Genomic DNA, 52574 nt, shown 5'->3' with positions numbered 1-52574 from the left:
AAAAACAAACTCTTTAAAACTTAATAAAAGTACAGTAGTATGATCATGATATTCTATGTTCATTGGAGTACCGTGTCATGCTAAATAACATTTTACAGTTTTCCTCCATTGGTTTGGCTCATTTCTTGAAACAGAAATTACATTCTCCAAATCTCCAAACCACTTGGCAATTGTTCACAACAGAATAGCATTTCTCATTAATTTCATCAAATTGCAAATGTCTAAGTACATGTCTCAATGTCTCAGTACATCTTTGCAAATGATTAAGTACAGGTACCCTACATTTAGTACAATTTCCAAGTGAATAGATCTTGTTGATCTAAACTGATTGTTTGATTCTCAGTCTAATGGTCGTTCGCTCCAAAACGTATCAGCGTCATTTCATTGTATAAGTCATCACATGCACAATAGTCTGTTCAATTGTCAAAATTATTCAAGAACATAATACCATGAATACCATATATGAATCCCTTGGAACATTTGATACATTTATTACAGCAATTGACAGTCAGGTGAAACTAGAACTTGACTAATGAAGGAGGACTTTCACATATCTCAGATGACCAATCAAACAGTATGTTTAGTTACCTGACAGGTGCTGTCCATGACTCTGAATGCTGCCGAACATATATGTAAAGAGCTTGACCATGCAGGACCAGTACAATTTCTGAACATGGAGGCACCTGGCCAAGTAAATGAACAAGGGCAACTGCCTGCTCGAGGAAGAGGAAGAGTGAGGATGAGAGGGGGAGCCCGTGGAGGAAAAGGGATAGAGAGGGGAAGAGAGGGGAAGGGGGTAGAGAGGGGTAGAGAGGGGAAGAGAGGGGAAGAGAGGGGAAGAGAGGGGTAGAGAAGGGAAGAGAGGTTAAGGGGGTAGAGAGGGGAAGAGAGGGGAAGGGGGTAGAGAGGGGAAGAGAGGGGTAGAGAGGGGTAGAGAGGGGAAGAGAGGGGAAGAGAGGGGAAGGGGGTAGAGAGGGGAAGAGAGGGGAAGGGGGTAGAGAGGGGTAGAGAGGGGAAGAGAGGGGAAGGGGGTAGAGAGGGGAAGAGAGGGGAAGAGAGGGGAAGAGAGGGGAAGAGAGGGGTAGAGAGGGGTAGAGAGGGGAAGAGAGGGGAAGAGAGGGGAAGGGGGTAGAGAGGGGAAGAGAGGGGAAGGGGGTAGAGAGGGGTAGAGAGGGGAAGAGAGGGGAAGGGGGTAGAGAGGGGAAGAGAGGGGAAGAGAGGGGTAGAGAAGGGAAGAGAGGTTAAGGGGTTAGAGAGGGGAAGAGAGGGGAAGAGAGGGGAAGAGAGGGGAAGAGAGGGGAAGGGGGTAGAGAGGGGAAGAGAGGGGAAGGGGGTAGAGAGGGGAAGAGAGGGGAAGGGGGTAGAGAGGGGTAGAGAGGGGAAGAGAGGGGAAGGGGGTAGAGAGGGGTAGAGAGGGGAAGAGAGGGGAAGGGGGTAGAGAGGGGTAGAGAGGGGAAGAGGGTAGAGAGGGGTAGAGAGGGGAAGAGGGGGGTAGGAATAGGTAGACCTGGAGTAGGATGTGGCCAAAGAAGACGGGGACCAAATTTATCAGATGCGAGTACCCATGGGTTGACATTGAGAGAGGCTGGACTTCAGAGACTTCAGCCCAAAGTCAGCAGATATAAAAAACAAACCTTTGAAAATGCCTTCAATATATTCATATACTTTACTCTAACAACATCTCTGAAAAAAATCAAACCCAGATTATATCATTAGAAAAGTAGACATTTTACAAGTGTTTACAGTAAGATTGAGAACAGCAGCGTGTGGATGGCCAGGAGGGTTAGGACGCTAATTTTCATTGTTTATATTACACTATATAATGCTGTATACATTTTCTTTTTGCTCTGATGTATGGAAGTTACTTTATGTGTGTGAATGATAATGGTTACAATTTCCTTGGCAGTATGAGTGCAATGTGTGATGTCAAACCATGGAGGCTACCCTTACCCTAAAATCCTATTTCTTTTTTTTTTCAGTTTTATACACAATTTCATTCTGTTAGCTAGACAAAAAACATTGTCAATGAAGGACTGGGATAAGACTGAAAGGTGGATATGAGGGATATTTCAATAATCCTCTGCCATAGTGACAAAACATCTAAACATTTTGACTTGCAGTGCTTACACAATGCCAAAGGGACGAAGCATTTTGGTGGCAATGACTGTTTAAATGAGAAGGAAATTTAGTTTTGACACATGAGTGAACTGTTTTGGGAGAGGTTTGAGCTTTTGCAGGTGAACTATGGTGTTCTGCCGAACCATCCACTTTATTTTGGCAAAAGCACCAAGAGTGTTGAGAACATCCGGTCTGTTTCAAGAAATGAGCCAAAGCAATTGAGAAGGATCTTTGCCATTTTGGTGGCACTGACTATTTATATGGGAAAGGAATTTAGTTCTGAAGCATGAGTGAACAGTTTTGGGAGAGATATTAGCTTTTGCAAGTGAGCTATAGTGTTGTGCTGAACTGTAAGACTGTTTTGCCAAATGATCTTACAATTTTGAGAATGTAATTTCTGTTTCAAGAAATGAGCCAAACCAATGGAGAAAAACTGTAATTTCTAGGAAAATATGAATAGACTTGATTTGAATAAATGAGGTCAGTGATGGAAAAGGCAGGCTCTAATTTGACTAACTGTGGAACACTGACAAACAAACAAACAAACATCTAAATATAAATGAAAGAAAACATTTTACAAAATCAAGATGAACAAATAAAGGACATTAAATGAGTCTGCTAGGGTGTAGAAAAACAGACGGATAGACAGACAGACAGACAGACAGACAGACAGATAGATAGATAGATAGATAGATAGATAGATAGATAGATAGATAGATAGATAGATAGATAGATAGATAGATAGATAGATAGATAGATAGATAGATAGATAGATAGATAGATAGAATGAGATTTCTTGTTACGGTGAATAGCTGTCTTGTGTGAGAATAAAGTAAGGATAGAATATGAGGGAGTTTGTGCTGGAGTTTAAAAGGGCTGCAAAGGGACTTGGATACAGAGATGAGACTCTTAAGGAGCTCTTCAATTATGCCCTCGACGAACCGTTCGATTGGATCGTAATGAGAGCGCTGGAGGGGACAACATTTGAGTCGGCGGTGGATTATTTCACTGGCCAGAGGAAGAGGGCCCTTTCCCTGAGTCCGGTGGCTCCACTTCCGGTGGTCCCAAGGCCAGTGGACCCAGTTCCGGTGGTCCCTGTTCTGGTGGTCCCAGTTCCGGTCGTCCGTATTCCGGTGGTCTCTAAGCGGAGGAGGAGAAGGAAGGCGCCAAATGTGACTGCTCCGGTGGTCCCAGTTCCGGTGGTCCCTGCTCCGGTGGTCCCTGCTCCGGAGGTCCCTGCCCCTGCTCTGCCAGCACCACTCTGGCCGCCTGAACTCTGTGGGCCGCCCTGGCCACACAAACTCTGCGTACCGCCCTGGCCGCCTGAACTCTCCGGGCCGCCCTGTCCACACAAACTCTGCGGGCCGCCCTGGCCGCCTGAACTCTGTGGGCCGCCCTGGCCGCCTGAACTCTGCGGGCCGCCCTGGCCGCCTGAACTCTGTGTGCCGCCCTGGCCGCTTGAACTCTGCGGGCCGCCCTGGCCGCCTGAACTCTGCGGGCCGCCCTGGCCGCCTGAACTCTGCGGGCCGCCCTGGCCGCCTGAACTCTGCGGGCCGCCCTGGCCGCCTGAACTCTGCGTGCCGCCCTAACTCTGTGTGCCGCCCTGGCCGCCTGAACTCTGCGTGCCGCCCTGGCCGCCTGAACTCTTTGGGCCGCCCTGGCCGCCTGAACTCCGCGTGCCGCCCTGGCCGCCCTAACTCTTTGTGCCGCCCTGGCCGCCTGAACTCTTTGGGCCGCCCTGGCCGCCTGAACTCCGCGTGCCGCCCTGGCCGCCTGAACTCTTTGGGCCTCCCTGGCCGCCTGAACTCCGCGTGCCGCCCTGGCCGCCTGAACTCTTTGGGCCGCCCTGGCCGCCTGAACTCTGCGTGCTGCCCTGGCCGCCTGAACTCTGCGTGCCGTCCTGGCCGCCTGAACTCTGCGTGCCGCCCTGGCCGCCTGAACTCTTTGGGCCGCCCTGGCCGCTTGAACTTTGCGGGCCACCCTGGCCGCCTGAACTCTGCGGGCCGCCCTGGCCGCCTGAACTCTGCGTGCCGCCCTAACTCTGTGTGCCGCCCTGGCCGCCTGAACTCTGTGTGCCGCCCTGGCCGCCTGAACTCTGTGGGCCGCCCTGGCCGCCTGAACACTGTGTGCCGCTCTGGCCGCCTGAACTCTGCGTGCCGTCCTGGCCGCCTGAACTCTGCGTGCCGTCCTGGCCGCCTGAACTCTGCGTGCCGCCCTGGCCGCCTGAACTCTTTGGGCCGCCCTGGCCGCTTGAACTTTGCGGGCCACCCTGGCCGCCTGAACTCTGCGGGCCGCCCTGGCCGCCTGAACTCTGCGTGCCGCCCTAACTCTGTGTGCCGCCCTGGCCGCCTGAACTCTGTGTGCCGCCCTGGCCGCCTGAACTCTGTGGGCCGCCCTGGCCGCCTGAACACTGTGTGCCGCTCTGGCCGCCTGAACTCTGTGGGCCGCCCTGGCCGCCTGAACTCTGTGTGCCGCTCTGGCCGCCTGAACTCTGTGGGCTGCCCTGGCCACCTGAACTCTGTGTGCCGCTCTGGCCGCCTGAACTCTGTGTGCCGCTCTGGCCGCCTGAACTCTGTGTGCCGCTCTGGCCACCTGAACTCTGTGTGCCGCTCTGGCCGCCTGAACTCTGTGGGCTGCCCTGGCCACCTGAACTCTGTGTGCCGCTCTGGCTGCCTGAACTCTGTGTGCCGCTCTGGCCGCCTGAACTCTGTGTGCCGCTCTGGCCACCTGAACTCTGTGTGCCGCTCTGGCCGCCTGAACTCTGTGTGCCGCTCTGGCCACCTGAACTCTGTGTGCCGCTCTGGCCGCCTGAACTCTGTGTGCCGCTCTGGCCACCTGAACTCTGTGTGCCGCTCTGGCCGCCTGAACTCTGTGTGCCGCTCTGGCCGCCTGAACTCTGTGTGCCGCTCTGGCCACCTGAACTCTGTGTGCCGCTCTGGCCACCTGAACTCTGTGTGCCGCTCTGGCCGCCTGAACTCTGTGTGCCGCTCTGGCCGCCTGAACTCTGTGGGCTGCCCTGGCCACCTGAACTCTGTGTGCCGCTCTGGCCGCCTGAACTCTGTGTGCCGCTGTGGCCGCCTGAACTCTGTGTGCCGCTCTGGCCGCCTGAACTCTGTGTGCCGCTCTGGCCACCTGAACTCTGTGTGCCGCTCTGGCCGCCTGAACTCTGTGTGCCGCTCTGGCCGCCTGAACTCTGTGTGCCGCTCTGGCCGCCTGAACTCTGTGTGCCGCTCTGGCCGCCTGAACTCTGCGTGCCGCCCTGGCCGCCTGAACTCTGCGTGCCGCCCTGGCCGCCTGAACTCTGCGTGCCGCCCTGGCCGCCTGAACTCTGCGTGCCGCTCTGGCCGCCTGAACTCTGCGTGCCGCCCTGGCCGCCTGAACTCTGCGTGCAGCCCTGGCCGCCTGAACTCTGTGTGATGCTCTGGCCGCCTGAACTCTGCGTGCCGCCCTGGCCGCCTGAACTCTGCGTGCAGCCCTGGCCGACTGAACTCTGTGTGACGCTCTGGCCGCCTGAACTCTGCGTGCCGTCCTGGCCGCCTGAACTCTGCGTGCCGCCCTGGCCGCCTGAACTCTGCGTGCCGCCCTGGCCGCCTGAACTCTGCGTGCCGCCCTGGCCGCCTGAACTCTGCGTGCCGCCCTGGCCGCCTGAACTCTGCGTGCCGCCCTGGCCGCCTGAACTCTGCGTGCCGCCCTGGCCGCCTGAACTCTGTGTGACGCTCTGGCCGCCTGAACTCTGCGTGCCGTCCTGGCTGCTGAACTCTGTGTGACGCCCTGGCCGCCTGAACTCTGTGTGCCGCTCTGACTGCCTGAACTCTGTGTGCCGCTCTGGCCGCCTGAACTCTGTGTGCCGCTCTGGCCGCCTGAACTCTGTGTGCCGCTCTGGCCGCCTGAACTCTGTGTGCCGTCCTGGCCGCCTGAACTTTGCGTGCCGCCCTAACTCTGTGTGCCGCCCTGGCCGCCTGAACTCTGTGGGCCGCTCTGGCCACCTGAACTCTGTGTGCCGCCCTGGCCGCCTGAACTCTGTGGGCCGCTCTGGCCGCCTGAACTCTGTGTGCCGCTCTGACTGCCTGAACTCTGTGTGCCGCTCTGACTGCCTGAACTCTGTGTGCCGCTCTGGCCGCCTGAACTCTGTGTGCCGCTCTGGCCGCCTGAACTCTGTGTGCCGCTCTGGCCGCCTGAACTCTGTGTGCCGTCCTGGCCGCCTGAACTTTGCGTGCCGCCCTAACTCTGTGTGCCGCCCTGGCCGCCTGAACTCTGTGGGCCGCTCTGGCCACCTGAACTCTGTGTGCCGCCCTGGCCGCCTGAACTCTGTGGGCCGCTCTGGCCGCCTGAACTCTGTGTGCCGCTCTGGCCGCCTGAACTCTGTGTGCCGCCCTGGCTGCCTGAACTCTGTGTGCCGCCCTGGCCGCCCTAACTCTGTGTGCCGCTCTGGCCGCCTGAACTCTGTGTGCCGCCCTGGCTGCCTGAACTCTGTGTGCCGCTCTGGCCGCCTGAACTCTGTGTGCCGCTCTGGCCGCCTGAACTCTGTCGGCCGCCCTGGCCGCCTGAACTCTGTGTGCCGTCCTGGCCGCCTGAACTCTGTGTGCCGCCCTAACTCTGTGTGCCGCCCTAACTCTGTGTGCCGCCCTAACTCTGTGTGCCGCTCTGGCCGCCTGAACTCTGTGGGCCCCCTGGCCGCCTGAACTCTGCGTGCCGCCTTAACTCTGTGTGCGCCCTGGCCGCCTGAACTCTGTGTGCCGCTCTGGCCGCCTGAATTCTGCGTGCCGCCTTAACTCTGTGTGCCGCCCTGGCCGCCTGAACTCTGCGTGCCGCCCTGGCCGCCTGAACTCTGCGTGCCGCCCTGGCCGCCGTGACTCTGCGTGCCGCCCTGGCCGCCTGAACTCTGCGTGCCGCCGTGGCCGCCGTGACTCTGCGTGCCGCCCTGGCCGCCTGAACTCTGCGTGCCGCCCTGGCCGCCTGAACTCTGCGTGCCGCCCTGGCCGCCTGAACTCTGCGTGCCGCCCTGGCCGTCTGAACTCTGCGTGCCGCCCTGGCCGCCTGAACTCTGCGTGCCGCCCTGGCCGCCTGAACTCTGCGTGCCGCCCTAACTCTGTGTGCCGCTCTGGCCGCCTGAACTCTGTGTGCCGCTCTGGCCGCCTGAACTCTGCGTGCCGCCCTGGCCGCCTGAACTCTGCGTGCAGCCCTAACTCTGTGTGCCGCTCTGGCCGCCTGAACTCTGTGTGCCGCTCTGGCCGCCTGAACTCTGAGGGCCGCCCTGGCCGCCTGAACTCTGCGTGCCGTCCTGGCCTCATAAACTTTATGGGCCGCCCTGGCCTCTTGAACTTTTTGTTTCCGCTGTCCCTCCCTGGTCTGTCCCTCCCGTTCCTTCCTGGTTTGTTCCTCCTGTCCCGCCCTGGTCTGTCCCTCCCATCCCTAGTGGAGCGTCTGGTAGCCACTGCTTAAGGAGGGGTTAATGTCACATGCCTGTGCTCCTGTCTCTGTCTAGATCCCATCCCCCTTGTTATCTCGTTATTGGTTTCATTTGCCCCACCTGTGTTCCCTCATTCCCTGCTTGATTTGTCCCCTTTATAAGCTCATTGTGTTTGTTAGTCTTTGTCGGATCGTTGTCGTGTCTACGTCTCCCGTTTTCCTGTGATTCCCATGGTATGTTTTTGTATGTTGGATTATGTGTCTCCACCCTCCCCCCCGTGGGGTTTTGTTTTGTGTTTGTTTATTTTTGTAAGTAAATTCACTTCTCCTTCTAATGAGTCCTCATCTCAGTTTTCATTTATTGTACGTGACATGTTTATGCCAACTTTCTAGTGTGCAAAATGTGATTTTAATTTACATTTAAAAAAACTCTGATGTTACAGATGTTAAACAGTTGTTAAATATTAGATGTTTAGTTTAGCCTCTGACATTTTAACTCTAACTAACAAACAAATGATGAGTTTTAAATTCTATGATGGACGGATTAAAAAAAAAACTTATGCTAAATAAAGTAGCATTTGTAGCATTTGTTGGGGTAATATATTACAAAAAATAGGAAATAAAAGGACATCTCTCATGGCTGTTTGCATGTTGGTGATATATAATGGGGCTGTTTATTTTCCTGATATTCAAATATTCTGAACTAAAGCCTTTATATTGACATACTGGCTAACGCACGCACAGTATAATGCTTTAAACTGTTCATCATCAATCAACATCAATCTACACTCCATTATCCATAATAATTTATGGTACGTAGATTGAAACAAAAAATAATTGAAAGAATTTTAGCATATGGCTGCAACATAACAAAATGTGGGATCTGAATACACTGTTTTAGTTAATTTGATGCATTCTGCAGATACTTCTAAACAACAAGGCAAATTGCATTGCATTAAGGGTAGCCTATACACTACGTTGCCAAAGGTATTGGGACGTACGCCCCTCCAAATCATTGAACTCAAGTGTTCCAATCACTTCATGGCCACAGGTGTATAAAATCAAGCACTAAGCATGCAGACACTCCTACAAACATTTGTGAAAGAATGGGTCACTCTTAGGAGCTCAGTGAACTCAAGCGTGGTACTGTGATCGGTTGCCACCTGTGCAATAAGTCCATTCGTTATAATTTCCTCACTACTAAATATTCCACGCTCAACTGTTAGTGGTGTTATAACACAGTGGAAGCAATTGGGAACAACAGCAACTCAGCCACAAAGGGGTAGGCCATGTAAAATCACAAAGCGGGGTCAGCGTATGCTGAGGGTCACCGAAGTCGCCAACTTTCTGCAGAGTCAATAGCTACAGACCTCCAAACTTTGTGGCCTTCAGATTAGCTCAAGAACAGTGTGTAGAGCTTCATGGAATGGGTTTCCATGGCCGAGCAGCTCATCCAAGCCTTACATCACCAAGTGCAATGCAAAGCGTGGGATGCAGTGGGGTAAAGCACACCACCACTGGACTCTATAGTGACCAATCACGCTTCTCTGTCTGACAGTCCCATGGACGCAGGGCCGGCCCAAGCCTTTATGGGGCCCTAAGCAGAATTTTATTTGGGGGCCCCTTGGTGCCACCAATACGACTGACTATTGTCAGTTCTTGATAATTCGCACACCCATTATCAATGTTATTAGATGTAGCTGTGTTGCTTACATCATGTCTGCCTGTCATGTTTTTACCGTTATACGGTTTTTAATTGTAACAGTAGCAAACCCACAAGAGTGGTCAGATGTTAAATCGCACTTTAATATCCAAAGTCTTACAGTACTACAATTCAGACTGGGATATGTACACTTTTTAAAAAAATATATAAATATATAAAAAAAAAAAAAGAAGCCTCTTATGCTGAATATGCTCACAATTTTTGCCCCAGTATTATTTGATGAATAAGGGCAAAAGAACAGCATTTATCTGAAATAGAAAGCTTTCAAAGAATCCTAAAAACAAAAAATGACACAACTGTTTTCAAAACTGATAATATTCAGAAATGTTTCTTGATCATCCTCATATCAGAATGGTTTGTGAAGGATCATGTGACACTGAAGACTGGAGTAATGATAAATTCAGCTTTGATCACAGGAATAAATTACACTTTACTATATATTCACATAGAAAACAGCTATTTTAAAATGCAATAATATTTCACAATATTACTCTCCGTTTTTACTGAATTTTTGGTCAAATAAATGCAGCCTTGGTGAGCAGAAGAGACTTCTTTTAAAAACAAGAAATGTTGATGGATTTGTTTAAAACGTTAAACAGCTTTTATTTTGGCAGAAACACGCAGGAAGACCTTTTATTCATTTATAAATGATTCTCATTACGAATTTGGGAAGATGTTTGCTGCATGTTGCGTTCCCAAATTATCATTTTGAGCGACTCAAACATATAGTAGCCTACTTGCAGAGAAGCATTTACTGTGAACAGAAACTGAAAGCTGTACTCCATCCAAAACATGCAGCACGTCAGATAAGATATTCGCACTAAACCATATCACATTCTCAAAATTCTCATTCATAAAAAGTTTACCGGGCAGGCGGGCAACTGAAGTAGCACCGTTTCAGCGCTGATTTTTCTCGCACTTTGTACTTTGAACCCTGGCTAACAAGCCAATAGTGTCCAGCCAATGGTGCTGCGAGCTTGTGCAGCGCTGTCAGAGTCAATCCGTGCATATATTAGAAAACTTTTTTCAAAAAAAGTGCAGTTTATCTAGTAATTGTTTAAGGCCATTTCGCAATTTCAATAAAGCAACATGCAGCAAGTAATTTCATATACTCTTGGGGGCCCCCTGGTGGCGAAGGGGGCCCTAAGCAACCGCTTAGTTCGCTTATGCCTTGGGCCGGCTCTGCATGGACGAGTCTGGGTTTGGTGGTTGCCAGGATATCGGTACTTGCCTGACTGCATTGTGCCAAGTGTAAAGTTTGGTGGAGGGGGGGATTATGGTGTGGGGTTGTTTTTCAGGAGTTGGGCATGGCCCCCTAGTTCCAGTTAAAGGAACTCTTAATAATACAGCATACTAAGACATTTTGGACAATTTCTTGCTCCCAACTTTGTGGGAACCGTTTGGGGACGGCCCCTTCCTGTCCCAACATGACTGAGCACCAGTGCACAAAGCGTTGCTCTATAAAGACATGGATGAGCGAGTTTGGGGTGGAGGAACTTGACTGGCCTGCACAGAGTCCTGATCTCAACCCGATTGAACACCTTTGGGATGAATCAGTGCCTGACCTCACAAATGCACTTCTAGAAGAATGGTCAAATATTCCCATAAACACACTCCTAAACCTTGTGGAAAGCCTTCCCAGAAGAGTTGAAGCTGTTATAGCTGCAAAGGGTGGGTCAACTCCACATTAAACCCTACTGTACTAAATTGTGTAACAGTGAGCTTACAAAACCACGTGTCTATTGTGTTGCGTGTATATTTGCAGCGTGCATTTGTGGGAAGCTTTGATGCCTTTAATGAAAGCGAAATAAAATTTTCTGAATCAGAAGCCGTTGATGTGCTGTCAGTCTCCCCTCGTCCCCCTCCGCTCCGCCGCTAAACCACGCCCACTAATATAGCATTTTTCAAAACTGTGGTGAGAACTGACGGCTGCTGAAACAGGGGGTTTCATGACCCTTTAAATCAAACATTCAGATACAAAAAATAAATCACCTTCATTTACTATGATCAGTACAAAGGAAACACTTGCAACCCACATCCATAAAATAAATAAAGTTCAAGATTAATTTCTTCAATAAGGTCAAAAAGTAATTTTGGTTACACTTTATTTAAAGGTGTCCATGTTACAGTGTAATTGTACATTTCAGCAGTAATAATAATGAACTACATGTACTTACTATAGGGCTAGAGTTAAGATTAGGTTTGGTTTAGTTGTATGTAATTATGCATAATTTATAGTTATTACTAAAGCGTAACCGTAATTTCTTGTTTGCTGTTTTAAAAGGGACAGTTTCCCACCCCTGATTTTTTTCTTCTGAAATGAAATCACATCCTTTACTATCATTCACTATACATACATTAATAATATTAATAATAACAATAAAATAATAAACATCATACATGAAAGTGTTTCACAAGCATAAAAACAAATATTGACTGTACATTTTTACACAGAATCAATATGAAAACAACTATCTTCTGACGAGACACAGGAATTCATTCACAGGTATACTGACTGCAAATTTCTTTTTAGTTCTTCACTCAGAGGTAAAAATACGTTTGAAATGGCTGAGCATATGCGATCAAATATTCTCTTTATTTCAGGAATTTAATTTATAATCAACTATAGAAAGCATAATGCATTCATGCAACCTATTGTTGTCTTTGCCTAGATGGACAGAATGAGTGAATGAATAAGATGGCGGAGCCTCAGAGCCACACCCACTTATTACTCAATCGCCATGGACCAATGGCAGTTCAGAGGTGTTTACTAGATGGAGAAGGCGGAGCCTCAGAGCCACACCCACTTATTAGGCAATCGCCATGGATCAATGGCAGTTCAGAGGTGTTTACTAGATGGAGAAGGTGGAGCCTCAGAGCCACACCCAATTATTATACAATTGCCATGGACCAATGGCAGTTCAGAGGTGTTTACTAGATGGAGAAGGCGGCGCCTCAGAGCCACACCCACTTATTACTCAATCGCCATGGACCAATGGCAGTTCAGAAGTGTTTATTATGGTGCAACATTTTTTGGGGGGAAGTTCGCTTTGGTGAGCTGTTTTAAACCACGGAAACAAACACCAAACGGCCAGATTTGTTTCGAAATGACGTCACACCATTTTGTTCTATAATTTCACATGAGTAGCTATATTGGGGCCTTTACAGCACATTGGCCCTCATTTATCAATCTTGCGTAGAAACGGGCGTATATGTTGGCGTAAGATTATGCTTACACTCCTCTCACCGCCTGATTTATGAAGCTGTGCGCACCTCTGAAATCCAGGTGTACGCAAAACCTGCCCTTGATAAATGCTGCAGCTGAAAACGATCGTCATTAGAATAACACGCCCCTATATATTCAAGTCTGCCTCCCCCACGCCCTCATTTTACGCCATGGACACTCGGAAGACGGCAAAGAAGCGAAACTTCTCTGACGTGGAGATCGAGACCATCACCAGGGAAGTGGAAAAAAAACTAAATTGTTTTATTTGGGAGTTTAAAGAGTGGGATTAAAGCTACACTATGTAACTTTTCCGTCCACTAGAGGTCGCCTGTTCAAAACAAAGGCGTAGTTTGATGACGCCACGTTTGAGCGCAGAATCTCGGGACATGTGGTCTTCACCTCACAGCCGGTTGGAAACAGTCAGGATAGGACTCGGGCAGAAATCATGTTCATGGATGCGATTATTAACATTACTGTAGTGAAGCAGAGCAGGACCGAGTGTTGTGGAGCTGAGCAAGGCCGCAGGAGCGATTGAAGAGCGGGACTGTTATTATGGCATAGTCGCTGGCGGGACTTTTATTATGACACGGTTGCCGGCGGCACTTCCTCTTCTCCAGTGCTGAGTATATGAGGTAACGCAGCTCTGTTTATCGTATTAGATATATCTGAGTGTGTTGAAAAGGAAGTTATGACGTTCGCTCGGCGGCTGCTATGACACTTGTTCACAATGCAGTGAGAGTAAAGTGTTTCACTGAATAAAACCGGAGACCGAGGGTGACGCAGATATGACGCAATCGACAGGCGACTCCCTCACACGCATAGCTCACACGTCCCGGTTCCTCAGTTAAAATAGCAATTTTCTCACGATTTACAAATAGTTGAAAACATTTGGGATATTCTAAGTACTCAACTGAACAAAATATATAACACTGGCCTAGTGGTTTCTGGATATTTTGCTGCAAAAATCCTACATAGTTCACCTTTAAAGGCGCCCACAAAAAGGTGTACGGTGGAAATCCAGTTTAAATAGCTGTTTGGATGAGAAATTTACCTATCACAATTCATTATTTTACAGCACGTGTTTTGAAATAATATGCATTTAATTTCGTATCACATCACATGTATTGGGGTGTACAATAGTGATGATGATGTGATGTGGAGTACCATTCATTCACATTAATATAATTGCATGACAATTTGTTAGATTCTTATTATTATTATGATTTGTATTATTAATGACGCTTATTGTTATTTAGAAGAAGAATGTCGTTATTATTATTATTTATTTTATTATTATTTAAAAGAAGAAGAATGTCATTTTTATTATTTTGTCAGTCTGAATTATGTTCAGTCCCAGTCCGTGCGCAGCTGCCGGGGCTAACCAACGTCAGGTAAAGCGCACAGGCTCGCAACTGGAGGAATAGGCCTACATATCAAATGCTTTGGTAAAGTCACACAAATTAAACATTGAAGTCCATGTTGCACAAAAATAAACACTGAAGTTTATAATTACTTCCCTATTCGCACGGGATTAGTAGCCTATTATGTGGGGAGCTCTGGTGATTTGTAATAATCGCAGAGAATGTCTGTGATCTTAATCCCGTGCAAATCGGCCATGTCTGTAATATGTAAAGTAAAATTCCCCCGCAAATGACCTACCATATTTCGCCAAACACCGAGGTCCTGTGATAATATTAGTCCCGTGCGAATCGGCATCTATTTGGCAGGGATTAGGCGGATCGTATATAATTTTGCAAAGTTTTTGTGTCCTGTGCGCATTTCTATCTTTATCTTTCACGAAGAATGGAGCTATAGGCTGCATATAATGCACACCGTTATGACTTCCCGTGCGGCCGCGCGGATTATAGGCTACTACTTTCACTTTAGAATGAGCACAATTTGGGAGTAATTGCTTGAATGGTGTGTTTAATATTATTCTTAATGAAAAACACAAAAACAGAACAGTACAATGACAACTCGCTTAAATGGGCACTTTTACATTAGCTTTGAAACTGAATCTTCCGTCGTATATTGTTAATATATTGCTCAGTTACGTTTTTAATTGCGTCTGTTCTCTAACTGAACGAAATTATTTGTATTACTATAAAACAATCAAAATTATATTGATACGACTGTTTATAATTTCATACAGCTATATAACGAAAAAACATTTTCAAGTAACATCATATCCGGGAGATAAATCAGTAAATTCGAGTAAAATCACAGCTTATCTCGTGCGAATGCGCCACGCAAAATTCAGTGGGGGAGTAATTTCTAAATCACACGAGGTCCCCAGATAATAGCCTACTTATCCCGTGCGAATAGGGCTTTATTTGTTGTTGTTGTTGTTGTTGTTGTTGTTGTTGTTGTTTTTACAGTGGGTCATAATATAGCATATCTTTGTCAGTGCGTTTTGTGGTGTTAGGAATTGTTTTTCTGCACATTTTCGCACTAACTCAAAACGTGCGTACACCACCTCCTGAGCTGGCGTAGGATTTGAGCGTGCCGTACGCCAACGTCCATATTGATAAATCTCAAAGTCACCGTGGTTTTGGGTGTACGCCAGGTGTACGCTGGAAATTTGGTGTACGCACTTTTGATAAATGAGGGCCATTATGTGTATATCTAGCCGTTGAGTGTATACCAGTGGTGCACTTGTTATTGTGGTGCATTATGGGATTGAATGAGCGTGCTATATAATGCCCACTATGGTTTCAGACACCACTAGAAATGGTTGTTCCATTGAAACGTTCACGTTCACCGTATAAAGGCCTGTTCACACCGGGACGATTTTCGCGCGCGTTTATCGCCAACGTTTAACGCCTCGTGACTAAACAATGGGCGCCAATGTGAGTGTTCACACTGACGCGTAAAACGCCAGGCGTAAAAGCGTCATTTAAAAAAAAACGCCTCGGGTTCGTTTTTTTATTTTGACGCGGCGCGTTAAAAACTGGCCGACCAATGAGATCAGCGCTTTTGTTCACGTGCCTGGAGCTGCTGAAGTGACAGTAAAACACGACTTGGTGGCGCTCAAGCACAAAATCGGTCTTGCCGAGCACACATTGATACGACAAAGAAGTAGTAAGTAGACAAAGAAGAAGATGGGCTGCTAATGCTGCTTGCCAGTTAGCAAAAAGTGTGTGAATGCTTTTGCCATAGACATAATATATCTGTGGTTTTGGCAAGCACGTAAATACTGTCTCTCCTCTTCTTCTGTGTGACAAGCGAGTGTCAGAAGCGAGTGTCAGAAGCTCTTCTGCGTGCCGCCCTGGCCGTCTGAACTCTGCGTGCCGCCCTGGCCGCCTGAACTCTGCGTGCCGCCCTGGCCGCCTGAACTCTGCGTGCCGCCCTAACTCTGTGTGCCGCTCTGGCCGCCTGAACTCTGTGTGCCGCTCTGGCCGCCTGAACTCTGCGTGCCGCCCTGGCCGCCTGAACTCTGCGTGCAGCCCTAACTCTGTGTGCCGCTCTGGCCGCCTGAACTCTGTGTGCCGCTCTGGCCGCCTGAACTCTGAGGGCCGCCCTGGCCGCCTGAACTCTGCGTGCCGTCCTGGCCTCATAAACTTTATGGGCCGCCCTGGCCTCTTGAACTTTTTGTTTCCGCTGTCCCTCCCTGGTCTGTCCCTCCCGTTCCTTCCTGGTTTGTTCCTCCTGTCCCGCCCTGGTCTGTCCCTCCCATCCCTAGTGGAGCGTCTGGTAGCCACTGCTTAAGGAGGGGTTAATGTCACATGCCTGTGCTCCTGTCTCTGTCTAGATCCCATCCCCCTTGTTATCTCGTTATTGGTTTCATTTGCCCCACCTGTGTTCCCTCATTCCCTGCTTGATTTGTCCCCTTTATAAGCTCATTGTGTTTGTTAGTCTTTGTCGGATCGTTGTCGTGTCTACGTCTCCCGTTTTCCTGTGATTCCCATGGTATGTTTTTGTATGTTGGATTATGTGTCTCCACCCTCCCCCCCGTGGGGTTTTGTTTTGTGTTTGTTTATTTTTGTAAGTAAATTCACTTCTCCTTCTAATGAGTCCTCATCTCAGTTTTCATTTATTGTACGTGACATGTTTATGCCAACTTTCTAGTGTGCAAAATGTGATTTTAATTTACATTTAAAAAAACTCTGATGTTACAGATGTTAAACAGTTGTTAAATATTAGATGTTTAGTTTAGCCTCTGACATTTTAACTCTAACTAACAAACAAATGATGAGTTTTAAATTCTATGATGGACGGATTAAAAAAAAAACTTATGCTAAATAAAGTAGCATTTGTAGCATTTGTTGGGGTAATATATTACAAAAAATAGGAAATAAAAGGACATCTCTCATGGCTGTTTGCATGTTGGTGATATATAATGGGGCTGTTTATTTTCCTGATATTCAAATATTCTGAACTAAAGCCTTTATATTGACATACTGGCTAACGCACGCACAGTATAATGCTTTAAACTGTTCATCATCAATCAACATCAATCTACACTCCATTATCCATAATAATTTATGGTACGTAGATTGAAACAAAAAATAATTGAAAGAATTTTAGCATATGGCTGCAACATAACAAAATGTGGGATCTGAATACACTGTTTTAGTTAATTTGATGCATTCTGCAGATACTTCTAAACAACAAGGCAAATTGCATTGCATTAAGGGTAGCCTATACACTACGTTGCCAAAGGTATTGGGACGTACGCCCCTCCAAATCATTGAACTCAAGTGTTCCAATCACTTCATGGCCACAGGTGTATAAAATCAAGCACTAAGCATGCAGACACTCCTACAAACATTTGTGAAAGAATGGGTCACTCTTAGGAGCTCAGTGAACTCAAGCGTGGTACTGTGATCGGTTGCCACCTGTGCAATAAGTCCATTCGTTATAATTTCCTCACTACTAAATATTCCACGCTCAACTGTTAGTGGTGTTATAACACAGTGGAAGCAATTGGGAACAACAGCAACTCAGCCACAAAGGGGTAGGCCATGTAAAATCACAAAGCGGGGTCAGCGTATGCTGAGGGTCACCGAAGTCGCCAACTTTCTGCAGAGTCAATAGCTACAGACCTCCAAACTTTGTGGCCTTCAGATTAGCTCAAGAACAGTGTGTAGAGCTTCATGGAATGGGTTTCCATGGCCGAGCAGCTCATCCAAGCCTTACATCACCAAGTGCAATGCAAAGCGTGGGATGCAGTGGGGTAAAGCACACCACCACTGGACTCTATAGTGACCAATCACGCTTCTCTGTCTGACAGTCCCATGGACGCAGGGCCGGCCCAAGCCTTTATGGGGCCCTAAGCAGAATTTTATTTGGGGGCCCCTTGGTGCCACCAATACGACTGACTATTGTCAGTTCTTGATAATTCGCACACCCATTATCAATGTTATTAGATGTAGCTGTGTTGCTTACATCATGTCTGCCTGTCATGTTTTTACCGTTATACGGTTTTTAATTGTAACAGTAGCAAACCCACAAGAGTGGTCAGATGTTAAATCGCACTTTAATATCCAAAGTCTTACAGTACTACAATTCAGACTGGGATATGTACACTTTTTAAAAAAATATATAAATATATATAAAAAAAAAAAGAAGCCTCTTATGCTGAATATGCTCACAATTTTTGCCCCAGTATTATTTGATGAATAAGGGCAAAAGAACAGCATTTATCTGAAATAGAAAGCTTTCAAAGAATCCTAAAAACAAAAAATGACACAACTGTTTTCAAAACTGATAATATTCAGAAATGTTTCTTGATCATCCTCATATCAGAATGGTTTGTGAAGGATCATGTGACACTGAAGACTGGAGTAATGATAAATTCAGCTTTGATCACAGGAATAAATTACACTTTACTATATATTCACATAGAAAACAGCTATTTTAAAATGCAATAATATTTCACAATATTACTCTCCGTTTTTACTGAATTTTTGGTCAAATAAATGCAGCCTTGGTGAGCAGAAGAGACTTCTTTTAAAAACAAGAAATGTTGATGGATTTGTTTAAAACGTTAAACAGCTTTTATTTTGGCAGAAACACGCAGGAAGACCTTTTATTCATTTATAAATGATTCTCATTACGAATTTGGGAAGATGTTTGCTGCATGTTGCGTTCCCAAATTATCATTTTGAGCGACTCAAACATATAGTAGCCTACTTGCAGAGAAGCATTTACTGTGAACAGAAACTGAAAGCTGTACTCCATCCAAAACATGCAGCACGTCAGATAAGATATTCGCACTAAACCATATCACATTCTCAAAATTCTCATTCATAAAAAGTTTACCGGGCAGGCGGGCAACTGAAGTAGCACCGTTTCAGCGCTGATTTTTCTCGCACTTTGTACTTTGAACCCTGGCTAACAAGCCAATAGTGTCCAGCCAATGGTGCTGCGAGCTTGTGCAGCGCTGTCAGAGTCAATCCGTGCATATATTAGAAAACTTTTTTCAAAAAAAGTGCAGTTTATCTAGTAATTGTTTAAGGCCATTTCGCAATTTCAATAAAGCAACATGCAGCAAGTAATTTCATATACTCTTGGGGGCCCCCTGGTGGCGAAGGGGGCCCTAAGCAACCGCTTAGTTCGCTTATGCCTTGGGCCGGCTCTGCATGGACGAGTCTGGGTTTGGTGGTTGCCAGGATATCGGTACTTGCCTGACTGCATTGTGCCAAGTGTAAAGTTTGGTGGAGGGGGGGATTATGGTGTGGGGTTGTTTTTCAGGAGTTGGGCATGGCCCCCTAGTTCCAGTTAAAGGAACTCTTAATAATACAGCATACTAAGACATTTTGGACAATTTCTTGCTCCCAACTTTGTGGGAACCGTTTGGGGACGGCCCCTTCCTGTCCCAACATGACTGAGCACCAGTGCACAAAGCGTTGCTCTATAAAGACATGGATGAGCGAGTTTGGGGTGGAGGAACTTGACTGGCCTGCACAGAGTCCTGATCTCAACCCGATTGAACACCTTTGGGATGAATCAGTGCCTGACCTCACAAATGCACTTCTAGAAGAATGGTCAAATATTCCCATAAACACACTCCTAAACCTTGTGGAAAGCCTTCCCAGAAGAGTTGAAGCTGTTATAGCTGCAAAGGGTGGGTCAACTCCACATTAAACCCTACTGTACTAAATTGTGTAACAGTGAGCTTACAAAACCACGTGTCTATTGTGTTGCGTGTATATTTGCAGCGTGCATTTGTGGGAAGCTTTGATGCCTTTAATGAAAGCGAAATAAAATTTTCTGAATCAGAAGCCGTTGATGTGCTGTCAGTCTCCCCTCGTCCCCCTCCGCTCCGCCGCTAAACCACGCCCACTAATATAGCATTTTTCAAAACTGTGGTGAGAACTGACGGCTGCTGAAACAGGGGGTTTCATGACCCTTTAAATCAAACATTCAGATACAAAAAATAAATCACCTTCATTTACTATGATCAGTACAAAGGAAACACTTGCAACCCACATCCATAAAATAAATAAAGTTCAAGATTAATTTCTTCAATAAGGTCAAAAAGTAATTTTGGTTACACTTTATTTAAAGGTGTCCATGTTACAGTGTAATTGTACATTTCAGCAGTAATAATAATGAACTACATGTACTTACTATAGGGCTAGAGTTAAGATTAGGTTTGGTTTAGTTGTATGTAATTATGCATAATTTATAGTTATTACTAAAGCGTAACCGTAATTTCTTGTTTGCTGTTTTAAAAGGGACAGTTTCCCACCCCTGATTTTTTTCTTCTGAAATGAAATCACATCCTTTACTATCATTCACTATACATACATTAATAATATTAATAATAACAATAAAATAATAAACATCATACATGAAAGTGTTTCACAAGCATAAAAACAAATATTGACTGTACATTTTTACACAGAATCAATATGAAAACAACTATCTTCTGACGAGACACAGGAATTCATTCACAGGTATACTGACTGCAAATTTCTTTTTAGTTCTTCACTCAGAGGTAAAAATACGTTTGAAATGGCTGAGCATATGCGATCAAATATTCTCTTTATTTCAGGAATTTAATTTATAATCAACTATAGAAAGCATAATGCATTCATGCAACCTATTGTTGTCTTTGCCTAGATGGACAGAATGAGTGAATGAATAAGATGGCGGAGCCTCAGAGCCACACCCACTTATTACTCAATCGCCATGGACCAATGGCAGTTCAGAGGTGTTTACTAGATGGAGAAGGCGGAGCCTCAGAGCCACACCCACTTATTAGGCAATCGCCATGGATCAATGGCAGTTCAGAGGTGTTTACTAGATGGAGAAGGTGGAGCCTCAGAGCCACACCCAATTATTATACAATTGCCATGGACCAATGGCAGTTCAGAGGTGTTTACTAGATGGAGAAGGCGGCGCCTCAGAGCCACACCCACTTATTACTCAATCGCCATGGACCAATGGCAGTTCAGAAGTGTTTATTATGGTGCAACATTTTTTGGGGGGAAGTTCGCTTTGGTGAGCTGTTTTAAACCACGGAAACAAACACCAAACGGCCAGATTTGTTTCGAAATGACGTCACACCATTTTGTTCTATAATTTCACATGAGTAGCTATATTGGGGCCTTTACAGCACATTGGCCCTCATTTATCAATCTTGCGTAGAAACGGGCGTATATGTTGGCGTAAGATTATGCTTACACTCCTCTCACCGCCTGATTTATGAAGCTGTGCGCACCTCTGAAATCCAGGTGTACGCAAAACCTGCCCTTGATAAATGCTGCAGCTGAAAACGATCGTCATTAGAATAACACGCCCCTATATATTCAAGTCTGCCTCCCCCACGCCCTCATTTTACGCCATGGACACTCGGAAGACGGCAAAGAAGCGAAACTTCTCTGACGTGGAGATCGAGACCATCACCAGGGAAGTGGAAAAAAAACTAAATTGTTTTATTTGGGAGTTTAAAGAGTGGGATTAAAGCTACACTATGTAACTTTTCCGTCCACTAGAGGTCGCCTGTTCAAAACAAAGGCGTAGTTTGATGACGCCACGTTTGAGCGCAGAATCTCGGGACATGTGGTCTTCACCTCACAGCCGGTTGGAAACAGTCAGGATAGGACTCGGGCAGAAATCATGTTCATGGATGCGATTATTAACATTACTGTAGTGAAGCAGAGCAGGACCGAGTGTTGTGGAGCTGAGCAAGGCCGCAGGAGCGATTGAAGAGCGGGACTGTTATTATGGCATAGTCGCTGGCGGGACTTTTATTATGACACGGTTGCCGGCGGCACTTCCTCTTCTCCAGTGCTGAGTATATGAGGTAACGCAGCTCTGTTTATCGTATTAGATATATCTGAGTGTGTTGAAAAGGAAGTTATGACGTTCGCTCGGCGGCTGCTATGACACTTGTTCACAATGCAGTGAGAGTAAAGTGTTTCACTGAATAAAACCGGAGACCGAGGGTGACGCAGATATGACGCAATCGACAGGCGACTCCCTCACACGCATAGCTCACACGTCCCGGTTCCTCAGTTAAAATAGCAATTTTCTCACGATTTACAAATAGTTGAAAACATTTGGGATATTCTAAGTACTCAACTGAACAAAATATATAACACTGGCCTAGTGGTTTCTGGATATTTTGCTGCAAAAATCCTACATAGTTCACCTTTAAAGGCGCCCACAAAAAGGTGTACGGTGGAAATCCAGTTTAAATAGCTGTTTGGATGAGAAATTTACCTATCACAATTCATTATTTTACAGCACGTGTTTTGAAATAATATGCATTTAATTTCGTATCACATCACATGTATTGGGGTGTACAATAGTGATGATGATGTGATGTGGAGTACCATTCATTCACATTAATATAATTGCATGACAATTTGTTAGATTCTTATTATTATTATGATTTGTATTATTAATGACGCTTATTGTTATTTAGAAGAAGAATGTCGTTATTATTATTATTTATTTTATTATTATTTAAAAGAAGAAGAATGTCATTTTTATTATTTTGTCAGTCTGAATTATGTTCAGTCCCAGTCCGTGCGCAGCTGCCGGGGCTAACCAACGTCAGGTAAAGCGCACAGGCTCGCAACTGGAGGAATAGGCCTACATATCAAATGCTTTGGTAAAGTCACACAAATTAAACATTGAAGTCCATGTTGCACAAAAATAAACACTGAAGTTTATAATTACTTCCCTATTCGCACGGGATTAGTAGCCTATTATGTGGGGAGCTCTGGTGATTTGTAATAATCGCAGAGAATGTCTGTGATCTTAATCCCGTGCAAATCGGCCATGTCTGTAATATGTAAAGTAAAATTCCCCCGCAAATGACCTACCATATTTCGCCAAACACCGAGGTCCTGTGATAATATTAGTCCCGTGCGAATCGGCATCTATTTGGCAGGGATTAGGCGGATCGTATATAATTTTGCAAAGTTTTTGTGTCCTGTGCGCATTTCTATCTTTATCTTTCACGAAGAATGGAGCTATAGGCTGCATATAATGCACACCGTTATGACTTCCCGTGCGGCCGCGCGGATTATAGGCTACTACTTTCACTTTAGAATGAGCACAATTTGGGAGTAATTGCTTGAATGGTGTGTTTAATATTATTCTTAATGAAAAACACAAAAACAGAACAGTACAATGACAACTCGCTTAAATGGGCACTTTTACATTAGCTTTGAAACTGAATCTTCCGTCGTATATTGTTAATATATTGCTCAGTTACGTTTTTAATTGCGTCTGTTCTCTAACTGAACGAAATTATTTGTATTACTATAAAACAATCAAAATTATATTGATACGACTGTTTATAATTTCATACAGCTATATAACGAAAAAACATTTTCAAGTAACATCATATCCGGGAGATAAATCAGTAAATTCGAGTAAAATCACAGCTTATCTCGTGCGAATGCGCCACGCAAAATTCAGTGGGGGAGTAATTTCTAAATCACACGAGGTCCCCAGATAATAGCCTACTTATCCCGTGCGAATAGGGCTTTATTTGTTGTTGTTGTTGTTGTTGTTGTTGTTGTTGTTTTTACAGTGGGTCATAATATAGCATATCTTTGTCAGTGCGTTTTGTGGTGTTAGGAATTGTTTTTCTGCACATTTTCGCACTAACTCAAAACGTGCGTACACCACCTCCTGAGCTGGCGTAGGATTTGAGCGTGCCGTACGCCAACGTCCATATTGATAAATCTCAAAGTCACCGTGGTTTTGGGTGTACGCCAGGTGTACGCTGGAAATTTGGTGTACGCACTTTTGATAAATGAGGGCTATTATGTGTATATCTAGCCGTTGAGTGTATACCAGTGGTGCACTTGTTATTGTGGTGCATTATGGGATTGAATGAGCGTGCTATATAATGCCCACTATGGTTTCAGACACCACTAGAAATGGTTGTTCCATTGAAACGTTCACGTTCACCGTATAAAGGCCTGTTCACACCGGGACGATTTTCGCGCGCGTTTATCGCCAACGTTTAACGCCTCGTGACTAAACAATGGGCGCCAATGTGAGTGTTCACACTGACGCGTAAAACGCCAGGCGTAAAAGCGTCATTTAAAAAAAAACGCCTCGGGTTCGTTTTTTTATTTTGACGCGGCGCGTTAAAAACTGGCCGACCAATGAGATCAGCGCTTTTGTTCACGTGCCTGGAGCTGCTGAAGTGACAGTAAAACACGACTTGGTGGCGCTCAAGCACAAAATCGGTCTTGCCGAGCACACATTGATACGACAAAGAAGTAGTAAGTAGACAAAGAAGAAGATGGGCTGCTAATGCTGCTTGCCAGTTAGCAAAAAGTGTGTGAATGCTTTTGCCATAGACATAATATATCTGTGGTTTTGGCAAGCACGTAAATACTGTCTCTCCTCTTCTTCTGTGTGACAAGCGAGTGTCAGAAGCGTAAGTGCCGCAGCACCACCTTGTGTATCGGGAGCGCATCTACTGAATGTGCACGTTCACTCGGCGCATCGCCAGTGGAAATCGCTTGGGTGTGAACACTCAAGACGCGCCGAAAAACGTCACGAAAAATGCTGGCGATAAGCGCGTGCGATATTCGTCCCGGTGTGTACAGGCCTTAAGGGTGTAGAAACGATTTCAGACACAGCCCGAGTGTGGGATTTGTGCGCCTCTAGTGGCACTGGAATTTTAAAAAAGAGCGAAAAGGGTTCCCAAAACACTCCCCCATCATTGAGATCATAAAGCCATAAAAAACTCATGCTATTTATTGAGCCCAGCCATTTTGGTTGTAGGATTGCAATCTGGTAGATGTTAGGCATGGGATATTCCTTTTTGTTTCTCAATGGTGAAGGTGTCAACAGTGGATAAAGACTTGGTGTGAGCTGCTTTCTGTTTGTCTGTTTGCCTTGCTGTCAGACACATCCACAGAAAGATAAACGCCCCTGCAAAATATAAAGTTGAAAGCAACTGTATTATTATATTATTAGAAAACATTGACATTTTACAACATATTTTCTCTTTTTTAACCTTTCATACAAAGATGGAAAACATTTGTGAATAAAACACCCCATCTATTTAAGAGAACAAAACAATCACTTCCTGGGAAATTGGTGCAAAACATCTGTAAAAAAAATAGAAGTTGCTGCAATCTGCGAAAAAAAAGTTACTGCCTTAAAGGACTGGCTTTTTAATTTTTTTTGTATACTGTTGTCTGAGGTCAATTTATGACGTTTGTGTGGTTTTTACATTCAGAAACATCTTAATGAATAAGTAATAGGCTATTTTCTGCCTTGGTTTTGAGGCTCTCTGAAAAAAACTTGGTTTTGATGGGCGTGCCGAACTGAAGACTTGGAAGTAAACTCCCATGGCTATGATTGGATAAGACTTGCATATTTAATGAGCTTCAGCTCCCCTGTCAGCAGTGTTGGGCAATTTACTGAAAATTAGTAATTAGTTACAGTTACTAGTTACTTCTTTTAAAAGTAATTGAATTACTTTACCAATTAGTGAATATCAAAAGTAATTAGTTACTAGGGAAAGTAACTTCTAAGTTACGTTTATGTCTGCTTTTTAAATGTAAATATGAACAGTACTGACCAGTCAAACACAATAAACCATTTTTAGACCTATTTATTGTAATCAACAGGGCAAAAGGCCTTCAAATCAAGCAGTAGTATAGTGTTTAGTGTCCAGCAGGAGCAGCGAGTGTTCCCTCGGCGCAGCTGGGAGAGTTTAGCCTGGGAGAGTTATGACCTTTTTACAATTGCTCACTTGATTCGTTTTCTCTGACCAGATATCTATCTAATTGTGAAAAGACAAGAAGTAAATGCCTTCTGAGATTTTTTTGAGACGGATTTAAATCCGATCACTCAAACAACCAATTCAGAAGGTGCAACACGTGTCGCCGCAAATGAGTAAAGCAAGCCAAAAGGCAAACTGCCGCAAGTGAAACTAAAAGTTAGTCTTATATGCTCAAAAACACAATCATCTTCATTATAACTAATGAGACTAAATGATCTTAGTAGTGCTTAGTTCGCTCTTTCTCATATTGCGGTCTTTGATCTTTTAACTGGTAAATAAAATGCAGCTCATATCTTTTACTTTCATTGACGTGAACTCTGTCAAATGTGCATGATATAGTGAGGGAATTGAAGATCGGATAATATTCGTTTTTTTCGGAGAGGTGTATGGTAAAACCTGCATGTTTTTATTTTTATTTTTTTAGATTGTGTAGCTCGTTTCCTTTGCGAGTGCCTAAGCCTAACCTCAACTTATAAAAAATGCCTTTTTACTGTGGTGGTGGTGGTGGGGATAGTAGTTTAAACTAACATTGTGATGCTTGAAGTGTTTGATATCTATGGATTTTACTATAGGCAAGACAAGTAAAGTGTTGATTTGAGATGCTAAAGCGTTGGATTAATTCACTGTCGGCCGCTGGCCGCTTGGTCGTCACTTTGAAAAAAAAAAAACTTTAATTTAACAAACAAAAAAATGCTCCAAACATTTTTCAAAATTAACTTAATAAAGACACAAAACGAAATATAACTACTTTGACATTAAAAACAAAACTGAACTATTTTAATGGCAGCAACAATGTGTAATAGGGAGGATAAAAAAGAAAGAAAAAAAAAACACGGCCCAGGCTAGGGCCTAGATCTAAGCTTCTTGTCTGCAAGAGTTCATTTTTCACAAAAGAGAGTAACGCGAGTAACAAACTCATTTAAATTTCAGTAATTTTAATTGGTTTACTCGATTAAAAAAATATTTAGTCACTTGCGCGTTACCACTAAAAGTACGGAATTACAGTAACGCGTTACTTTGTAGCGCATTACTCACAACACTGCCTGTCAGTGACAGTGACAAACGGCAACCGGAATGAATGGCCCAGCCCACAGACAGAACTCGCAAAATGTCTTTATCAAACAAACACAATGATTCATCTCTCATCCACCCGCGATTGATTGGAATGTTATTTCTGTATCATTTCGCCTGATCATCAGTGAATATAACCGTGAACTGTACACATACGTTGGCTGGCCGGTGATAGCCCGTCTGAAAAACACATAGCCCCGGGGATTTTTTCGCTTTGCGAGCTGGCGTTACAAGTCCGAGTCTGATCACGAATGAACCAATAACACCTTCTCCAGCCTGTGACCGCGTGCTAAGGTATGTAATCAATAGATATCAAACGATCTGTAACTGCAATACTAACACATATAAAAAACATGTTTTACTCACATAAGTGTTGCACCGTTCCTGACGGATCCAATATAGAAGGCACAGCATTGTGTTTTAATCTCAATATGTCTGCAAATCCAGTCTCGACCTGTGTCTTGTTTACAATCGATTCCGCATCGTTTAGCTCCACGAGTCGGTGGGCGGGGCTTGAGGCGGCGCTTCTGCGTCCTATTATTTCAATGGTCGACATGTTGTGAGATCTCTCATTTTCTGGGCCTGGTGTCTAAAAAAGCTTTTCTGTGACTAACAAGGACGTTTTCAGCTCTGAAACTTATAGGATATTCTTATATCACGATAAACTTTTATATACCAAAGGCTCAAAGGAAAGTTCATTTCTCAATTCATCACCTCTTTAAATTGTTAAGTACAATCAACTTGGACGTTTAAGTCATTTCAACTTAAATGACATTAAAATGATTTTGTATGTATTTAAATGAGATGAATCTTGTATAACTTATAAAACAACGTCAACTTGTGGGCGGGCTTTAACATATCATAAACTATTCTCTGAAGCAGGGGAGTCTCAAGAGAAGCCAGGTTATCCCGGTATATTTTTCTGTTTATATGAAAAATCATGTAGATTTAGCAATATAGCGATGTTATGATAAATGATTTGCCTTTCTCCATTGATGTTTTTATGATGGTTTGTGTAACAACAGCAACACCTTATCAGCTGTTTAATAACATAGTCAAGCAAAATGATAATCATATTAATTATCGTTATGTGTCCACTTCAACGTTGTAAATAGCGCAATTGTGCAGGGTTTACCTCAGTAAGTTGGCCGACTGTATTTCTGAGTGAGTGGGGGTGGGGCTAATTTGCATATTCATGAATCCGCGTATACTAAATGAAGCATGGATGTAGAGTTACATTCAAGCTATTTTAAGGCACAAAAAAAAAATTCACAGAAAAAAACTTTGATGAGTTTTAAGGGATAAAATTTTGATGAGTTAAAGCAACCTAAAAACTTTTTGTGTGTGTGTGTGTGTGGCTCTTTTTTCGGACATCATAAATGACTTGCGCCTCACAGCGTGCAAATGAAACAATAAACGCTGTCATGTTTGGGAACGCAATTGTGCGAGACGCTTCTGGGAAGGAATTATACCAAATCATCCTGATGATAGACTTTGGCTCAGGCGTTACAGAACGACCAAACCAACTTTTAAGATGCTGTGTGATGTGATTGGTCCACTCGTTAGTCCAGTTATCCAATCACATCCTCTATTGAGGCAAAGTCAAGTTATTTGTTGCGCATCAATGGATTTCTTCTGTAAATGTGTTTCCATCGTAGTTTATGCGCATGTCTTCTTTTTGGATAAAAAAAAATTAGCACGTTTTTAATGCACATTTTCTGAATTTATGCACATCTTGGTGTTTCCATCCAGCATTTTATAGGCAATATCCCAAAAATCGCTTAAAAATAGGAGGATGGAAACATAGCTTATGATTAAGAGTAAACCTACCTTGCATTGTGTTTAAGATGCAGAACAGGTAGAGTATAGGGTAGTTGGTATATCCAGCGGTGAAGAAGGCCAAACCCCATGTTGTACCCAGCAGACACATGAGGCCCAGCACAGTGCCTGCGTCCTTCACTGGTATTGTCTTTTGCTTCTTTATGTCCACTTGTTTTAGCTTAAAGATCTGTCTGGACACTGTGAGAAGGACCACTAAGTTGAACAGGAATACGATGGTGAAGTAGGAAAGGTTCACGCCATACAGGACGAAAGGCTCTCGGATCCAACAACTGTACAACATATAATAAACAATGCTGAAAGTTAAAAAAAGAGCAAAAAACAAATGAGCTAAAAATTTAAAGATTAAGTTATTATAACGCAAGGACTCACACTGCATTTGTTGTGGTATAATTTGATTTCTTCACATCATTAGTGCCATAAAAAGGATGATTGATATGAATTGACAGCAAACTTCCAACAACAACAGCAGGGACTCCTGTCAAGAGGAAAAGATCACAGGATGAGCCACCGCACCTCAATCATCATTTGTTATGTTTCTAGTAGTATAGTGTCCTGGTCCTGGCTCAACGGTGTGCCACCCACTGTAAACCTTACTAACCTTGACAAAATGTGGTCTTCAGTGGTTCTTCAGCGGTTCTTCAGAGGTTCTCTGACTAAGGTGCTATATAGCACCTCTGAAGAACCACTGAACCACCAATGAAGCACCAAAATTGGTGCTATATAGCACTAAAAAAGGTTCCCCTATGATTACGAGCCAAGAACCATTTTTGGTGCCATACAGAACCTTTTTTTTTAGAGTGTAGACATGACAAAGCAATAGTCATTTATTAATTTGTGACGAGTACACATCAGAGTCACAAGGCAAGTTCAAACCATTATAAAATATTGATGCACATCTAAAAAATCATAACGATTAGTAGAAACCTCAGTTCAAAAGATAACATCCTTTTTAATCTTGGCTCCATTTTTTTTTTAAAGCTCTAGGAACTCCTTTTTGGGGAACTAAATTAGCTCAAACTTCAGAGTGGTCACGGGTGTCTGCAGGAAGGCAGACGAAGATGAGGATTAAGTTCCTATGTGATATTTAAAAAAGGTACACAAAATGATAAACAGACAGGCGGTTGATTTTTAAAAAAAACCTAATTGTGTCCACTACCATGAAAGTGAATGTGTTTCCATCAGCAAGACTGTGGCACTTAAATGTTTACATTGTGACTCAGCTGGAAACAGCTGCTCCGGATCGATTGGTTCCTGAAGTGTGTGTTTGTCTCATCAGATGCGTTGCTACTGTCTCTGGAGGAGCTCCTCAAATTGTCCCACGGACATTAGAAAGTAAGTGCGGAACCGGCCATGATAAAGTTTTAGCTCCTGTACAAGATTAGCATACTCCCCTTCAGACTCTGTTCTTTTAAGTCTGGGTGCACCCAAAACCTTCTTTTCGGTCTTTTAAATAAAATTAAAAGCTCGTCTTCACTGAATGATGAAGTGTCCATGTTTTCCGGGTTTTGGAATATTGAAGCTCTGAAACTTCACAGACATTGCAAATTCGTGTCGGGGCTGATGTGAATGGTTTTGATGCGAACTATTCGCACGTGAAATATTCGCTTTTCCGCTTCGCTTTTTCGTTATGCATCCGGCTGCTTGGCCGAACGCACACGCCAGCCATTGAAAAAAAAAAGTTTATATCCTATATATTTACTCCACAAACTAACTCTACGAACATGGAAACAGTGATAGATGGACCTCTCAACCTTTGCGTCAGAAAGTCCAACGCAATTTTGGACCAAGCGAAACATGATTATGTATTTCTGCTCAGCAAGCGACATTGGGCATCAACCACACGGCAAACGAAAAAATACTTTTCATATACTGTTTACTTTGCATAACAGATCTATCTAATAATGTATTAGACAGGGATATTAGTGTTAAACAGATCATAAACTAATGGAGAATGGGAGCGCTGTGCATGTGCTCTGGCGTTCTCTCCACTGCGCCATCAAAATATAAGTCACAACAACAAACGTGGCTTACATCACTTCAGAGTTCCTATTGACAGTGCGATGTTCGTTTGGAGTTCGAAACAGCTTGCCAAAACACCTGATAAACAGCTTTGGCTTGGCTTGCTCAGTTGGGGACACTAAATATTCAACTAAATTAGGGCTGCACGGTTAATCGAAATCGAACCGCAATCGCGATTTGGCTTGTGCGCGATTATGAAAGCGCAAAGGCTGCGATTTTAATTAATTAAATATATGCCCCGCATGTCAGTGAAGAGCGGCTCTGTGATCAGTAAACGCTGCTCAATCTCTGAAAGCACTTCGAGTTTGAGTCGCTTATAACGTGCGCTTGAAAAATCAACATGTGTCAAACATCTTCACAAACTAGTGTTCATAAACCTGTTGTCCGACAAAATACAACGTTTAATAACATGTTTTAACTCACTTCATATCGTCAGTCGATCGGATCGATCAGAATGTCAATCAGCACTGCATACTTTATTATTATAAAAATCCCTGAGAAGACTTGAAGAACTCAAATACACAATGTTTTGCTGCAGTGGTGTTTATTGTCGTCATGTTTAATCAAAGCGTTTCTATCTTCGTTTTATTCAGCTTATAGCGCTAGCTTCGCTTCACACATAGACAGTAAAAGAAATGGACACAGCGACCCCATAGACTTCGACGGAGAGAACTGAAGTCACACTAGGAGCACTTACTTCCTGATGGCTGAGCGTACTGCGCAGCCTCAGACTGAGCTTGATGACGTAGATGTGACGTGAGCAACCTGTCTGACAGTGGCAAGTCTTCTAGTAGTTGTGCAACGTAAAATCTGAATCACCGAATCTTGCAGAGACAGAGAGGGTGAGCAGGATCAACTTTTGATGAATGAAGCAGGATCTGCAACATCTCTATCTGCGTTTATGCCTCCACGTCCCCCCGATTGCCTCATAGACAGTAAAAGATTGCCTACGAGCTTCTCCTCGGGTCTATACGGTAATTTGCTCAACAGCACGACACAGTCGCGTGGTTATGACGCAATCATTAGCCTATATTTTACAAAAACAGCTTCAACGGGGCGATAGTGTAAGATACAAGGTAATGGAGCCTTTTATACATTGTTGTGTTTGTTTAGAAATAAACAATGGACGAATGGAGTCTTTAAACGCCTCAGATGTAAATATATTCACTGTCAAAGGGAGGCCAAAATGAATGGGAGTCAATGGGATGCTAACAACAGGTGATGGCTTGGTTAGCAATGGCAGCGCCTATGGGTGGTACGCTTTCCGGGGGCTGGGCTACCCCCTTGGGCTTCACATTAGGGATTTCCTGAACACTATTACTTCTCTGACGCAAATGTAGAGTTTCTGCTCGAGGGCGCCCTCTGGCCTCCAGTATGAATGAAACTTTAGGGTAGAAAATAAGAAAAATAATACTTTTAAATAAATGAATGACAATCCATATGTTTTTCCTTAAATGTACAGGAGTTTTAATCCCCACAGTGGATGCATAATAGGCTCATATATCATATTAAAGACATATTATATATATATATATATATATATATATATATATATATATATATATATATATATATATATATATATATATATATATATATACAATAAATCCTTAGACCTTTCAAATGATTTTTAGTCATAGGATGTCTGCATATTAACAGGTAACCCATATTTTTTTTTAGTTTTCTGTAAAATATAAATATTATCATACTGTTATATTTATTCTTAAATGCTCTATTTTAATTGTTTAATATTGAATGTTATGGTAATAGTAATATTTTTTCAGCAATAATAATAATCATCATAATTATTATTAGTAATATTAATATATAAAATCAAAATGTTATATACACACTTTTCATTTGTAAAATAATAATTGCATTTTAAATCGCAATCACAATTTTAACCAGAATAATCGCAATTATATTTTTTCCCCAAATCGTGCAGCCCTTTACTAAATTACTGATCTGCCCGCATTGTCATATGATAATTGAAACGAGCTGGATAACATCACCATTTTCTCCAGAGCGGCTGTACAGCCGAACCAAATTCGGTTGCATTATTTTTGTGTTCAACACCATGAAGCTGCTTTGAAACAATCGCCATTGTAAAAAGCACTATATAAATAAAAGTGACTTGACTTGACTTGACTTGACCATTGGTCCATGGCAATTACATAATAGGATGTCCACCAGTATAAACATGAACACATTTTATACAGAAATATTTTAATGTTTATAACAATTCTCTGCCTCCTGAATGACATTTCATTTATCTGTTGTCACAATCCCTTTTCTATCCAACCACCTCCACTATTCTTATTGGTAACACCCCTGTGGTCTAAATCAAGTCCTACACCTTTTTGCCTCAAATATCTTACTTCACTCTGAAATATTCTATATTACAAAAGTAAAATGGGTTGCAAAAACAGTTTCTGCTGACGTTAAAGTTTAACTTTGGCTGCTGTGCTTTTGTATGTCGTTATACTCACCCCATCCGATCAGGGACAACTTGGTCATGTAGTACTTGATGTAAATATTGAACACTCTGATGAGAAGAAGGTACAGGTGCAAGGCTTCAACAGCCATCCAGGTGAAACAAGACAGCAGGCTGTAGTGCATCGTCACAGCGATAAACACACACACTTCTTTATTTTCCAGTTTGGCAGCCCATTCACTGAGCATGAAGCTCATGTTGAGGAGAAACAGAGCGCCACTCAGAGACACATGGATACTGCTGGACACTTCTGCCCTTGCGTTCCTGAGAAACACACGTGCACTACTGGTCAAAAGTTTGGAATAATTATGTTGTTTTTGAATTATGTTTCTTATGCTCATCAAGGCTGAAAAGTTTGAGGGAAGTTAGGTTAGGTTACGTATGTAACCGGTTCCCTGAGAAGGGGAACGAGACACTGTGTCATGGTGTTGATGCTATGGGAACACAATACCCATTGTGCCATACTGAACAAATGCCTGCTCACTGTGCTGTGAAAACCAGCAAGCTCGGTTGGAGCCAAAGACTGCCATTCAACTCACCTAGTGACCAAGAGCTGAGGTACGAGGTCCAAAGCTTAATACCCTCCACATACATACCTGCATAACTAATCCGGGAGCAGAGCTAGCTAGGGAGACAGCAGCTACTCTGTGTCCACCAGCAACTCCCAATAGAAAGAGGGCAGACCAAAGTACTGCTACCCTGACCATTCAATCCCTCGATCATTAGCTCTAAGGGGAACCTTACCAAAGGGAGCATAGAATTAAGCATCCTGTACTTAAAGGGTAACTTCAGTGATTTAGCATTAGGCTTTGTATCAGTAGAAACCCGGTAGTATATTCAAATTATGGTACTTTCCCCCCTCATATCCCCCTGAGATGAGAGAATTATGCATTTTATTTCTGGAAAAAATCCTCAGATGACGCAAAATGACGATATTTGCGTCATCTGAGGATTTTTTTCCAGAAATAAAAAGATTTTTTGGCCAGAGGCTAAAGACTACAGCCACTAGATGGAGCTGTTTGTGTTATCAACCCGCCCATAAGGGAGAGATCTCAAACACAAAATGTAAGACACAGACGGCCGCACGGACAATCATAATAACGGAGCGGTGCAGAGTAAAGTGAGTGTTTCAACTTTCCAATGAATTCCTGTGATAGTTTAGCTTCCATATGTAGTCTGAAAACGTGCCATACTGGCGCTTAATGTTACCTCAGCTCTGCTCAGCTCGAATTAAATCTGACACTGCTGCGTCTGTGCCGTGACTTTCGTTCGGCTCACTCACACTTTATTGAAAAGACACGTTCAGTTTTTAATTGTAGTGTTTATTCTCTAACTGAACGAAATTATTGTATTACTATGAAGATCAAAACGACGGTGTACGGAGTGGCCTCGTTTGGCAGTGAAGCAAGTGCATTCTGGGAGTTGTTGTCTTTCATCCACATGAGACAAAAATAAATTTTCTGTCTTTTCTCAGTCTAGAAGGCACCAAATTCAAAAATAATTTCACATTTCTACTGCATAAATGACCCAGTGTAAATACAAAGCTTAATGCTAAATCACTGAAGTAACCCTTTAAGGACTAGGAGAAGCCTCAGGAGAGAGTCGTGCTCTCTCAACTGCCTGCTCTACCTAAGGAAGAAATAGCAAAAGTGCTTTCGGCAAGCCTGATGAGAGAGCACTGGGAGTGGAGCGACCATTAAAAGGGCGTGTTGATAATAACCTGCCAACACCCTACCTCCAAGCTACAGGGGCCACAGAGAAAGAACACAAACACTTACAAAAACAGAAAGATACAAACACAAGTGACCTATTACCAGAAGACTTTCATCGCAGAACCTCTAGGGAAGCTCTCCACCTGATAGTCAGGTCACCTAGGGAATGAAGTTGTACAATGAGGATGTTGTCATGTCACCATCAGTGAGCCAGTATCCTTACTGTCATTACCCGTGCCTGAATTTGAGTACATGATATACTGATTCATGACCTAGGGCGCTGACTGAGACAAACCCTGAGAGAGTGGGTGTTGTAGTCCTCTCTGAAATACTCCCTACCGTGTGGCTCTTATCAGCCGACGGTTGCCCATTCCCACAGTTCTGACAAGAACCTACAGAATGCTGGTAGGGAGGCCAGAGAGTGCAACTAAGGCGGCAATGTCCACTATTTATGCTCCGGCATCCCATTACATCTGAAGAACCGTTAGGAGACGTGTTATAATAGTCCCCCCACTATGTCCAAACTATCACCTCCAGGTCCAGACTGGAGGCGAGACAAATGAAGGAGTGAGACGTGAATAGCGGTAATGCCCATTCTCTTTGCTGTACAGCCCATTCATATGTGATTACGTGGGGAAGCACATGGATGCAACCTCCATATAATCTCAGAAGGGACAACAGATAGAAAGGTAGGAAGCTACTAGCAATCATGCCCACTCTTCCTATTCTGTGAACAGCCCCTTCCCTTGCATCCCAAGGTAAGTGCAATAACCTTGTTTCCATATATTTATTAACTATACCAATGTGATTCCAAGGGAAGCATACTCATGTTTCCTCTAAACTCCAAGCCGGAGAGGGCGACGGATGAGCAAGTGAGACGCGAGTAGCATCAGATGAGGAAAGTGGGATGAGACCTCAGCCATATCCACTTCTCCTCTTTAAACAGCCCATCTCAAATGAAGAAGGGTGGCAGGCGGAAGAGTGGGACGCAATAAGTGGTAATGCCCAATCTTTTCACCTGCGTCAAACCAAATCCTAACCAGACTTAAAACACATTTTCATTCTGAAGTGGTGAAAAGAAGTATTGAGGAGAGAGCATAACACTCGACTTCAATCACAACGCATGAAGGGGGAGGGTGGGAGCCAAGAAAGATCCTAAAATCACCTCCCTAAGATCATTCTTAGGCTTCTTGCAAGGTCACCGCCTCAAACCACGACTCCTTGTAGATGGGGAACGAGCAACCACACTCGTCTTCTGACCCTGTTTGCAGTTAGGGCCAGCTACAGGGTCAGAAGATGCGGATGAATGACCCTGACTGCAGCAGGGAATGTACAACGCTACTGGCTTATCCTTTGCTTCCCTGAACTTTTGTACCAAAGTCTCAACGGCGGTAACAAAAAGTCCAGAAGGCATCCGGGACATCAAGGATAAATGCTTTTTCCTTCTCCTTGAGTTGGAGGGAAAGATCTGCATTGCAGCAGAGCTCCAGGACTGCATCTAGAGACATCCCCTAGCTTTGCGCAAGGTCCATCAACAGGTAGGCCTGGTAGGCTTGCAACACCACCATGGTGAGCAAAGCGCCACTGGCCTGGCCCTTCTCCACGCATGCCTTACCAACTAGATGTAGTCTGGCAGGGCTTCAATGTCAAGACCGGAGCCTATGAAGATATGGCTTCTCCCATGATCTCAATACCTCTTCATCAAGATCAGGGGGAAATTGAAGGCTCGCTGGAGAGTGACATTTATGACCCATGAGGCATCATTCATCTAATCTGCCAAGAACAGTTTCCTCCTTATCCGCAGACTAATCTATTTTAAGTCTCGCTGTGGTGCGGGTCATAACATCTACTAACTCCTCATATGTGGGGGTTTTAAAACATCCATCTCAACTCCTGTCATGTCCAGCTCCTCAGAACTAGAGCGGGCCAACAACAAACAGAGCGAGCTTCTGGGTCTGGCATGAGAGTAGCGGAGCTAGCAAATGAAACTTGAAAAAAAGCCAAACCCGTCTCAAGTTCTGTTGACGTCACCTGACTGCAATAGCCAATCAAGATTGGCATGTGTTCACAAGTTCTTTAGACACCATATCATCAACACCATGACGCAGCGTCGAAGTTCCACTTCGAAAAGGAACTGTTTACAACATTGATAATAATAAAAACTATTATTAAAAATTTAGCTCCAAATCAGAATATTAGAATGATTTCTAAAGGATCATGTGACACGAAAGTAATGATGCTGAAAATTCAGCTTTGCATCATAGGAATAAATTACAACTTTAAATATATTTTAATGGAAAAGATTTATTTACTATTTTTACTGTATTTTTGATTGTGGCGAGCAGTGAGACTGAGGGGCCGTGAGAGCGGGAGCTGTGAGGAGGAGCTACGACAGTGAAGGACGAGAGAGGACCAGGCCTGGACTTTACGTTGTGTTGTGTTTTGTTTACGTTTTGTTTTGCGTGTGCACGGCAGTCGTCCGTGAGGGGCTGCCGCTTTTACTTTCAATTTGTGTTTATTTTGGATTAAAGTTGTTGAACGTTCACCGGTTCCCGTCTCCTTCTTCCCATAGCAACGAACTCCATTACATTGTTCAAATAAATACAGCCTTGGTGAGCATAAGATACTTTTCTTTTTAAATATATAAAAAAAACATAATTCAAAACTTTTGACTAGTATTGTTTGCATTTCAACAAGCGTATTCAAACTTTTGTCAGCCACAGTAAATGCATCTTTGGCTTTGATGAGTTTAAATCAAATCAAAATACAAGTTATATAAGCATTTATATGTCAACAGAAGGAACAGCACCTGTTGAAAATGAACGTCAAGACAGAGAAAGCAGAAAAGATCGCAGACAGACAGCAGCCTATGTAGCTGATGACCGACAAGATTTCCCACTGCTGTCCATTAATATTATTTACCTCAACCTATTCAGAGTGAAAGAGGGACAAAATTAAATGAAAATAATTAATCAGCACAACATGATTCCTTATTGGCTCAGCACTCACTAGAAGCACGGCAAAAGGGGTCATGTGATTACAGGAGCACTTCACAACGTCATCACTGAGCTGAGTGGTGTTACAGCCATCCGTTTTCCAGGTGTCGTTTCCTACATATTCCATATTAAATACATTTTAGTACAAAAAACAAAGTATGTTGCAAGGCTTACATATCAGTTTAGCACTATACTTTTAAAGGGATAGTTCACCCAAAAAAGTTCACCTTGTGTTGTTCAAATCTTGAAAGAATTATATATTCATAGTTAATATAATTTTAATGAAACGTGTACACTTAAAGGGTTAGTTCACCCAAAAATGAAAATTCTGTCATTAATTACTCACCCTCATGTCGTTGGACACCCGTAAGACCTCCGTTCATATTCGGAACACAAATGAAGATATTTTAGTTGAAAGCTGATGGCTGAGAAAGGCTTCACACAGGCCTCCATTGGCATTCAGTACATTGACACTTCCAAGATCCATGAAAGGCACTTAAAACGTCGTTACAAAGTCTATCTCACCACAGTGGCTCTACAATAATCATACAATGCGACGACAATAGTTTTTGTGCGCAAAAAAAAATCAAAATAACACCTTTATCCAACTTGTTCTTGTCTTCCGTGTGCGCCTCCACGACGCATGCGCGAGAATATGACGTAGCGCCGGTGTTCGGGAATCGATGAAATACACACTTAAGCTCCATTTTGAGCACTACGCCGAGACCTAAAGCACGATCAATGTAGAATCCAACAGCTTAGACACGCGCGTCTTCCTCTGCTCGTAAACAAATCGCTTCTGGGTCATCTGTCCGAACGCCGGATCTGCGTCATATTCTCGCGCATGCGTCGTGGAGGCATACACGGAAGTCGAGAACAAGTTGGATAAAGGTGTTATTTTGATTTTTTTTTGCGCACAAAAACTATTGTCGTCGCATTGTATGATTATTGTAGAGCCACTGTGGTGAGATAGACTTTGTAACAACGTTTTAAGTGCCTTTCATGGATCTTGGAAGTGTCAATGTACTGAATGCCAATGGAGGCCTGTGTGAAGCCTTTCTCAGCCATCAGCTTTCAACTAAAATATCTTCATTTGTGTTCCGAATATGAACGGAGGTCTTACGGGTGTCCAACGACATGAGGGTGAGTAATTAATGACAGAATTTTCATTTTTGGGTGAACTAACCCTTTAAGAACACTTTTTAGTTCCCTTTGCAATAATGTCAAATTAAAAGTTTTACTTCAAAGTCCATTTTAAATCATAAAGTTTTAGCCTAATCTTTTGTCATGCTTTACAGAAGTGCACTTATTACTATGTGTTGATTAACATATTGCTCAAATTAAAGCACATGTAAAGTGCTTGGATATTAGAGCCGGGGGGTGAAAACCTATTGAATTTGAAAATCAAGGTAAATTGTACTTAATTGGTCTTCCGGGAAACATGCAAGTATCTTCTGTTGCTTCTGAAGGGCAGTACTAGATGAAAAAAATTATATTTAAACAAAATAAGAAACATTTGGACATCTTCATCCTGTTCAAAAGTTTTCACCACCCGACTCTTAATGCATTGTGTTTCCTTCTGGAGCATCAGTGAATGTTTGAACCTTTTTTTAATAGTTGTGTTTGAGTCCCTCAATTGTCCTCAGTGTGAAAAGATGGATTTTAAAATCATACAGTCACTGCTGGAGAGGGTTTAAATATGAAAAAGAGGCTGGAAACCTGAAGAATGTGCAGGACCTGGAGGATTTTTCTGAAGAACATTGGGCAGTTTAACTGCTTAGGACAAACAAGGGACTCATGAACAACCATCACAAAACAAAAAAACAGCCGTGGATCATCCAGGGAACGACACACAGCACTGAGAATCAATGGTTCATTAACGTTTCATCAGGGTTATTTTAATAAATTCAGCTATTTTTTTGTCTTGTGGACTGTATGTAAAAAAAATTTATGTAAAATATCTTATTCAGGACCGTACTAAATAAAAAATAACATGCATTTTGTATGATCCCTCTTATTTAGTTAAAATTATTCACATTTTCACAGATTCTGCAAGCGGTTCACATACTTTTTCATGCCACTGTAAATAAGTCAGAATGCATGAAATAGCATTAAAAATGTGTGTTGTTTTTGGAGCGTGACACACTATGAACTGTTGAAAAAGATCAATATTCTTCAAAAAATAAATAAATGAATAAATAAACAGCACATGGAACGACAATGAAGACCTTTTTGAGTGAACTGTCCCTTTAGTTCCCACTCACCTCGTTCATCATAGTATTGACAGGAATATATGTAGCTTGTCTATGAATACCAACACAAAAACAGAATTAACAAATTATTCCAAAAATTTGGGCATTTCGAGAAAATTTTAAAAGGTATGCTTACGTTTGTGTTATTTGTGTAATTATTGACTGGGAATAGTATTACAACTGGATTGGTCAAATTCACAATATCACGTCCAAAAACTTCAATCCTTATAACTTGGGACATTATGGAATTATTCATCTGTGAATAAACCACAGACAGGCAGGTTATATAATAAAGAGTGAAGGAGTTCAGAACAGGTTTTATAAAACAGTCAGAAAGACAAATGTAAACGTTACATTAAACTGCTGATCGGAGTCGTAGGTAACTATTCCAACTTTCTGCTGGTTCTCAGGGACATTCTGGAAAGGCTCCCCTGGGATCAATATCTGTGCTGTTTGAGTTTCTTTAGACACCTTCAAATAAAAAGGAGTGAATGAAGTCACTGTGTCATTAACAGTTACAAAGGCTATGATATAAAAATACTATTATATAGTTTTCTTTTTTAAAGCTGTGTCAAAAAACTAAGCTGCAACATGTTACATATTGTCAGTGTCATCTTGAAGAAAGTATTTAATACAATAAAGTCATCTGTCTTTTAAACCTTTGTGAGAGAAGTCTTACGCTTGGAGCTGTAATTTGTTCATAACCTTCTGTCTTCTTGTTCATCTTAACCACAGTCAAAGCGTAATCCTTAAAATTGTAGATCTGCAATTCCTTTGTCATATTTAAAATGCTGTGTATGACTTCATTCTCCATTCTGTAAAATGATATCATTAACCAAATCAACACAAGATTATTTAGATCTTAAAAAAAAAAAAAGATGTACAGGTGTTTACCTATTGCAGGTTTTCAAAGTCTCTTGATTTCGTGGCAGTTGTAAGCAATTGATTTTAATCGCCTCAATAGAATTCATCAATGAACAAGTTTTCTGCATCACTGAGGAATCAGTGATGACGTATTTCATATTTCTCTCACACTCGCTGGTATGTTGACTTGAAGTTCCTGCAGGGTGTGGCACAAAAATAGATATCAGACACTTTTCATCTTTTTCCCACACTTAGGTCTGTTTGAAGTTCCTATGGGTTTTTTGTTTTTTATCCTTCCCTCAGGTCATTTTGACCGGAAACTCATTTTTAAAATTGATCCTAGGACTTTTGTTGGACTTAAATTTACATTTATGCATTTAACAGACGCTTTTATCCAAGGCGACTTACAACTGAGGAGTACAGGAAGCGATCCGTCATGAAGAGTCGAATAAATGCAAAAAGTGCCTGATATACTACGTTTGTGCACATTACTTAGTGTAGCACAGGTAAGAGTAGGGAGGGAAAAGAGGAAGAAATTATTATTTATTTATTTTATTTATGAGGTTAAGTGTTCATGAAAGAGATGAGTGTTTAGTTGTCTTTTGAACGTTGTCAGTGATTCTGAATTTCGGATGGCGATGGGAAGATCGTTCCACCAGCAGGGAACGGTGAATATGAATGTTCTGGAGAGGGTTTTCATGCCTCGTGATGGTACCACAAGCTGTCGCTCCTTAGCTGAGTGAAGGCATCTGGTGGGGGTGTAGACTCGTAGAAGTTGAACCACGAATACACACAAAAACTAAACTAAAAATTGACTGGATTCGTGGAGTTTTGTGGTTGAAATAAAAAAAAGTAACAAATCCTTCCCTCGCGGGTCAATTTGACCCCCATAGGAATGAATGGAATGCTTCAGTAAAATTGCTCAAAATTCAAACTAAAAATGCTAAAACTTTACCAATTTTTTTTAATAATGTCTACATGTATATCTGAATGCACAACTGACTTTAGGACCCTCCCCCTGCCCCCGCTGGACTGTGTTCATATCATATTATTTGGGTCTGAACCGCGGTGCATTTGCGTCATCAAAGCAGCAGCTATTTACCCGGTTGCTTAGTAACGACAGCGAGCGTGCAGGCGGCAAAATGCATAGTGTTGCTTACCTCACTTTTTATATTTTTGTTTTTGAACCGTTGGTTTTGTTTCTAAAGCTTCAGTACGTAATGGCACTTGCGTCCATCTGCCGCAAATGTACTGCAATGCTCTAAAGAACGCTGAAGATGAGCAGAAATTAGATCTACAGTACATCAGTCACGCTCGCCAGGAAACTGAGTGAAACACACACAAACGCACATTTTTATAAAATTATACATCATTAATAGCGCGTTCACATCAGCAGCGAACCGTACCGGAGTTCACATGAACTGAACCCCAGACCACCCTTTTTAAGCAGACTCTGATCCGGTTAGCAGGTGCGCACCTGAGTTCGGAAGACCGCGTTCACATCATCCAAACGAACCGAACTCTGACGTCAATTGAACCCGGGTGCGCACCAAAAATGCTAGTGTGAAAGCACCCTAAAACATATTATATGTGGCTCGCCATGCATAATTTACAAATCGTGCAGTTTCACAATATCAACACAAGGTGGCAGTACTTGATTTGTTACAATCGCTGCACAGCGTGCGACTCACAAGCATTTTTTTACAGTCTATGCTCACGAGCTCACAAATGTGTTTACTTGCTGAGTGTCTCGATCACGCGCCCACTACACAGCCAGTGAGAATTGTTCGAGTTCGGCGCAGAGGTCTCTGGTGCGAGCTGCAAATCTCTCTGTGATTTAATTTAGTTTAAAGCCAGTTGAAACCGTGCTGAATCAACAACACTAACGTGCAAATCAGTAGAAACGTTGAGCCGATCCAATCAGAATACTTTTAACCAACAATTCACCAACATTTATCATGGATTTACTGTGGTAACACTAACTGTAACCGTGGTATTTTGTCAGAAATGTAGTTCATATCTCATTTTATTTATTTACTTCATTACATATTAAATGAGTAATAAAGGCCAAATTACAGACTATATTTTTGTATATAGTTTTGTATATACCATAAACTTGCAATTTTGTGCCTTTGTATTTATATTAAATGTAGACTAAATACAATAAAGCCATTCTAGATATAGAAACATTATTTTTACATTTTATCATGTAGTGAGGTTTCCACAACATCGAATCTGGCCCCCTTTAAAAAAGTTTGGACACCCCTGATAGAGCTATACGGCCAGCTAGTGGCAAGAGTCATGAAATATCATGTTGTATTATTTTCTTTTCCACAAGAGGTCGGCAAAGACACCCATATGACCCAACTTTAGATATTTTGAGCTGAATCGCTTTGGCTCAATTCTCCAATGAGACTTTTTTCTCATAACAAGAAGTTCAGATCTCTAAAAAATAAGTTTCTTGTTCACATCAGATTATAATTTCTTATTGATTTAAGCAAATTTAATGTGTTTTGGCATATGTGTGCAAAAGAGTAAGCCTACAATTGTCTACAATTTGCACAATGACTAAATGCACATGAGGCTTGTTGATCAAAACTGATGAGTTGATTCTCAGTGAAACTTCTTCACAACATTCTTTCATCCTGTGAGCCTTCACATGCAAAATTATCCATTCAGTGATCAAAATCTGTCAGACATTTTATGTTCCATAAATATTTATGTAATGGAATGTTTGTTAAATTGCAACTCATTTCAGATAAATACACACACACACACACACGCACGCACGCACGCACGCACGCACGCACGCACACACACACACACACACACACACACACACACACACACACACACACACACACACACACACACACACAGTTGCTGACAATAAAATCACCACCATTTTTGAACATGGAGGAACATCCCAACTCTGAACAACATCAGTACTTATTTGTACATATTTGTATTTATACGGTATATTTATTTTGTAGAAATGTGGATGTAAGATGTAGCCTGACAAGCCAGACCCACATCAAAATGTTGGGTCTGGGAACTCACCATTGGCAGGGCTCAATCCGAGGGGCGGGATAAACGGTTGTCTTTCAAATTCCCTCTGCACGCAATTGGATAGCGCCATGACCGCCACAACCAACCAGAGCAAAGAAGAAGGTGAAGCCGAGCTAAAGTTAGTTGATAAACTTTCGCCGTATCCGGTCGGCAAAACTTCGAACACATCTTCTTTTCTTAAGAATGACTTCAGTGCTGTTCTTTGTTCTTTTCTCAAATAAAAGCTGAACTCCAAGTCTTCCAGAGTCGCGGCCAAAGCCGGTTCAAAAGACAGCTGTTCGCCAGCTTCTGTGTTTAAGAGTAGCACACAGAACCTCCGCAACTCTACCGTGACGTGCCGTCATTAAGTTAAGCCCGCCCAACGACTCTACACACGCTGTGATTGGCCTGACCAGAGTTTGGTTTTTCCAGCTCTCAGGTCTACCGAGAGTTGCTAGACTACACTCGCGGCAAAATAAAATTTCTGCCACTAGGGTGCGTCTAGATTTCTAGGCTATGTAAGCTGAACATTCATGGAAGAGCAATAGGAAGATGTAAGTGTGTTAATGAAAGACATAATAAAGTGTGTAAATGAACAAACAACTGTGAACTTTAAGCTCACATGTAACGCGTCTTCAAAAAAATAAATGTACTGTATAAATACAAATTTTCTTTTTGAGTACTACAGTATTGACTTTTCCCAGTCAATGTTTACCTATAGTCTGAATCTGTATGTAAAGTAAAAAGCTCAGTGTGATCCACAAGAGCATTCAGAGACAAAACTGACATTATTGTATAGAATAGAAAACAGTCAGTGCCAACAGACTAAAAAACCCATGAAATTTGGATATAACAAATATTTCCATGGTAAAGAAAAAACATATCTAAACAAAAACCCTTTTTTATTTTGGTGGCATTTGCTAATTTACTGACACAATAACTAGGTTTTGACACATTAAATAAATGTTTTGGGCGAGTAACGTCTCGGTTACGGATGTAACCCTCGTTCCCTGAGGAGGGAACGGAGACGTAACGTTAGTGACTAACGAATGGGGGTTTCGCTTAGAAGCCTATCAACTTCGAGTTTTGAGAAAACGCCCAATGGCGTGCCAATGCCATGGGGCATGCGGAATTTGCATACGTAGCTCCGCCTCACTGCGTGAGTATATAAGGAAGTACGAGGCAATATCGCATTATGTTACCTGCTTGAGGAGCCAAGACTGAACTCCTGCGTTCCAGGCAACACAGCTGATGTGGCAAGGGGACGTTACGTCTCCGTTCCCTCCTCAGGGAACGAGGGTTACATCCGTAACCGAGACGTTCCCTTTCGTTCAGTCACTACGACGTAACGTTAGTGACTAACGAATGGGGGTCCCAATATAATCCCGCCACTCAGCCGTCTTCCAGCGCCCTGCGTAAGTGTGAGTTCCCTGTCGTAAGACTAGTACGGACGAAGGACTCCCACTTAACACAGGATTACCAAGGTACACTGGGAAGCATATCCCAGTGAGGGAATGCCAAGATGCCTACCCGTGGGGAGGACTTAAGAGACACATATGACCCGGAGAGGGCTGCATATGGAAGATCTCTAGGGTACCAGCCGAAGGTGGATTTTTAACCCTAGGGGTGGCGGGGACACGCCAAGGGAAGAAACCCGCTCACTGCGGAGACTTATGGTGAAATACACATGTGGGGGTCGCCGGAGGGAACCATGCACATGGGGCACCTGGCCGGACATGAGGGTCTGGGCTCGAGAGGGCAGACTGAACTGATGTCGGCGTCGACAGTGCTGGAGGAGCTCAGGGCTCTCGGGGAGCTCACCTGAGGAAAATATCGCACGTATCCAGTCCGTGGAGTGGAGTGGCGAGCAAGCGAAGACACCTGAGCCTGGCCCATCACCGGCCCCTCGGGGGGGCGAGTACATAGTCGGACACTGGCTCCACTCGGAGATTGTAGAATCTGGCGAATGTGTTGGGTGTCGCCCAGCCTGCAGCTCTGCAGATGTCTGCTAGCGAGGCGCCATGCGCTAGAGCCCAAGAGGAAGCCACACTCCGGGTGGAGTGTGCCCTCACACCAAGGGGACATGGTCGGCCTTGCTGCTGGTAAGCCAAAGCAATGGTGTCCACTATCCAGTGAGACAGCCTTTGCTTTGAGAGAGCACTTCCCTTCCGCTCTCCACCATAACAGACAAAGAGCTGGTCTGAGGTCCTGAAACACTGCGTCATGTCTACGTAGGCGCGGAGAGCGCGTACTGGACAGAGCAATGCCAAGGCTGGGTCTGCCTCCTCCAAAGGCAGCGCTTGCAGGTTCACCACCTGGTCCTTGAACGGAGTGGTGGGAACCTTGGGCACATATCCAGGCCGGGGTCTCAGGATCACGTGAGAGTTAGCCGGCCCGAACTCCAGGCACGCTTCGTCAACCGAAAATGCCTGCAGGTCCCCGACCCTCTTGACTGAGGCCAATGCGGTCAGCAGAGCCGTCTTCATAGACAGAAACTTAATATCGACCGACCGCAAAGGCTCAAAGGGAGGTCTCTGCAGAGCAGTTAGTACTACTGCGAGGTCCCAAGAGGGTACGAGAGGAGAGCGAGGAGGATTCAGTCTCCTAGCTCCCCTCAGGAACCTGATGACCAGGTCGTGCTGACTTACCTTTTTGTTCTCCAAGAGATCGTGGTGGGCAGATATTGCGGCCACATATACCTTGAGGGTGGAGGGAGACAGCCTTCGCTCCAGCCCCTCTTGGAGAAACTCAAGCACGGACCCGATCGGACATTTCCAGGGGTCTTCTTGGCGGGAAGAGCACCAGGTGACGAAGAGGTTCCACTTCAACGCATAGGCATGCCGAGTGGACTCTGCCCTAGCGGAAGTGATGGTGGCGACCACCGTAGGTGGTAGGCCACTCAAACCTGCCGGGTCCCGTCTAGGAGCCACACGTGGAGGTTCCAAAGGTCGGGACGCGGGTGCCAATGGGTGCCCCGTCTCTGAGTGAGGAGGTCCGGTCTCAGAGGAATAGGCCAGGGAGGGGCTGTCGCAAGGAGAATGAGTTCGGGGAACCAGGTCCGGCCGTGCCAGTACGGGGCGACCAAAAGGACCTGCTCCTTGTCCTCCCTGATCTTGCACAGAAGCTGTGCGAGTAGGCTCACTGGGGGAAACGCATATTTGCGTAGGCCCCGCGGCCAGCTGTGCGCCAGTGCATCCGTGCCGAGCGTGCCCTCGGTCAGGGAATAATACAGGCTGCAGTGGGAAGAGTCGTGGGAGGCAAACAGGTCTACCTGTGCGTCGCCGAACTGTTCCCAAATCAGCTGAACCGTCCGGGGATGGAGTCTCCATTCTCCCGGGAGAGGCTGAAACCGCGAGAGCTCGTCGGCTGCGTGGTTCAGGACTCCCGGAATATGGACAGCACGAAGGGACCTCAGGCGCTTCTGACTCCATAAGACGAGATGGCGGGCGAGTTGAGACATGCGGCGGGAGCGTAGACCGCCCTGGTGGTTGATGTACGCTACTACGGCCGTGTTGTCTGTCCGGACAAGCACATGTTGACCCTTCAGCAACGCTCGGAAGCGGTGCAGGGCGAACCGTACTGCCAGCAACTCGAGGCAATTGACATGCAGGAGGCGCTGGGGTCCTGTCCAGGAGCCCGCGGCTGCTTGTCCATTGCACATGGCACCCCAGCCCGTGGCAGAGGCATCCGTCGATACGACAACATGCCTGGAAACTCGTTCTAAGGGCACACCGGCCCGTAGAAAGCTGAGGTTCGACCACGGGGTGAGTGTCTGTAAGCAGGCCCGAGTCACTTGGATCCGGAGCGTGCCAGACTGCCATGCCCATCTCGGGACTCGATCGCGAAGCCAGTGCTGAAGCGGTCTCATATGAAGCAATCCGAGCGGCGTTACCGCGGCTGCAGATGCCATATGCCCCAGGAGCCTCTGAAAAAGTTTCAGTGGAACCGCATTCTTGCTCTCGATTTGTCGGAGGCAAGTCAGCAGAGACTGCGCGCGCTCGCTCGAAAGCTGCGCGTACATGGCGACCGAGTCGATCTCCATACCGAGAAAAGAGATCCTCTGCACTGGGCAGAGTTTGCTCTTCTCCCAGTTGACCCGAAGGCCCAGACGGGTTAAGTGGTGGAGAACCAGATCTCTGTGTCCGCAAACCTGCTCTCGAGAGTGGCCTAGTATGAGCCAGTCGTCGAGGTAGTTCAGGATGCGGACCCCGTGCTGCCAAAGGGGCGCAAGGGCTGCCTCGGCGATCTTCGTGAAGACGCGAGGGGACAGAGATAACCCGAATGGGAGAACTGCGTACTGGTATGCCCGCCCCTCGAAAGCAAACCGTAGGAACGGTCTGTGTCGAGGAAGGATGGAGACATGGAAGTAGGCGTCCTTCAGGTCGATCGCTGCAAACCAATCGTCCGGACGAACGCATTCGAAAAGGCGTTTCGCAGTCAACATCTTGAACGGAAGCCGGTGAAGGGATCGGTTCAAGATGCGAAGGTCCAGGATTGGCCGTAACCCACCGGTTTTCTTGGGTACAATGAAGTAGGGGCTGTAGAACCCCGACCTCATTTCGGCTGGAGGGACAGGCTCGATCGCACCCTTCGCCAGTAGAGTGGCAATCTCCGCACGCATGACGGGGGCATGGGCCCCGGTCACGGTATAGCGGACTCCCCTGTAACGGGGAGGAGCCTGCGCGAACTGAATCGCGTAGCCGAGCCTGACGGTCCGGGCAACCCAGCGGGACAGCCCCGGAAGCTGAAGCCAGGCTTCCAGAGACTGCACCAACGGGGTCATACGGACAGTAGGCGTACCCCGGGTGGGGCAGCGAGGCAGCGTTACCGGCGCGGACAGGGGAGGCTGTTGGGCGTCCCCGGGTCGGAGCACGGTTAACGGCTGCGCCCTGACAGAGGAGACCAGGGAAGGACTCGCGTTCCACGGGGGTCTGCTCTGCCAGGGGGCTGGCGACAGAGAGGGACGAGAGTGGCGTGACCCGAGGGTGGCGCGCACTGCCGTCACCGATCTCTGGGGGCTCAGGGATGGGTTTGTCAGTTCTTTCTTTAACCACATTAGGGTGCTGCTGACCCGGGGGCCAGCAGCTGAACAAAAGATTCTCCCCCGGCCCTCCACCGGGGGAAGGAGCGGCCCTGCCGCCGTCTCCTGGAAAGAACTGCCCATCCCTGAGCCGTCCGCATCAGGAGCGCCGCTTAGCCTGGCGTTTCTTCGCGGGCTGCGGGGCTGGAGCGGACTGGGACGCCTTCCTGCGGCTGCCTCTGCGCGGCCCGGGTGGAGGCTGCTGCTTGGGTGGCGCAGAGGCGGAGGAAGCCGCGGGAGGACGTCCTCGGCGGCGAGCAGGCTGAGGCACCTGCGCGGGCGGTGGGGTGGAGGCAGCAGCTGACCGCCGGGGCAGGATGTATTTTATTGCCTCAGTCTGCTTCTGAGCGGCCGAGAACTGTTGGGCGAAGCTCTCGACCGCTCCGCCGAATAGCCCATCCTGTGATATGGGGGCGTCGAGGAAACGTGTTCGCTCGGCGTCGCGCATATCAGACAGGGTGAGCCATAAGTGTCTCTCCTGGACCACATTTGTGGACATCACCTGACCCAGGGAGCGCGCGGTCACCTTCGTCGCCCGGAGAGCGAGGTCGGTGGCGGCACGCAACTCATTGCTGAGCCCTGGATCAGCCCCTCTCTCGTGCATATCGCACAGCAACTTGGCTTGGTAAGCCTGAAGAGTTGCCATGGTATGCAAAGAAGCGGCGGCCTGCCCCGCAGCTCTATAGGACTTCGCCACCAGAGATGACGAAAACCTACAGGCCTTGGAGGGGTGCTTTGGGTCACCACGCCAGGACGAAGCGCTCTGTGGACACAGTTGCATCGCAACAGAACGTTCGACTGGGGGGACCCCAGTGTACCCATGAGCCGCGGCTCCATCGAGAGAGGTGAAGGCGGAAGAGGCCGCCAAACGTTCACGGGAAGACAACGGGGCCTTCCAGGAACGCGCGACCTCTTCATGCACCTCGGGGAAGAAAGGTATTGGAGGAGCGGCCGGACGGGTGTCCGAACGCGCCGCCCCCAAAAACCAATCATCCAACCGCGAACGCTCGGGCTGAGGCGGAGGGTTCCACTCCAGTCCAAGCGCTGCGGCGGCCCGAGAGAGCATGGCTGTCAACTCTGGGTCCGACTCGGGCAATGCTGGGACACCCGAAGGTGGCAGCACAGCCGAATCCTCATCCTCAGATGACTCCAGCCCACCTTGTGATGCGGCGATAGACATCACCTCCTCCTCCGCCGCGCCAAACGCCACAGTCGGGACAGCAGGAGCCGGCCCCGATGTAGACGCCTGAGCGCGGGCCGGGTCAAGTGCCTGAGAGGGGGGTGTGGGCCGAGGAACTAGCGTCGGAGCTTTATTCCACACCGTCACCCTCAGATCACCCTGGTCACCAGCCAAAGTGCCGCCTCCAGAGGAGACCGCAGATTGGGGGGGGACGGAGGGGACTCTCGTTCCGGCATCAGCACGGAATTCACGGAGTCTCGATCGTAGCACTGAGATGGCCAGGTTCCCGCAGAGAGAACATGAGTCATCCACGAGCGCTGCCTGAGCGTGCTGAAAGCCCAAACACGTCACACAGCGCTCGTGCCCGTCGAAAGAGAAAAGCGATCTACCGCACCCAGAAGTGCACGGACGAAACATCCTGAAAAGGACGCGTCACGTGCAAGCTCTTTTGTGAGAGGAAACTTCACAGTCGATGCCGAAGCGCCCAGGGAAACACACACCAGCTGGATGCAGACCACTGCACAGATCAGCAGGCAGGAAGTATGCGATCACTGGAACGCGCCGTCACACCAACACCGACTGGAAAGCTGCTCGTCTCGAAGAAGCTGACAGAGTCTCAGAAGGCTGTAGGAGTGAAGAGGTAGGTACTCTTGGCTCCGAAAGCAGAAACATAATGCGATATTGCCTCGTACTTCCTTATATACTCACGCAGTGAGGCGGAGCTACGTATGCAAATTCCGCATGCCCCATGGCATTGGCACGCCATTGGGCGTTTTCTCAAAACTCGAAGTTGATAGGCTTCTAAGCGAAACCCCCATTCGTTAGTCACTAACGTTACGTCGTAGTGACTGAACGAAAGGGAACTACGTTTTGCAGAAATGCAATAGAGCTCTGATGTCCAGCAAACAGTTGTGACAATTTAACTTACAGTTTAGAGAATGTTAAGACTGTTTTGAAAAATGTGCCAAAGCGACTGAGAAAAACTGTAAAAGGATTATGCACTGAAATAATGTGAAGAATGTGCTTTATTTATTTATTGGTTGATTGATAAAATCTAGTAATTTATAGATCAAAAACAAAAAAATATTTTAAAAAATTGCATTAAAAAATAGAAAACGTATAATTTTAGGGCTTCGGGTCATTTTGAACCACAAGGGAAGGATTTGTCAAAGTGTGGGCGAGGGATGAGGGTTAACCCTTTAAATTACAAAAAAAAAAAAAAAAAATCTTAATGTTTATTTCTATTGTATTTTTTACAGGGGAAAATACACACGAAAACTGATTAGCTTGAAATTTACAAAAATAATTTGTTGTATGAACTTCAATATTTCATATATCAGAATGATTTCTGAAGGATCATGTGACACCGAAGACTGGAGTAATGATGCTGAAAATTATTTATTTTAAATTACATTTGAAAGTATATTACAATGTATTAAAATAGAAAACAGTACTATTAAATTGTAATAATATTTCACAATATTACAGTTTTTACTGTATTTTTGACCGCCTTGTTGAAAAGAAGAGACTTTTTTCAAAAACATTTAAAAAAAATCATAATTATTCCAAACTTTTGACTGGTAATCTATTTGTTACAAAAATGTGATCAATATCTCACTACTGTCTCAATACTCAAATCTGAAGTACAAGTCTAATAATAATACAGTGTGAAATACAGTGTGATTTCAGCAACTTACTCGGGGTGGATTGGCTGTCATTATTTTGTGTAACAGTTTTGCCATCCTGAACATCCACTCCGTAGATCAAGATCAGAAGTAGCAGGAGTTTCATATCTTCAACTCTGGTGATACAAACATAATTAGATAAAATACAAACAAAAAAAAGCCAACAACATCAACAAAAAACATTAAATATATTATAAAATATGTAAAAGGTTCTTCTAGTTGTTAAAATGGTTTATAAAAACACTCTATAATAATAAAAAAACACATGTAGGACAAATAGGCCTATTCAGAATCCAAACATTTAAATATTTACAATTATTCCTCTGTAGTTCCTCTGTATTCCTCTGTAAATACATTAACCTAGATGTAGTCTTACTTCTCTTGCCTTACTGTTTTTCATGAAGGTTGAAGTTGTGACAGCTCTGTGGAAAGTTTGCAGAAGGGAAGAGCAAAACTCAAATTGTGTGGCTTCAGTCAAACTCAGTCATCAATGACATCCTTGTCATCACATTTAGCTTTCAGCAGAACTATTAACATATATACTGTACACATGCACATATGAATGGGGAAAAAATGCAATGTCAGCACAAAAAGGGCTGTTACTGTTTCAAAGAAATGGCATTTGCATACAGGGGA

The 52574-nt window shown here is 44.6% G+C and overlaps 1 protein-coding gene across 1 annotated transcript; it reads right to left on the bottom strand.

Moving 5' to 3' along the window:
• Positions 1-24649: 24649 nt before the first annotated feature.
• Positions 24650-52048, bottom strand: LOC307143517 (adhesion G-protein coupled receptor G2). Its single transcript, XM_079845150.1, has 12 exons — positions 51951-52048; positions 40976-41141; positions 40761-40896; positions 40436-40552; positions 40218-40337; positions 40094-40133; positions 37843-37943; positions 37643-37761; positions 33117-33385; positions 28978-29083; positions 28597-28877; positions 24650-24836 (listed from the first exon to the last, which is right to left on the bottom strand). The coding sequence occupies exons 1-12, from the start codon at positions 52042-52044 to the stop codon at positions 24706-24708; spliced, it is 1680 nt and encodes a 559-aa protein (XP_079701276.1). The 5' UTR covers positions 52045-52048; the 3' UTR covers positions 24650-24705.
• Between the last annotated feature and the right edge of the window lie 526 nt (positions 52049-52574).

Source organism: Gobio gobio, assembly GCF_949357685.1.
Source record: "Gobio gobio genome assembly, chromosome: 2".
In the NCBI taxonomy this organism is placed as follows: Eukaryota; Metazoa; Chordata; class Actinopteri; order Cypriniformes; family Gobionidae; genus Gobio; species Gobio gobio.
Note: the sequence above shows the minus strand (reverse complement) of the source record. Positions and strands in the feature narration are given on the sequence as shown.

Bases quoted from the DNA above. Each gene is read 5' to 3' on its own strand.
- LOC307143517 (XM_079845150.1), bottom strand. From the start codon at position 52,044: ATGAAACTCCTGCTACTTCTGATCTTGATCTACGGAGTGGATGTTCAG. The intron at 40,134-40,217 runs GTAAGCATACCT...TGGTATTCATAG, and splicing joins ATTACACAAATAACACAAAC to ACAAGCTACATATATTCCTG. The intron at 28,878-28,977 runs GTGAGTCCTTGC...TATGTTGTACAG, and splicing joins TATACCACAACAAATGCAGT to TTGTTGGATCCGAGAGCCTT.